This window comes from Lathyrus oleraceus, chromosome 4, assembly GCF_024323335.1.
Source record: "Lathyrus oleraceus cultivar Zhongwan6 chromosome 4, CAAS_Psat_ZW6_1.0, whole genome shotgun sequence".
NCBI lineage: Eukaryota > Viridiplantae > Streptophyta > Magnoliopsida > Fabales > Fabaceae > Lathyrus > Lathyrus oleraceus.
In genome coordinates this window covers 274,942,745-275,014,833 of record NC_066582.1, presented here as the reverse complement: position 1 = coordinate 275,014,833, position 72,089 = coordinate 274,942,745, and the positions used below count along the sequence as shown (strand labels likewise).

At 39.2% G+C, this 72,089-nt stretch overlaps 3 protein-coding genes and 1 non-coding gene across 4 annotated transcripts; 1 reads left to right on the top strand and 3 right to left on the bottom strand.

The window, feature by feature from the left end:
* Positions 1 to 11,839: 11,839 nt before the first annotated feature.
* Positions 11,840 to 12,391, bottom strand: LOC127137073 (uncharacterized). The gene has a single exon (XM_051063566.1). It carries the CDS (start codon positions 12,389 to 12,391, stop codon positions 11,840 to 11,842), a length of 552 nt encoding a protein of 183 aa, XP_050919523.1.
* Positions 12,392 to 23,750: 11,359 nt separating this feature from the next.
* Positions 23,751 to 54,335, top strand: LOC127137070 (uncharacterized). Its single transcript, XM_051063564.1, has 3 exons — positions 23,751 to 24,084; positions 24,248 to 24,354; positions 52,586 to 54,335. The coding sequence occupies exon 3, from the start codon at positions 53,313 to 53,315 to the stop codon at positions 54,333 to 54,335; it is 1,023 nt and encodes a 340-aa protein (XP_050919521.1). The 5' UTR covers positions 23,751 to 24,084; positions 24,248 to 24,354; positions 52,586 to 53,312.
* LOC127137071 (uncharacterized) lies at positions 24,951 to 28,395 on the bottom strand. The gene is made up of 2 exons (XM_051063565.1): positions 27,871 to 28,395; positions 24,951 to 25,193 (listed from the first exon to the last, which is right to left on the bottom strand). Exons 1-2 carry the CDS (start codon positions 28,393 to 28,395, stop codon positions 24,951 to 24,953), a joined length of 768 nt encoding a protein of 255 aa, XP_050919522.1.
* An 8,243-nt stretch (positions 54,336 to 62,578) lies between the features above and the next one.
* On the bottom strand, positions 62,579 to 62,685 carry LOC127077675 (small nucleolar RNA R71). The gene has a single exon (XR_007787460.1). It is a non-coding gene; the product is annotated as a small nucleolar RNA R71 (small nucleolar RNA).
* Between the last annotated feature and the right edge of the window lie 9,404 nt (positions 62,686 to 72,089).

Here is a 72,089-nt window from a genome sequence, read left to right as displayed (position 1 = left end):
GTCTCCGCACTACGTCCTAAATAGGCCAAGTTGGGTTAAATGTTCTACGGTCCTTAGCTTTTCGGACCCCAAATCAGAGAAAGTAATGCCTAACCATAAATAACTTGTGTGACATCAATAGCTCTAAAAGGGTCTCCACTGAGTAGATAGGTCTCAAGCCAACTTGTTAAGGACTACTCCACACAAGTCGAACATGACTATACCATCCTCCTATCTTAATTGCACTCAAGTTCAGGTTAGAACTTATCTCACCACTCAGAGATCACCAAGCACAGCAAGCAGATTATATCATACAAACAAATATACAACATCAATTATACAATTATATACACATAAAAAAGTAGGCTAAACCCAATGAGGACTACTCCCCAGCAGAGTCGCCACTTAATTTCTGTAGCGGTAAGTTCATGACCATTAAGCTATGGATAAAATTAACGTCAATAAAACCAGAGTCGCCACCGCGCTTATATTGTTTCCAAACGAAAAAGGAAAAGTACGAACAAAGCCCAAAGATAAGAAGTTTTCAAATCAAAACTAAAAAAATGCCAGAGATTACAAGTAAGGGGGTTGGTTACACAGAGGGAAGGTGTTAGCACCCAAAGTGTCCTAGGTACTCCTAGGGAGCCCTTTTTTATGTGTGTACGTGTTTTGGTATAAAATGATGTTTGCAATAAATATAGTGTGGGGATGAGAAAAGAATTCATTAATTATATTTTTGTGTTTGACAAGACCTTCGAACTTGTGCCTACGTACCAACATAAAATGAGGGATCAAAACCTCGTAGTTCGTGGTATTAATTTCAAAGTGAGTGAATTGCTTTTAACAAAAGTTTAAGTTTTGAAGAGGCACAAAGAGCCTAAAAGAGTTTGAATGAGTGTTAGTTCTTTTTGTCTTTTGAAATTTTAAGTTAATATAATTATATTCATTTACAAGTTAGATTTAAGAAGAGAGTTTAAAAATGCAATGGCATAAGGCCAAAGTTTCTAGTTTGCAATAAAGTCTAAGTATAGAAATCACAAGCAAAGAAGATTTAAAAAAAGGGGGAGAGATTTGAAATTTAAGAAATTGGAGGAGATGAAGAGACTAATCCTAAGCATAAAATTTAAAAGTTAAGAGTTGAATAGATCTGACCAATGGGATGCAATCCAATAGACAAGAATGTCATATAGAAACCCATTTTTCCCTTGGACTTTAAATCAAGCAATATCAATAAGCAAGTAGCAAAGTGAAGAGCAAGACACCAAATAAAGATAGCCACATCCAAGCTAGCGACTTCACAGTCTTCTTCATAATCTTCATATGTATCAGATGACATACTCCTTGAATGACTCCGAATAAGGCATTAGACACAAGTTCAAAGTAAAATTTGCATCAAGACCATGTAGCAGACGAACTCAAGTGGATCCCAATACTTGCATCAAATGAAAATTCAAATCACAAGAACTTGCTTTCAGAAATGTTGGCATTGGCCAAGTCCTTTTGCATAGGGAATGTTGCCTAATTCTAAGTCCAAAGCTCATATCAAATCCAATAGTCCACACAAACATTTTTTAAGTTTTTTGTTGTTTATTAAGTATTTTAAGGTCCTAAGACCACAAACATAAACATGACACACAAGCAAATATATATCATCACAATATATGGCTCAAGTGAGCAAAGTGAAAATGGCATTAACATAAACAAGTTAAATGATATGTAAAATGGCAAATAATAAATTGCTTAAATTTGAATTGCATAAAGTAAATGACTTGAAATTAAAAGTAATTATAATAAAGGTTAGTCAAATGTTAGTTGATTAGATGTTAGTGAAGTTTTGCTTTTCAATTGTTTAAGTCATTCTTTGGAGAACACTCAACCCTCTATTCACAAGCATGAATCCTTGAACCAAGGCATCTTCCAAAGGAAGGAAAAAAGGCAAAGTTTCCACATAATACCATGAAAGGGGGGAGACTTACAATCTCACTTACTAGTATGCTATGCTTTTGTGTCAAAATTTAGCGCTATATTAAGCAATCGTAATTGGACTTACGTAGAAGTCACAACTATCTGAGGCCGGGAAATAGAAATTTTCGTGTTAATGCATGTTAGAGATATGGTATAATGGACCATACTCCTAAAACATAGCACACACAAAAAGAAAATGATCAGAGGATGGATCTAATATCATCCATACTTGTATTGGTTCATCTAACACAAAGTTATTGATGAACCAATTAGCCTTAGGATATTGAGACTTCATTGGTAAATGAGAGGGATGGAATAGAATGGGATTAAAGATGAAGAGGGAGGGGAAATGAGACAAACACAAATTGGTCATGGGAGGAATTTTATCAAATTAAAATCATTCATTCATTTTGGGAGATGAAATGTACATTTCATCAATCCCCTAAATCCAATAACTTTAATCCAACAAAAGTCAAATCAACCTTGACCAAGGCCCAAACACATAATCAAACTTCACAAGTCAATAAAAATGGCTCAACATATCTTCTACACAATTAAAGAATTAAGAATCAAATTAAAATGCATTTAAATTAAATTATATTTGATCAAAAACCTAAAACCTCTTCAAAACACCAAATAAATGGCCATAAGATTTATCATAGGTCAAACAAGGTCAAAGGACCTTGGACAAAAAAATTCATTATTTTTGAAAAGTCAGAAGTATTTTTAAACAATTAAAAATATGCACAAAAACAATTAAATCATGAAAAATATCAAAACTAATCCAAAATATAATTTTAATTCAAAAAATGAAAGAGAAAAATATTTGAATTTTTTGGTGAAAGTCCCATATTTTTTGGATTAAAAATGAAATTAATATGAATCAATTAAAAATAAGAAATTAAATGAAATAATCAAAAATTCAAAAAAATGAGAACCATCTGATCTCCCTCATTAATTGAGGTGGCATATAAGATGGTGATAAGCGCGCGTTCCACATGTTCCCTGGTCAATTGAACCACACACATGGTAATCAAAAGCAACGCACGAGATTAAAACATTTGAACTGGATCCTATGGTTGAGATGCATGACAACACATCACCGGAGCCAGAGCTCCGGTCTTCTTCTCCGGTGGACCTCACTAGACTGATCCACCATCAACCATCGCCAAAATGAAAAAGCAACACATGGATTTAAAGAAAAAATGCTCTGGAGCTCGAACCTGGCCTCAATTTTGTCCAATTCCAAGTATATAAAAAGATATAGGGATTTGAATTTTGAGGATCATGAATGGAGTTGCTTCGATTTGACCTCAAAGCAACTCAATCTTCTTGCCTACATTGATAGGACTTCAGACAACCAAAAATCAACAAGAATAGTGAAGAATTGAGAGAGAATCGAAGAGAAGACGTTTCTGAAAAATCACCTTCGAGTTGATCTAATTCCACTTGATCTTGATCTGGATTTGATTGCTTTCTCCTCCTCTTGCTTGCAAAAACCAAATGAGATGAAAAGGGAAGTGAATTTCTGGAGTTTGAACTTCCAAACAAAATATAAAGTTCAAGCTCGATTTCAAAATAAACATTCATAAATTCTATGGCAGTGGGGGTTTGAATTGGTCTATCAAAGCTTGGGCGAGGTGCTGGTGTTGAATCTGAAGCCTTAAGCTTGTTTAAATAGGCAATGCACTTGATATTTGCACCACTTGAAATTTGGACAAATTTGGAAACTCCTTTGCATGGGTGCATGGGAAATCATTTGGGCCTTAGAAATGATGCAATCCACTCCCAATTTGTGTACAAAGTGTGCTGAATGCATCATGTGTAAGCATGCAAAAGAATTTGATCACTTGAAATCCAATCTTGCCAAAACACTTTCCATAATGAAGCCATGCTCAAGTCCCTTATTTTTTATCCAAATGAGATTATCTTAGATGTTTTAGAAAGGTGAGATCGAGGGGAACAAGTTTCATGTTGAACACTTTTTTATTTGAATCTTGGATCATGATGAATTTTGAGGTGGAAGTCTGGGAAATCAAACATATTTGAAAATTTTCTAAGTCCCAAGTCAAATGTTCACTTCTTCCACCTTGAATAACTTTTTCTATGGACTTCAAATGAGAAAGGTTCCTTCATCAAAGTTGTAGCTCTTTCAAACCTCTTCAATTTGGACATATATTTGACCTTATTTGGATTTGGCATGAAGGAGTTATGCATTTTAGAAGTTGAGGAAAATCACTTGTTCAATGGTAATGGCCCAAAATGACCTATAATGTTTCCTTTTAGCACATGCATTTTCAAGTTGAATTTTCACTTCCTCCAAACATACAATTTGAAGTATACATATTGAATTTGATCATGCAATTTGAATGGATTTCATATAATAAAAAATGAGCAAGTTATGGCCTTGGGAAGTTGACCTTCAAACTAGGGTTTAGACAAAATGGCATGTAATCTTTCACCATAAAAAAATGACATTCTAAGCAAAAATAGATCTTGACTTCAACATGAAAGTTTTTTGGAATGTCATTTTTAGTAACTTTTCTCGTGGAATCATTTTCATATGACAAAAATTGTAGGAGATAGGGTCTAAGGAACCCCAGTTTTGACTAGTTGACTTCCTCTGGTTAACCACCATGAACCAACTTGCTAGCTTGACATTTTATTGACTTTTGGGACTCATGGAGGATCATATATGCATAACATGATATAAGGTGAAGTATCTCTTGAAATATTTTATCAATTGTTGAATAAACCTGTTGAAGAAGTCACACAAGATACTCAGATGAACTAGGGTGAATGGAGGAGTCGCCAATTGAATTGGGGACTCCTCTTAAAAATTGAATGGAGGCGCCAATTGGATTGTGGGACCGGAGGTCGGTTAGGTGATCCCGATCATCACCATTAGGTTTCTTTGTGTAAATGGCAAATTTTATTAATATTAATTGGTCATATATCAAATTTATCTATCACGTATACCATTTACCAAAAAAAATTGCATTTTATGAGGAGTCTCCAATTGAATTGGCGCCTCCATTCTATTTTTGAGAGGAGTCTCCAATTCAATTGGCGACTCCTCCTAAAAGTGGGGTAGTTTGGTATTTTTTTTTAAACCAGGGGTATTTTGGGAATTTCCTTGAAAAAAGTGGGTTATTTTCGTAAAAAAATCAATTAGGGTTTCCCAGGCAAACCAACTCCAAACTCTTGATGATTTCTTGATCAAAATATCATGTGAAGAACATGGGGATACATATATGATGCTTAGAGCCAATGTAAACCAATTTTTGATTGAGGTCCATGCATTGAGGGTTTTAAACCCTAGATATGAGCTTGATAGAGCATATGTGAGCATACACACTACCTACAAAAGAGTTAAACTATACATTGATATCTTTTTGGTATTTTTGTTAGTAAACAAATAAAAATGAAGTATGATACAATCAAATGTGCTTGGTGATCTCTCCCAATGCAAACCCAATGAGTGAGGGTTAAGGAGGATGCCAAGGTGTGATCCTAATGCTGATGCATATGATGAGATAGCATGAGGGATCTTAGGGTCAAATTGGGGTCTTACAACTTGATCAATACCATTGGATTTAAGGGTTTGATGAAGTTTGAACTTTATCCCTCAAGATGAATGAATGGTATTGATCAAGTGAGGTTCATCCCTTAACCAATTTGGGATCCTTTTCACTTCATCTTTTCATCTTCATATCATTTCTTCTCCAATCATTTCTTGGCCAATGACTTCTCATGGATCAAATGCTAGTTGATTCATCAATGACCTTGTGTCAAATGAATCAACATGAGCTTGATTGAGATAGGCTCATCCCCTTTTATTTTTGTGTATGGTATGCTTTGGGAGCTTGGTATTGATACCTTGTCTCTAGTATGCATTAACACCAATATTATTATTGACTGGTCTCAGATAGTTGTGACTTCTACATAAGTCCAATTACGACTGCTTAACATAGCGCTAAATTTGCCCCAAAGGCAATAGCATTTTTGTAAGTGAGATTGTATGTCTCCTATTCTTCATGGTATTGTATGAAGATTTGGCTCCTTTTCCATCTGTGAGAGCTAATGGCATACTTGTTGATTTTATCCAAGTTTGAGCCCTTCTCATGAATGATGCATAAGTTCGTATCTTCATGCTTGTGAGTGGATAGTTGAGTGTTCTCCAAAAAATGACTTAAACATCTTTTCTTCTTTCACTAACATTTACTAACATCTTTTTATATTGGCTTTATTTTAATGTAATTTACTTCTTGCTTTTATTTCTTGTTATTTACTTTATGCTTTTATTTTAGCATCTCATATCATATTTGCTCTTTACCCACTTGGGCTGATGTTTATGCTTCAGTCATTTTCATTTTGCTCACTTGAGCCATTGTATTTGTGCTTGTGATATATTTGTGCTTATGATTTTGTTTTATTTGTGGTCTTAGGACCTTAAAACACTTAATAAAAACAAAAACCCTAAAAAGTATATTAGTGGACTGTTGGACCTCTGTCTGTGACTTGATTTGAACCTATGGACTTAGAGTAGACAACATCCCTGAACTATGGAAGATACTTGGCCAATGCCATTAATTTGAGACTGGGAACTTGGCCAATGCCATTCATCTGATAAAAGCCTGAGAGACTCCATTTGGTTTATCTGATACACTCATTCTCTTTGTCTGAATTGCTATTTTGATCTTATTATTATCATTTGATGTTTTCTTTGTGAGTATGCTTTAAGGGATTTTTCATCTAATACACATAAAGGACATTGAAGATTGCTTGCTCTGGAGTGCTTGCTTGGATGTTTGGTTATCTTTATTTGATACCATTTGGTCTTCTTATTAATTGCTTGGATGATTATGGCTTTGTTGTTTACTTGACAGTCCAAAAGAAATGGGTTTCTATCTGACACTTTTGTCTTGTGGGTGCTTCCCATGGGTTAGATATTTTCAACTCGAAATTTTTAATCTTGTCTAGGATAGTCCCTCCATCTCCTCCTCCTTCTTTAATTTCAAAATCTCCCTGTCATTTTTAAAACTTCTTTTCTTGTTTTTCAACTTAAACTTGTTTTAATGAGTAGAAACCTTGGCCTTATGCCATTGATCTTCAAACCATTTTCATAATCAAATTTGTAAAAAGACTTAATCATATTGACTCTATTTTCAAAAAGACAAAAAAGAACTAACAACCTCATCTAATCATTTTGGCCATTTTGTGCCTTTTTCCTTTTAAACTTTTCAAAAGAAAGCATTTAGATTTGAGTTATCTTTGGTTGGTATGTAATTCTCCCATTTCATGATATGTTAAGTGTAAGACTTTCCATTTACCAGAGGATAGTGGCATACTTGTTGATTTAATACAAGTTGGAGTCCTCCCTCTTAAATGTTTTAAAGCCCTCATTATCAGTGGATGTTTGGTTAAGTATTCTCCCGTTGATAACACAAGATCTTTAAGCTTTTGTTAAAATCAATCCACCCATCTTTGAAATTTTTACCAAGAACTACGAGGCTTTGATCCCTCATTTTATGTTGGTACGTAGGCATAAGACTAAAAGTTGTGTCAAACACAAAAATGTAAATAATGAATTCTTTTCTCTTCCCCCCATTATATTTTTAAAACAAACATCTTTTTTCAACCAAAACACTTGCACACAAAAATGGCTCCCTAGGAGTACCTAGGACACTTTGGGTGCTAATACCTTCCCTTTGTGTAACCAACCCCCTTACTTATAATCTCTGACATTTTATTAGTTTTGATTTGAAAATTTCTTATCTTTGGGTTTTGTTCGTACTTTCTCCCTTTTCCTTTGGAAATAATAAAAGCGCGGTGACAACCTTGGTTTTATTGATGTTGAGCTAACTAATAACTCAGTGGTCATGAATTTACCGCTACAGGTACCCTACTCGCACAAAAGGCAACGAGGGGGGGGGGGGGGGGGGGGAAGACGTGATTTCATGCATAAAGCAACAAATTAAACTCACGAAAGGTAAGTCATCTCAATTAATCTTCTCCATGCGAAATGCAAGGAGGGCTGTCACAAGGCCGAAGGGACTTACATAAGGTAAGTGATTGATGGAAGATTTAAAAGGTACTTGCAAAAGGCAAACACAAAGAAGAGATATTTCGGGAGAACCTGTCGGGAATACCCCTCAAGAGTTTCATGATAATGTTCTCACTGGAGAGGAAGAATGTCTCAATGGAGGATTCTTTTATGCTTTTGAGAAATACTTTCATGCAATTATCCACATTTATTTTCCCAGGCATAATGCTCCATCTTTATGGAATATGCTACGCTCTTCATGATGCAATGTGATGAAAGATTGATTATGCAAAATGCTGATGCATGATCAGGCTTTTGGTTAGACTATATGGTAGGATATATCCTGAAGATTGAGAACTGAGGGCACCAATAAACATTAGGTTTATCAATTAGGATAAGGGTTCTCTGTGAAAAGGTTTGAGAATGTGTTTAGCATGACTCCCAACATTCATCTTGAACTTAGAAGTATTTTATGCACAATGGATCTTGCTCTGAACAGCCTCAAAAGTATAGAAAGGATCTTCCTTCCCTAGCCAGTCATGCCCCCACCTGTTGGGAATCAACATGCATTGCCCTAGTCACAAGTTATGAAGCATCTTTATGACAAGTTATGACCTGTATTCTTTTGATATAAACCTTGCTTCAATTATATCTTTTGAGGGTTGTAGCGTGGCCTGGTTCACAGTTTCAGAAAGAAAGGGTTTAAGGCTCAAACTTATCCTAACCCACCCGTTCTTTGTAATGTTCTCCAGTCCTATGTTCAGCTAGTTCGACACAAACGCTCATCTTTCAAAAGGGATTTTGAAGTAATTATTAATGAACCAACGAGGTTTTCGGTGTGACAGTCACCCTTCTTTGTTTGGTTCAGAGCCACATGAATTTGTTTTTGTTGAGGATTTTCTTTTGATTCCTCTTTCTGTTTCGTTTGTTTTTTCATTTCCCTACTTTTGCTGGATTGGTTCAGATTTTCAATCCACATGGGTGCCCAAATTTTTTCCTAAGTCACTCATTTTTGAGTTTTTTCGACTTAGCGGGCTTTCTTTTCGTTTTTATTCTCTTGTTTCTTCTTTTTGTTGAAACAAATTGTGTGACATCGGTTCGTTTGATTTGAAAGGGTTGTGATAGCCTCGTTCCTCCTTGGTGAGGGACAACCATTAGGAATTTATGGTTTCTGACCTCTCGTGAGGGATAAAATGTGGTTGATCATCAGATATGACACTCCTCCTTTTGTCTTTGGAATTTTAACACATGGTCAAATTAGCTGAAGACTACCCTTCCTCGAGTTAAGATTGAGGGTTTTATGTATAGAAAGAAACTCGTACTCTTTGGATCGAAGGGGTTGACTAGGGATTATCTTTCTTATATCTCTAGTGTTTGGGATTTGAAGCAATGACTTACATCATCAGCAAGATTTTATTCAAAAACATACGTGCAATGATCTCGTGTTTTTTCAATTCGTCACCCTCCTTTTGATTTTGCTTATACAAAAGTTAGATATTGACAAAATAAATTATGAGTGAACATGAATGGATTGATTCAAAAACATGCATATTCATTTCAATGTCATTATTATTAAAAAAAAGAGTTTATTACAGATGAATGTTAGAAATGACAATCAAGAAAATTACACATGAACATGTTCGAACAAAACTAATGACTGCTGGCGTAATCAGCCTTATTTTAGATCCTCAAACTGGAATTATTAGGCTGGTAGAAGATAACATGACAATCTTCAAGGAGATCCTTCTCAACTTCTTCCCATAGATACAAACTCTTCAGATATACCATAGCTTCCACTTGCACTTATCATGGCATTACCGATGTGCCCTCCTGTGGAGGCATGGGAATATGCATTATATTCAGGCCTTACGGTGTGAGCATAATAACCCCTGAATCAATCAAGTCTTGTACCTTATGATTTATATCTCTACAACTTTCGACTGTATGCCCAGGTGCTCCAGAATGAAACTCACATCTAGCATTTTTGTCATAGCCAAAAGGGATAGGTGTTGGAGGAGGTCCCAACTCTCTATACTGCACCAACGAGTCTCGAAGCAAATGATCAAGCAGTTAACTGTATGATATGGGGATTGGATCTATCTTTCTCTTTGGCTTTCTCAGTTTCCTCAGTTACAAAATTGGCCGTTATCCACTGTAGGATCTGAATCCCAAGACCTTGCTTTGATCGACGATGATTGGATCAATCTTTGACCGTCTAAGATCTAACTTGTAGCGTGATAGGCTCAAGGATAATAGTCAATGCCTTTATCCCTAACTTTTTTCTGGATATTTTCTATTCTTTTCGTCCATCGGGATGCTCCTTTTTACCTAAGTCTCCCTTTCGGGTTTTCGACTTAGCAAGCTTTTTATATTTTTGTCTGATCCCTAACTTTTGCATGGACAATTTATTTTTGGTCCATCAGGATAACCATTTTTTCCTAGATTCATTTCATGAGGATTAATCTAGCAGGCTTTTATTGTTATTTCTTTTTGGGCATAATATTTTTTGACTATGTATGCATTCACCGGTGATGACAATTCTTCCCCATCTATTATTGTGAGGATTGGGGATCCACCTGAGAAGGTCTTCTTAATGACAAAACATCCTTCGTAGTTGGGAGTCCATTTGCCCCGAGGATCTGAGTGAATAGCAGAATACCTTTTGAGTCCGAGTTCTCTTGTGCGATACCCACGAGGAATAACTATCTTATCAAAAGCTCGTTTGAGGTGTCTTTGGTACAACTAACCATGGAAAATAACCGTCAAATGTTTCTCTTTGATCAGAACCCATTCAGCTTCATCGAGATCAACCTCCATGATGACCCTGAGTGAAGGAATCTCGACTTCAATAGGTAAGATGACTTCCATCCCATACACTAATGAGTATGGAGTTTCCCCAGTGGATGTGCGATATAAGGTCTTGTAACTGTGCAGAACAAATGGTAGCATCTAATGCCAACCCTTATATGTCTTGACCATTTTTTGGACGATTCTCTTGATGTTCTTATTAGCTGCTTCTATGGTGTCGTTCATCTTGGGCCGATATGGTGAAGAGTTGTGGTGCTTGATCTTAAATTCTCCACACAACTCCTTCATCATATTGTTGTTGAGATTACTGGCATTGTCAGTGATGATCTTGCTAGGAATTCCATAATAATAGATTATCTCTTTCTTGATAAACTGAGTAACCACCTGTCGAGTGACATTGGCATATGAAGTAGCTTTGACCCATTTCATGAAGTAGTTGATGGCAACTAGGATGAATTGGTGACCATTGGAAGCTTTAGGCTCTATCATCCTAATCATATCGATACCCCACATAGAAAAGGTCCATGGAGACGTCAGAACATTCAACGGTGTCGGTGGCACAAAGATCTTGTCGCCGTATATCTGACATTTGTGGCATCTTCTGACAAAGTTGTAGTAGTCAACCTCCATTATTGTCCAGTAATACCCAACCTAGAGGATCTTCTTAGCCATATCAGGACCTTTTGTATGTACACCCTCGCAACCTTCATGTATGGATTTTATGATCGTACTAGCTTCGTGTCTATCCACGCATCAAAGCAGTATAAAATCATAATTTTGCTTATATAACACATCACTATTTAAGAAAAACTTGGAAGAAAGTCTTCTAAAGGCCTTCTTATCAGTAATAGATATACCCTCGGGATATAGCTGTTTCTCCATAAATGTCTTTATGTCATAGAACCAGGGCTTATCATCAGGATCTGCCTCGATTGCTAGACAATATGCTGACTCATCTAAGTGGTCAATATGGATAGTTGGTGCTTCATTCTTCCACTTGACTTTGAACATAAATGCCATTGTAGCTAGAGCATCTGCTAACTAATTTTCTTCCCTAGGAATATGATGAAAATAGACTTCATTAAAATATGGTATCAATATTCTGATATGCTCTTTATAAGGTATCAACTTGATATCCCGAGTTTCCCAATCACCTTTTACCTTACTTATTACCAGAGCTGAATCTCCGTATACCTTAAGAAACTTGATCCTTAAGTCGATGGCCGCCTCCAGACCGCAAATACATGCCTTGTATTCTGCCATATTGTTAGTGCAGTCAAAGCATAATCTAGCGGTGAATGGAAGGTGGGAACCAGTTGGAGAAGTGATAAATGCTCCTATGCCATGACCACGAGCGTTCGAAGCACCGTCGAACACGAGCGTCCATCGCACTCCTGGTTTAGGGCCTTCTTCAGGGTTTATCTTGAAGCCTGGCATAGTGAAGTCTCTGATAAACGTGATGTCTTCGTCAAGAAAGTAAAACCTCAACGGTTGATAACCTTCCACAGGTAAATGATCAAGGTAGTCATACATGACACTTCCCTTTATTGCTTTCTGAGTCACATACTGAATATCATATTCGGTTAACAACATTTGCTAGTGAGCAATTCTACCAGTAACATCAGGCTTTTCAAATATATACTTTATCGGATCCACTTTGGAAGTTAATAAAGTAGTATGGAAAGCCATATATTGTCTTAAGCGTCGAGCAACCCAAGCCAAAGTGCAACAAGTCTTCTCTAAAAGTGAGTATCTGGTCTCACATTCAGTGAATTTCTTACAGAGGTAGTATATTGCATGTCCTTTTTTGCCTGTATCATTGTGTTGACCCAAAACACGTCCCATGGATTCATCAAATACCGTGAGGTACAAAATAAGTGGTCTACCAGGAACATGTGGTATAAGGATTGATGGTTCTTATAAGTACTTTTTATTTTGTCGAATGCCATTTGGCAATCGTCATTCCACACAATTGATATGATAGTTGTTAAATATGATATGAATTGGAGATATTGAGTCGACCAAGGAAACCTCGAACTTCTTTCTCTATTCGGAGATGCGGCATATCTTGGATGGCTCAAACTTTGTCGGGATCAACCTCAATACCTTTTTGACTGACTATGAAACCGAATAGCTTGCCAGATCAGACCCCAAAAGTTTACTTTGTCGGATTCAGATGCAACTTGAACTTTCAAAGTCTGGAAAATAGTTTCCTTAGGTTTTCCAAGTGAAATTCTTTAGTTCTGGATTTGGAAATCATGTCATCCATATAAACCTCGATCTCTTCATGAATCATGTCGTGAAAGAGGGTTACCATGGCACATTGATATGTTGCCTCTGCATTCTTCAAGCCGGAAGACATTACTTTGTAGCAGTAAGTTCCCCAAGGTGTGATGAAAGTTGTCTTCTCCATATCATCTGGCGATATCTTTATCTGATTATACCCTTAGAAACCATCCATGAAGGAAGAAATGGAAAATTGAGATGTATTATCAACCAAAACATCAATATGAGGCAAAAGGAATCATCCTTTGGGCTCGCTCTATTGAGGTCTCGATAATCTACACAAATTCTGACTTTTCCGTCCTTCTTCAAAACTGGGACAATATTAGCAACCCACTGCGGATACTCAGAAATAGCTAAAAATCCAATGTCAAACTGCTTCTTAACCTCTTCTCTGATCTTAAGTGCCATATCGGGTCTGGTCCTTCTAAGTTCTGCTTAATGGGAGGACAATCAGGCTTGAGTGGCAAGTGGTGTTCAACGATACTGGTGTCTAATCATGGCAAATCTTGATATGACCAAGAGAAGACGTCAACATACTCGTGCAATAACTCGACCAACTCAGAGTTTACATGTTTGGAAAGAGATGCCCCAACCTTTACTTCTTTTTAATCGGTTTCAAAATCCAAATTAATGACATCCACTGGTTCGTTGCATGGCTGCATCTCTTTTTCTTCGTGCTTAAGGGGTCGTGTTAATTCAGCTGGTAATTCACAATCTTCCTCGCTGTCATCTTTAACTTGGTTAATTGGAAGTCCAGATTTACAACCGATTCTTGCCATGTTGTTATTAATAGTTTTGTTTGCTCTGCTTGTTATGAGCTTATTTTTAGTATGCTTTTTAATAAAGTGGAAAAAGAAAAAGAAACTGTTGTCATTTCGTTTTTTGTGAAAAAGTAAAATAACTGAAATAAAAGGAACACAAGTTTTGCATGCAAAAAGTACTTTCTTTATTTAATCACATAATACTTTTAAACATGTAGGCCCTTACAAGCTATCCTCTTGTCTCGGGTGAGGACAAGGGATTGAGAAAACAAAATGCATTATGTTTTCTCCAAATACACTATAGGAATCACGTAAGCCTTCCAGTTGGTGAGCTTGAGTCCTAGAGGAAACCTGCATACAAGACTAAGAGCCTCCGGTTTGCTGCCACTAGATTCTCCAATGATTGCCACAATGTGATCATTTTGAAAGTTGGCGCTGCTAAATTTGACCGGGTTGAACTGCTTCTTCTTTGGGCTTGCCTTGCGAGCTGACGAATGATAGCTAATATCGAATCTGTCACACTTCTCTGCCATATTGACAACTTTACCCCAACTGGATAATGACCCTTTCTCCAGAGTCTGCTTGGCACTTCTGACTGAAGACAGGATGGTAGCAGACGACTGATCATGATTGTCGGTAGCTAAATTGACCTCTTCAAATTCTAAACAGTGGAGCGGAATCTCGACGACCCCTTCATCTGTCTTGACATATCTAAACGAAGAAAGTTGACTAACCAGCAGGTCTTCTTCACTACATACAATTACCAACTTATCGTAAACCAAGAATTTCAACCTCTGGTGCAATGTAGAAGTGACTGCCCCAACAACATGAATCCACGGTCTACCCAACAGACAACTGTAGGCCGCATTGATATCCATAACTTGAAAGGTGATACTGAATTGGTGAGGTCCAACGCAAATGGGTATATCCACTTCCCCAATGACCTGGCTTCGGGAGCCATCAAAAGCTCGAACAATCAGTGTGCTAGTCCTTATCTCGGGGCCCTTGAACTGTAATTAACTTAATGTAGCCATTGGCATTACATTAAGTGAAGAAACAATATCGACGGGGACTCGAGATAGAAGAGAGTCTGTATACATGACTGAAATATGTAGTGCTTTATTGTGAGTATTTCCCTCAGGAGGTAACTTTGCTTCATTAAATCCCAAGTACCCGCTGGTAGTGCTATTCGCAACCCCGTCGTCAAATTGATCGATCGTGATATTCTGCATCACATGAGCAGTATTCGGGACTTTCAATAATGCTTTACAATCAGCCTCAAAACTCAGAAGTAAAGACGAAATGGAGATTTTGGAAGGAGTCTAACCCAACTGATCGACGATCTTGAAGTCACTCTTCTTGATTAATTTGAGGAATTCTTGGCCCTCCTCAAAAGTGATGCTCTTCTTGTGATCTTCAATGTGTTCATCTTCAACCATCGACCCTTTACCTTTATACGTTTCAAATTTTGCAATCTTATCGACAATAACCTTTGTTGGCACTAAAACAATTTTCATGTTCGGAGTGACAGGTACAGATGCCCCTGCATGTAGAGGAGGAGTGGGAAGGACCTTCTCCTTAGGCGGGATAACTATAGGTGATTGAGACACCTTCGGAGTGTATTTTGGAGCGAATACACGGCCGCTACGAGTCATGCCTCCCGTTCCAGCTATATTAACGATTTCAGAGTCAGGAATGTGAATCTCTTTTCCTCCCATGTACATTGTCGTTTCATACTTCCAAGGAACCGCCTTGGCATTCTGATACAGAAACAGACTAGGAACACAGATATGGATCGATTAAATCCTCTTGGGAGGAGCTTCAACCTTCTTCTTCCTATATACGGTAGTTATAGGCTCGATCACTACAATCTCCTTAACTGCCTTAGCTCTAGAGAACTATATCAGCCATTGATTCATCAGCTCTTGCACATATCCCTTCAACTCGTGCAACAGTCAGGATCAAATTCACACACAACACAATCTTCGTGTATACCTACTAGAAACCTAAACTGTTCAAGCTTCTTCAACACAACTGATATCGGAGTCTTCACATTGTCATCCCTCTTTACAGATTATGTGGTTTCCTCTTTAATAACAATACTGACTACTGAGCCACCGTAATTAGGCAGAGGGTTCGTTTTCACATTAGGCTTTTCTTCTGAGAAAGATAAAACCTTCTGATTAATCAAGTCTTGGATTTTATTTTTGAGGGTCCAACAGTTCTCTGTAGAGTGTCCTATATACCCGACATGGAAGGCGCACAAGGCATTAGGATTGTGCTTACGATGATAGGGAGGAGAGGCTGGTGGGATTTCCCTTAGTACAATAGCCCCTACATGAATCAAATATGGCACCAATTCAACATACGGTACCAGGATCTAATCAAGATGAGGACGTTTACAAAAGTTATTCCTGTTGTTCTGGCCTCGGCCCTGGCCTCTATTGTCACGAGTGTTATATTGATTCTGATTATTTTGAGTCGGCGATGGTTGTTGATTGTAGTTATGTGGTTGATACTGACATGGAGGTTGTTTATATTGAGCATTGACAATATAAGGATACATATAATATGGCATGAGAGCCATTGGAAACTGATACTGGGGGTGGACACTTGCCATCACAACACTTGTCTCCCCTTCTTTCTTTTTCGTAAAGCCCTGATGCGGCTTCTTATTCGTAGTTTGCTGAGCGACGGTACCTACGATCTTTCCATATTTCATCTTGTTCTCAACACGTTCACCAATAGTTACCATATTTGCGAAATTAGTAGAGGAATTGTCGATCATTTTCTCAAAATACAGCCCCTGAAGCATACCCATGAAGATGTCGACTAGTTCATTATCTGACAAAGTCGGTCTAACCCTAGAAGCCATGTCACGCCAACGTTGAGCATACTCCTTAAAAGTCTCGCTAGATTTTTGTGCCCGATTCTATAGTTGCAACCTTGTCGGTGCCATATCGAGGTTGTACTTGTATTGCTTTAGGAACACTTAGGATAAATCCCCCCAGGATCTAATCTTAGTGTGCTATAAACCCATATACAAGTCCAAAGAAGCCCATGACAGACTATCTTGGAAGTAGTGGATTAGCAGATCATTGTTATCAATGTACGATGCCATCTTTCTGCAGTACATCATAATGTGACTTCGAGGATAACTTAGCCCTTTATACTTCGGTAGGTCTGGCACCTTGAACTTCTGTGGAAGCGCCACGTTTGGAACCAAACAAAGATCTCATACATCAATGCCGAAGGTAGAGAAACCTTCGATAGCCCTTATTCTGTTGTCTAACAATTGGTAATCTGCCAACCGGACCGGCTAGCAGAGGGGATGATGACCTGACTGGCTGGCCGAGAGGTGTCTGGAGCCATCGCCTGGACAAGCTCACTTTGAGGATCAAACATCATCTACAGCGGATAAGAGAAACCGGGAGGCACTGTTTGAGAAGCACCATGCACCATGTGAGAGAACTTCTCTCCAGCTTGAGTATTAAGAGCCTGGTGTGCCTAGTCTGTACATACTTAAGTGCATGGTTGGTAGGTGCATAGGTCAAGATTGGCACAAAAGTTTCCCTAGGGTAAACAAACGGGGAAACTTGAAATTGGTTCATGTTTGCGGGTTGAGTAGCTTGGGATGGAACCTGAAAGTAGAGGCGTGGGCCTCGGTATTCATCTTCATTGTCAAGAGTTTCAGTAGGAAACTGACCTTGGTTGTCTCCGAGGTTGGCAACATCAACCATGGAAGGAGTCTGAATCGTGGGCATACCCTATTTTGGAAGACAACATTACCGGCAACATTAGGGGCAACAAGAGCTTGATGTGGGATAAAGGCACCCCGATTTGCAAATTGTGTTGCAAAGTTTGGGGGCGTCCCCTAGGGATAGGTAGCATCAAGCTTATTCATAGAAGAAGGAACCAACTGACTATTGACAGTAGTTGGTGCTACGGTCTCCACAGGAGTTTTGATGGCAACAACAACATCAGCAGTAGCATTGGTCACCCCAGCAGCATGGGTGACGTTCACAGCAGCAGGGTTGGAAGAGGTATAATCCCTATGAGTTTGGAGAATCTCCAAGATGGTCTCCATGTTTCCCCTGAAGAGGTTCATCTCACCTTGAACCAGGGCGGGAGATTCCCTGACAGCAGCGTTATCAGATTCGTAATCAGCCATGATCCTTGATTTGTTTGCATGACTATAGTAGCGATGCCGAGTCGTCATATTTGTTGTGGAAAGATGGAGATGGTAAGCATTTTGTTTTCTTGTTAGCAAAATCTAATGAATGCATGAATGTATAGATGCATGTAAGCAAAAAAGAAAAATATTTCTAGGGTGCTAGTGTGTCAGTGTGCATATATAGTCATACAGTGAGTAGGAATAAGACAACATAAGTATTTCAACAAAAATCTCTTTTATTCATTTGAAGATTAACAATACAAACTATTACAACTCGAAATTTGTTTAATGAACTACAAGAAGATCATCCTTGATCCTTTCAAATACAATCCTACACACTAATACAAAATGAAAAACAACCCATGGAGTGTTGTGAGGGAACATGTCAGCATATGCTTTCTTCAGAAATCCGAGAAGGTCCTCAAGGGCATGGTCAACAAATTTGGCAAGGCGTGCATGTCTGCCAGTCTAATACTGAGCATCCTTGATAAGGTTGTGCAATAAGGAATGATTAGGCCCGCTTAAAATATCTTGCACAAACGCCTCCTTCTGATCCAAGAGGACCTGCAAGTGATGGTTGTGGGTCTCCCACTGAGTAGCTTCATCTTTCAGCTGGTTCCTATCTTCCAAACTCCGATGTGCTTGATCTTTCAGTTCTCGAATCTCCTTAAACCTTTTATCAAGTGGTGTTGCGAAAGAGTTACTTCTAGCTTCTTGGCACGACTTCACTCTTCTTTCAACTCCTTCTAGCACTTCTCTAATTGGTTTTGCAGATTCTTGAGCTGGTTTTGGTAATCAATCTCAAATTTGCATGTGCAGTATTGGGCTTTAGCTAATTGTTTCTTCTTGGTTGCAAGGGTCTCATAAGTTCCCTTCAAGGCTTCCCCTACCTTTCTTCTCTTATTCTGCCCAATTTGCATGTGCGGTGTAATTCAAATCTGGCATAGAAGGTGTTCCAACTCCCACTATTGGCAAACACAATAGCTTTCTCGAACAAGAACTTGAACGGAAGGCCCTGAGTATTACCCTTAACTCGGAGGCTGGACTTAATCAGATCCTTCTTCATGTTCAATGCTTGTGCTATCTCGGCGGAATCTGGGAAGTTATCTTCATTCATGTAAGGCGCTTGGTTCTTAACCGACAACTGGAGCAAGTGAGCAAATTCTTCCAGCATGGGAGCTAGAAAATAGTCCTGAAATGTGAAATAGTGTAATGTAGGGTCGTAGAACTGTGCAAATGTGAATATAAATCTTGCATCTTCTCTAGTATCTAGGACTCCCAACAGGTTACCATAAGCTTTCTTGAAGGCTACTCTGTAATCTTCAACCAGAAATTCACCGAGCTTCCTCAGTTCATCAAACTTGGAGTCTCTTAACTTGTATTGATACATGTCTCTTCTATCTGTCTTTTCCATAACTTAGTCGACAGTAGCAACTGACAATTGTAGGTCCCTAAAAAATGTAGATGTAATAAGAAAAATTAACATTATGATGCAATGATGTTATATGATGCAATGATGGTAAGATATCACATAATTAGAATTCTAGCATATTCTGGATAAACTGTATATTATGTTTGTTGCAAGTTCAAAGGTCCGACGTATACACAAGAAAACGGGTATGAAGGGTCTTGGTTTCCTATGAAAAACCCATACCCCCTCATAGGTATGTACTATCCTCAAAGGGTGATCCTAAAAGGTCCCTAGAGTCAACAACCCATTTTGAGATACCATTGTCTTAGACAAATGACTCGTCAGACAATGATGCTCCCAAAAGGATCTACTCTAGGTGTAATGTCTCGTGTCAACCATAATCGCGGAATAACTTCACAGAGGTCAAAGACGACTCTAGTCATGTTACTATCCTGTGTTTGTACTCAAGCTCGAGTATAGAGCTTATCTCTTATGTATCGTCACCCCAACCCAACAACAACATATACAGATATCCAGAGTGTGAGAATATAATAATAATAATAATAATAATAATAATAATAATAATAATAATAATAATAATAATAAGATAAATGGAGAATAATGTAAAGAGATTAAGGCATAAAGATAAACACCTAAAACTAGCGAGGAAAAACCAAAACTAGGCTTGACTCCTTTTAGCGACTAGGAAGTACTCCAAGCAATGAAGCATCCCTAGCAGAGTCGCCAGCTGAAGCTAGCAGAAATATACCCAAACACATCGTACGCTCGAACATACAACATAGTCGCCATCGAACTTTATTTATTCCCAAAGGAAAGGGAAAACACTGATAAAACCCGGGGGTAAGAGATATGTTGGGTAAGGAAGTCGGTTATGTAAGGGGAAGGTATTAGCACCCCAAACATACATGGTATTCCATGGGAACCATTTTGATTGTTCTCACTCGAATAGGTGTTATATCTAAGGTTACTCGCCAAAGAATGACGGAAAAAGAATGAAATAGATAAAGTGCTCGGTGAGGATTATGGCCCTCATGCATACGTATCCTCATAATGCAATAAGGAATTCAGAGCTTCGTAGTTCAAAGAACTAGTGGTGGGAGATGAAAAGAATTCTGATCAAGGTATGGTCTAAACCAAAGGATTATCTGATTTGAACCCCAACAAGGGGTGAAATATGAACCCAAGATTAAACTAGTATGAACCAATAAGTGAGGGCCTACTGCATGGTATCACTGTATTGGAACAACAGAAAACAAAGGAATTAAGTGTTTGGTTTCATAGCACAAACAACTATTGGTTCACAAAGGGGTACAAGATGGAGCACAAAGGGATGATATATTTGGCTCAAAGATAACCGATATATCACATGAAGTGAATGAATGTAGTATAATGAATGCATCATGAAGATGAACGGAATGAAGTGACCAAAGTCACAGAAATGAATATTTGGTAACAAGTTACTATAGTAGGTATACTTTGAAACCAAAGATCAGATATACATCAGAATCCATAGGAGAAGTGGGATCTGTACCATAGAGGGAAACTGGCACTAACCTATACGTATACTAGGATGGATGTTTCTATATGGCATAGCCCAAAAAAGAAGGAATTAAATGTCTGGGATCGAGCCAAACAACTCTAGGTACAAATGCGGACTACCGCTATATCATCCTAAAAGGGTATATATGGACTTCCACGAAAACTGTGTTTCGGTGTCAAAGAAATAATGTCTCAATATGGTAAGCGGTTTATGATTGAATGTAAATCATGGATCATGAAAGATATGAGTGGTTCCATAAGGTGGAAGAAATAATTAAGAGTATGCTCTCTAGGGATTCGCACCCTCGTGCCTACGTATTCTTATCGTGCAATGAGAAAATCAGAGCAATTGTAGTTCGTGGAACCACGAGAGCAAAGGAAGAGATAGAAAGTGATGAGAAGTATAACTTGCACCAATAGAATGGTATCAAAGTAACCCACAAATGGAAAGAACTTGGAACCAAAGAGTAAAACTGGTGTTTACCAATACGTTGGCTAGCATGGCTGCCGCATAGGGTAAGGCCAAAAACAAGTTGAATTAAATGTCTGGGTACGATCCAAACAACTCTTGATTCACAAGATGGACTGCCACTATATCGTCCTAAAAGGGTATATGCAGGGCCCAAGAGAAAGTATTGTTGTGCACAAGGATAATATATCACCGACTGGGGAACAAACAGTTCGAGATCAAAGAAGAAGAATATCCTAGATCCAGGAAAGAGATATACTCTGAATCGAAGAGAAAACTGGCTTCTTAGACAAAAAAGAATCAATTAAATGTTTGGGGATGATCCAAACAACTCTTGATTGATGAGGTGGATTGCCGCTATATCGTCCTAAAAGGATGTAGAAGGAGTCCAAGGAGAAGTATATTTGATCTTAAAAAGATGGTCTTGATTGATGAATGAATAATGACGTGATTAATAAATAGAGTAGCTCGCGAAGAATCTGAATTCTCCTGCCTACGTATCCTTATAGTGCAATAAGGAAATCAAAGCTTTCGTAGTTTAACCCACTAGGGCTGAAAGCAAGATGATCGATGAGGCAAAAGAAGATGATAGATTGGATATGAAGAGACTTGATAGTTATTTGGTAAGAACCGCACTAAAGTCTATGAGTAAAGGTGTATACGATGAGCAACAGGCCAAATGTCTCGCACCCAAAGATATCCAAAATGAGGGTAGGAAAGCTCCAGTCTCATTCCGTCTTTACTACTTAAGGCTCGTGACATGTAATTCTCATCCTAACTTTCAAGTTGTTGGAGAAGAGTCTTTGTTGTTGTATTGCTATTTTGTGAAGAGAGAGACTTGGAAGTTGATTGATGAGAATCACACTAAAGTCTATGAATATGGGCAAATGCTTTGGATAGCTAAGGCCTACGCCATGTACGTAAAGTCACTCTAGACAAGGATAGGAGAAACTCCGTCTCATCATTACTTATTGCTTAAGGCTCATGGCGCATGATACTTCTCATAACTGACAAGTTATTGGGGAAGAATCTTCCTTGTTGCTCCTTGTGCTGATGCTGTTTCGCGTGAAGAAGACTTGGTAGTTTACTCGATTCGTATTGCATTAAAGTCTATGAATAAGGGAGAACGCTTTGAATAGCTAGGGTCTATGCCCCGTACGCAAAGTCGCTCTAAACAAGGATAGGAGAAACTCCGTCTCGTCATTCCTTATTACTTAAGGCTCGTATCATGCAATTTGAATCGTGTTTACCAAGTTTTGACCTTTGATTTATTCTTGTATACTCCACTGCTTGGTATGATTGAGGATGCCTTGATCGAGAATTTGACTTGAGACTTCGAGCACCACAACTAACAGGGAAAGTCTTATGAAGTGACCAAGGGTCTTTTGGTCACTCCGATTAGATTGTGGGATTATACAAGGTCAAAGGATTTAGTTGATCAAAATTGTTTTTGATCAATTTGAATCGAGGGTTTGGTTTGATTTTGAGAACTAGATTAAACCTAATCTAATGGTTAGAATTTATTATAAATTATTCTAAGGGGACATGTAATAGTTAGTAAAAAACTTGACTAAAATTATATGTCAGAATTAGTCCTAAAGGATCATGCAATTATGTGGTCAAAATACCAAAATAACCCTTAAATGGTAAAAAGGTCATTTCACAAAAATGTTGGATTACAAGCATAAATTACCCTTTAATCAAGATCTAACAATCGCCTAAATTGTAATCGAATCCTAACACTATCCTAATGTTAGAAATTAAGCTAAATCAATTAAACTAAAAAAAAATAAATTAAACTCCAAAAATTAATTAAGTTCTAAAAATCAATTAAATTCTAAAATCAATCAATTCGATTAAATTCTAATTTCTTAACCTAATTACGAATGTGTTTCTAAAGATTCTAATAACCTAATTAATTGGTATTTAAGTCTAATCCTAATTACTAATCAAACTCACTAATGGTTAATCAAAAACTAAAATGCTAATTAACAAAAGACAAACAAAATTAAGCCCAGCAACAAAATTTAGCCCAACAACAGAATTAAGCCCAGCAATTATATTGGACTTCTCAGGAGGGGGTGTAGGTCAAAGATCGGGTTTGTTGAGGGGTTTCCGATGGGCCTACTGAGCTGAGGCCTATCCCAATCTATCAGCCGAAAAACAAGAAAATGGAGTTGGGCCTAAGAGAGCAGAAGGGGCGCTGGCCCGATTCGTGGAGTATGGTGGTGCGAATAGAAAACAAACAAACAAAACTGGAATTTGTTGGGCCTAAGGCCCAACCCGAACAATTCAGTTGCAAAGATCTGGCTCTCCCAACCTAGATGAAATGGATATGAAGAGTCGTAACTCAGAAACGCCATGAACAACACGACCGCGAAAATTGAAAATCAGCGTAAGGGTCCGAGCGAATGCTTCTCCATGTTTCGAAAGAAAGAATAATGGCAGGAAACAGCGTTCATGGCACTGAACCAAGTTGTCGTCAAAGACGAAATCTCCTCACACATGAATGCAAGAACAAAAGGGGAAGAAATACCTATCGAGATCGATACGTCAATGAAGATTGAGAAATACGAGCGATTTGGCGACGAAAGCGGAGCTTGAAGACGATTGGCTTAAAATCAGGTGAGCTCAAATTTTCCTTTCCTTGATCTTCTTCTTCTTGATTTTTCTTCCTCCGTCTTCTACATTTCTGAGTCGTGATTTTTGTGCTGAATTGCTTGCGTCTTCGTTTTGAGTTTGCTTTGATGAGTGATTGAAGCAGTGTTCTGTTATGTGGTGGTTGCAGATGAAGTTATGGAGGTTGAATAAATTAGTTGGAAGTGGAAGAAAGGATTTGCAGAATCGAATTCTGGATCTTTAGTGAAAGAAGAAGCTCCCTCTCCAATGAATCAGGTGAGTTATTTATAGAACTGTTCTCCACCAATCATGTTAGAAACTCATCATAAATTTCATTGAAATGCACCTTAAATTCGATTGAAATTCAAAATGAGTTGGTTACCAATTATGAGTTAGTTAGAGTAATGAAATGTTAGAAATTCAGATCCAAATGGAAATAAACTCGAAATCGGATTTCTGTTTTATTTGCTGCAGACTATGTTATTAAAGACTCTTAGTTTAATTTTCAGCTATGGAATGAGTGAATTCGTTTTTATTTGAGGTGAATTTGGAGTGTATTTCATTTTAGTGAATTTGGAGTGTATTTCATTTTAGTCTGCATGTTAACTCTAATATGTTAACAGAGTTTTATTATGCAGTTTTTTATTCACTAGATGATGCAGTTAGTTAACTGTCGGTTGAATGGTTTGGCAGTTCCGATGCAGAACTACTAATTTTGTTATGCTGTTATGATTTGATGTTTCCTTTGGCCATGATTGGGAATGGATCACCCAGCGGTTTCTATAGTAGCCTTCATTGTTTTTTGGATTTTTTGCTTGCTCTAATGTAAAAATTTGCTCCATCCCCTGCTTCGGAAAATCTTGTATGCTTCTCTATGATGTTTCAAAATTGGATTTTATCCTGTCTAGGACATCTACTAACGGTCCTACACTAGCAGGTAGTAGGGGGCGTTTGAGTTGTGGACTAACATAAACATTATCTCTGGGCTTCTCTATCTCTGGTTTGTGCTCTTGCTTGTCATGTTGTATTTGAGCAGATCCTGCTACGTGGATTGAACTTCCAGCTGTAAATGGTTGTTGTTTCCGTTTACCATGCCGGAGAATGGTCATTTTACTCTGTTAAAGCAAAAATCAAGTGAATTATAGGCCACATTTGGGAGGTGCAACAAACTGATTTTATGGAAATAATTGAATTTGAAATGTTAAGTATGGGTTACGATATTATGTGGTGAATGTAAATTGAATGCTAGGAATCAGTGGTGTAGTTTTGTTAAAATGTTGTACGTAATATGACGGTTAAATGAAGGTATTTTGGGAATGCCCATGTATGGCTTATGTATGGAAATTGAATTTATAATATATGCATGGAATTGTTTGGTTAATGGAATTGTAATGGAAATGTTTATGTATGGAGAGAATATTGATGTTTATGTATGGAGTGAATATTGATGGTTGAATGAAAAAATGAACCATTTGTAATTTGGTTGGATGAAGATATGAATTTGAATGTATGGAATCATGTATGGATGTATTGGTTGGAAATGAAGTTGAATATGTGAAATTAAAATAGGGATGATTGGTGTTTAAGAAGTTTGTGTATGATTGAATTGTGAATCAAAAGATGGTTGAACTTGTTTTTGGAGTTGCTTGAATTTGCAATGGTAGGTTTTATATGATGGTTAATGAACATAACTTGATTTGAAAATGGACATGGCTTCTGATGTAAAATGAATCATGGGTTATGGTTTGAGATGAGCATGGTCAAAGATGTGAAAATGAATCGAATGAATGGTGCAATGAATCAAGGTTTACGAATGGTCATGAACATGAGATTTAGAATGTGAATTAGGTCTTGGTTAAAAAGAAAATATCATCTATTGGTGAGATTGAACATGGTCTAAAAAGACAGACAATAAACATGATTCAAAGTGGTTTAAGCGAAAAATGGACATGGACATGTATGGTATTGGAAAGATAATGACTTTGGTTAGATGGTTGACTTTGGTCAATTGGCGAAAAATGGACATGGACATGTATGGTATTGGAAAGATAATGACTTTGGTTAGATGGTTGACTTTGGTCAATTGGTTGACCAAAAAGTCAACAGTTGACCAAAAATCAATAGTTGTAAAAAAGTGTATTTTCTCATGGACAATTGAATATGTACCACAATGCCTCTGTAATATCCCATGCTATGAATCCAACTAGATGAATACCAACCAAGTGATATATCATGACCATACAAAGCTTCGAATGAATCCCAATCAATGAATCAGGACCACGAATCTTCTAAGCTCACGAACCATCCATAATGTACTAAATGGCTCAGATGGAACCTTAATCTTGAATGTATACCCCACTGATGATGATGCCATAGTCGGAAACTAGGGTTTCCACCTCCTCAAAGTACCATATGATTCATGACCTTCCAAGATAAATGACTAGGGTTTGGGTGACTACCCAATCCAAAAGTCAACTAACAGGTTTTCAAACTAAACATAGAGCTCCATAAGTAACACCTTAAACCATGGGCCCATAAATTAGGGTATATAGGCCAAGTCCATGCACAGGAGGTCGAGAAACAAAAATCCCATAGAAGCAAAGTCAAGAATCAGGGTTGAGATGCTTATATGAATTTCATGGTGTAGGCCTCAAGAACCAAAGTCTCAAAGAATCCAAAAATTGGGGTTTCCCCACATGATGACCAATACCACAATCTTTAGGCCAAAACCCTGTTTTTCATTGACCACAACCTCGAGTCTATGATGCCTGTTAGCATGTGTTAATCATGAATGAATGATGCACATGAATAAGTTATGAATGCATGCAAATGATCCCAAGCCGAGTGGCTGGATGAGAAGATGAAAAAAAGGGGAGGGCAAATTTTGGGGTACAACAACCGTCCCTCAAAGTTGTCACCTCTTCACAGAGTTCACGATTTTTTTGCTCTAGGTGGTCCATCTTTTTCAACTGATTAGCTCGAGTATGTACTGGTGAGACAACTTGTCTAAGTGAAGACCAGAAATAAATAAGACTCCTGACGAACTTGCTCAAAGCAAGACCAAGATTCAACATGATGCATGTTATGCAAATGCAAATGGGAATGTTATTATTTTTATTTTCCAAGGAACTTTAAGAAATAAGTTGCAAACATAAGAGTAACACCTTATAATGTGCTAAAAATCTCATTTTATTAATAATATAAAGGATTACAATCAGAAATACAATTTCAATGATCATAAACAGAGAAAAGCTAGATCTATGGAATCATATCCGATGACGACCCAACTCCAAGATGACTCTTCTTGCGAAGCCTTTTGATCTCTCTTTCGTAGCTACTTTTCATAGCATCCTTCTCTATCACAAGCTAGTCTGTAATGCCTTTCCAAACGCTGGAAGTAGGAAGATGGGTAGATGATGAACTGTTAGAGGAAAATAAATCCTCTTGGCCTCTTGATCTCTTCACAACACGTTGCTCGAGTAATTCTATAAAGTCGTCCTTTTCCTTTAGTTGCTTCTGCAATTCTACTTTCTCAAGGTGTGAGGTGTGAAATTTGTCTTCCTAGTCATCCCACTCTTGCTTCACCCTATCCAAAGCCTCTTGCAACTCCTTTATGCCTTTAATAGTGGGGGATTTGACCATTACTAAGGACATATGTCTTTCACAATCGTATGGCATCTTGAATTCTTTTGCTCTCTTCTTCACCCAACTAGTGTAAGGCTCCAAAGCTACACAATTCTTCAATCCAAGCTTACTTTTTCCTTTCCTATGAATATTGTGCCAAACACTCACCATTTTAGCTTTCAACCCTTGAGTATCTTTCTCTTCTTGGAAAAATAAACCTTCTAACAAAATGTTATCAAGTTTCTCCTTCATATCGAACCCGAGTTGACGTCTTGCCAAAGTTGGATTGTAGTTGATTCCCCCCTGTGTATCAAGAAGAGGCACATTAGAGAACTCCCCATAACTATCAATAATCTCGACGTCATCGTAACTAGAAGAGTACCAAGTAATGTCGTCATTGGTGAGAGACATAAGTCTTTGAGACCACCTTAAACAATCCTTGTTTTTTTGGAAGATAGGAGACTGCAACAAGTGAGAAATAAACCACTTGTACAGTAAATGCACATAGCAGACAATAGTCCCACCCCTTTTAGAAATCCTATAATGAATGGAGAAATAAGTATCACCGAGCAGAGTTGGAACCAAATTCCTAATTAGAAAGATCCTCATAGCATTAACATCAACAAAATTGTCGATGTTAGGAAACAAGACCAAACTATAGATGAGTAAGGCAATAACAGTCTCGAATGCCATCATACTATTAGCTTTAGAAAAAGAAAAGGCTTTTTCCAATAGAAACTTCGAAGTCAACCCTCCAATACCCCGTTTGACAGTGAGATTGACATCTATGTCAGACTTCCTCAGATGAATGGCTTCGGAAATAACTCAAGATTCAAGAATTCCTTCCATCCCACTAAAAGTAACTCTATCAGAAACTGGTATACCCAAAATATAAGCATATTCCTCCATTGTAGGCAACACTTGATAATCAGGGATAGTGAAGCACCGACAAACAAGATCATAGAACTGAACCAAAGGACAGAGAAAACCATCGTCAACATCAGTAGATAAAACACATAAAAGTCTTCCAAAACGGTCTCTGAAACCCTTAGGATCATCCACAAAAGATGCTAGCTTCCTTAATTCCATGAGATCGGGACATCTGAAATTGTATTTCTGAGTATTCCTCCTTCCAATATCCATGATCAAAATATCTGTGATGTTTGCAACAAGAGTCTCTAAGTTCCTCGAAAATTGAGTAAAATTCTTATGAATTCCATGAGTGCATGATGCAACAATCACAAACAAGGTCACACAAAGCACACAAACAAGGTTCGAAGGTTCAGAGTCACGAGCATGGAGCCAAGGATAAGAACCAACCCATCATGTATGTACTAAGGATATAATCACCTGTAGAACAAGGTTCTAAAAATTTCCCAGAGTCGTAATTCCCTCTTTTAGATATATCGTATTATATGACTACTCGTCAACCAATAATATTCTCAAGAGAAACTCGTCCGAGTGTAGTATCATGTAACAACGAATTCAAGTCTACACCTGAATAGCCACCACACTACATCCTAAAAAGGCCAAGATGGGTTCAGGGTTCTAAGGTCCTCATCTTCTCGGGCTCCCATGTCGAAAAAAGTAATGTCAACTACGACTACTCGTGTGACATTAGTAATCCCAAAGGGGCCTCCACTGAGCGGGGAATCTCAAGTCAGCTTGTTAAGGATTAACTCCACGTAAGCCAAACATGACTATACCCAAAGAAGTTTTAAAAAAACTAATAGAGTCGCCATCATGCTTTTATTATTTCCAAAGGAAAAGGGAAAAAGTACGAAGAAAACCCAAAGAAGTTTTAAAACAAAACTAATAAAAAGAGAACAAGGGTCTGGGGGTTAGTTATGCAAGGGGAAGGTATTAACACCCTAAACATTCATGGTACTCCATGGGAACCTTTTTGAAAATATGTACATTTTGGTTTGAAATGGGTGTTGTTTTTTAAAAGATTGGAGAGATAGGAAAAAAAGTATATTTTCCTTATTTTTATGTTTGCCAAGACTTTTGAAGTCTCATGCCTACGTACCAACAAAGTGCAATGGAGGATCAAAACCTCGTAGTTTGTGGTAAAAATAACAAAGGGGGTTTATTTTGATTCATTTTTTATGGAAAAGACATTTTGTCATTTTAAGGAGAATACTCAACTAGTTACCCACAAGCATGAGAACCTTGCATCATCATGAGAAGGGCTCCAACTTGGATAAGGATCAACAAGTATGCCACTAGCTCTCACAAATGGAAAATAATTATCATCAATTCTATGGGGATAGGAGAATTATATCTCAAATATGGAAATGACTCATGTATAATACCTTGAGAAAAGTTGTAAAAGGAATAGTGCACAAGGGCACAAAATGGTTTAAATGGGTTATGCATTTTTTAGTCTTTTGAAATTGGTTTATATATGCTTAAGATGAATTAACATTTATTGGGAAAAGGTTTTGAAAATCACTTGATAAAATTCAAGGTTTATTGAGAAAATAATTAATGTTTGAAATCAAGAAGATTTTTGAAAAGAGGTAGAAGATTTAAAAATTTAAGAAAGGGAGGAGAAGAAGAGACTATTCTAAAGCATAAAGTAAAAGCTAGGGAGGGGAGATCTAACCAAGAGATAGCAAGCTTTATGACATAAGTCAAGCCAGAATTCTCTCCTTTGGATTACGCCTCAAGCAAGCCAAAATAAGCAAATAATAATCCATGTATCAGATGAAACCAAAGTAACCAAACCAAGTCTTCACAAACAAGTCCAGAGTTATAGATATCCGATGAATTCCAAGGTCTCAAGTAACAAGGGCCAAAGAAAAGGTCAAGTTCTTAATTCTAAGTCCATAACTCTATAATGATGCCCAAGATAGTATCCACAAGTCCATGAGTTAGGAGAAACAAGTTTCTTTTTAGGTTTTTTGTTATTAATGTCTTCTCTACAATGATATAAAATAAAGGTTCAAATGGACAAAGAACAAAATGACATAATCACAAACAATATGATATGAAATGCTAAACATAAAGTATAAAGTAAATGACATAAAATAAAAGTATAAAGTAAATGACATAAAATAAAATTATAAAGTAAATGACATTGAACTAGAAGTTAATACAAGTGAATAGTTAGTAAAGGATGTTAGTATATATGAAAAGATATTTTGGTCATTTTTGGAGAACACTCAACTATCCACTCATAAGCATGAAAATATGAACTTATACATCATTTGTAATAAGGGTTCCGACTTGGATAAAATCAACAAGTACGCCACTAGCTCTTACAAATGGAAAAGGAACAACATTTTCACACAATACCACGAGGAATATGAGACTTACAATTAAACTTTTAAAAATGCCTTTGCATTTGGGACAAATTTAGCGTTATGTTAAGCAATCGTAACTGGACTTATGTAGAAGTCACAACTATCTGAGGTCGGTCACAAATAATGTTTGTGTTAATACATGCTAGATAAATGATATGTAGATCATTCTCCTAAAGTCAGGCCACACAAAAATAGAAAGAAAGAGAATGATGATCAAGCACAAAGGCTAGGAGGATGGTCCATTACTTCAATCCAAAGTACCTTAAATGATCTCTGATCACTTAGAAGATAGATTTGAAATGCTGAAAGTTAATCAAGTACTGTAGCGGTAAATTCATGACCATTAAGCTATGGATAAGCTCAACGTCAATAAGACCAGAGTCGCCATCGCGCTTTTATTATTTCCAAAGGAAAAGGGAAAAGTACGAAAAAAACCCAAGAATAAGAAGTTTTCAAATCAAAACTAATAAAATTTCAGAGATTACAGGTAAGGGGGTTAATTACACAGAGGGAAGGGGTTAACACCCAAAGTGTCCTAGGTACTCCTAGGGAGCCCTTTTTTATGTGTGCATATGTGTTTGGTATAAAACATGTTTGAGAAAAATAGAGTGTAGGGATGAGAAAATAATTTATTAATTATATTTTTGTATTTGACAAGACCTTCAGACTTGTGCATACGTACCAACATAAAAATGAGGGATCAAAACCTCGTAGTTCGTGGTACAATTTCAAAGTTGGTGAGTTGCTTTTAACAAATGGTTAATAAGAAAGGCACAAAGGGCCAAAAGTTGAGTGAAGTTGTTAGTTATTTTTTTGTATTTTTGAAATTTTAAGTCAATATGATTAAGTTTATTTAGAAATTTGATTTAAGAAAAAGTTTGAAAATCCATTGGCATAAGGCCAAAGTTTCTACTTAAAATAAGGTCTAAATTTGAAATCACAAGCAAAGAAAGTTTTTGAAAAGGGGGAGAGATTTGAAATTTATGAAGTGGGGGAAGATGAAGAGGCTAACCTAAGCATAAAATTAAAAGTTAAGAGTTGAAAAGATCTGACCAATGGGATGCAATCCAACAGACAAGAATGTCATATAGAATACCCACTTTCCCTTTGGACTTTGAATCAAGCAATACTCACCAAGCAATTAGCAATATCCAAACATCAAGAAGATCAAGGCATCGAATAAATACAACCACATCCAAGCAACCAACTCCCATAGCTAGCAGTCTTCTTTGTCTTCCCATGTACTAGATAAAATATTCCTTGATCAACTCAGAACAAAGCATCAGACACAAGATCAAAAATAACAATTAGCACCAAGACAAAGTAGCAGATGAATTCAAATAAATTCCAAGGCTTGCATCAAATGAAGGCTTAGTTCAAAATAACTTGGTCTCAAAATGTTGGCATTGGCCAAGTCCTTTTTGCACAGGGAATGTTGCCCAATCCTAAGTCCAAAAGCTCAGATCAAAATCAATAGTCCATCAGATGTTTTTTTAGGGTTTTTGTTGTTATTAATATTTTAAGGTCCTAAGACCACAAATAAAATCAAAATGCAAAAGCAATATATACAATCACAAGATATGGCTCAAATGAGCAAAGGGAAAATGACATAAAAATAAACAAGTTAAATAAAATGTAAATGGCAATGAATGATAAATGACTGAAATTTAAATTGCATAAAGTAAATGACTTGAAAGTAAAGCAATATTAACAAGAGTTAGTCAAATGTTAGTCAAGTGTTAGTGATATCTTTTAATTGATTAAGTAATTCTTTAGAGAATATTCAACCATCCATTCACAAGCATGAATCCTTGAACCAAGACATCTTCCATGGGAAGGAAAAAAGGTCAAGTTTCCATACAATACCATGAAGGATGAGAGACTTACAATCTCTCTTACAAGAATGTTATTGCCTTTAGGGTAAAATTTAGCTCTATGTTAAGCAATCGTAATTGGACATATGTAGAAGCCACAACTATCTGAGGTCGGGCAATAAAAATTTAGGTGTTAATGCATGTTAGAGATTTGGTATAATGAACCAAACTCCTAAAACATACCACACACTAAAAGAAAAGATCAAGAGGTATGGACCTATCTCAGTCATACTTGTATTGGTTCATCTGACATAAGGTCATTGATGGACCAATTAGCCTTAAGACATTAGAGATTTCATTGGTCAAATGAGGGAATGAGAAAAAATAGGGATGAATATGAAGAGTGAAGGGAATGAGAGAAACACAAATTGGTCATGGGAGGAATTTTATCAAATTAAAACCATCTATTTATTTTGGAAGATGAAATGTACATTTCAACAATCCCCTAAATCCAATGGTTTTAATCCAACAAAAGTCAAATCAACCTTGACCAAGGCCCAAACAAATAGTCAAACATCACAATGTAAGTTTAAGGAGTGCCTTAGAGGGGGGGGGGGGGGGGGGGGGTGAATGAGGCACTTAGAGTATTTTCCGGATTTTTGAAGGTTTATGACTTTTACTTTCTGAGTTGCTTATATGATGAAAAACGGTAAAGTGCGGAAAGTAAAGAACACAACGATGTATAGTGGTTCCCCTCACAGATTGAGAGTACTCCACTCCCCTTTCAACACGAAAGAGAATTTCACTAAAATGTTAGATTCCTAGACAAGACACCTTAAGGTCTTTCTATCTAATTCTAACACACCAAGAACAATCCTCTTGGATTTACAATGTTTAAAGTCCAATCGAGACTCAATTTCTCACAAATGGACCTCTTGTATCCACACACCGGATAACAAGGATAAACCTTACAAACTTATTCTTAACAATCCTAAAAACAAGTTGTAACAAAGAATATAATTCTGAATGTTTATAGAATATGAAAGTAGTTGGAATTTGAAGTATATCAATTAATCAATTGATCTTCTCCTTTGTAACACTCAATTCTCACAATAATTATACACGTGTTCTTTGTATGAAATGAAACTATGATGCTGAAAATGAAAGTTTATGCAAGGTTTCACTTTTAAGAAAGTTTGGATGAACACTTAGAAAGTTTGAGAGAATCTGTGTAAAAGATTTGAAATTTTGCAAGGAGGTAATTTTGAAATCTGAAAAATGATGTTTATATAATGTCTAAACACCTCCTCAAATGAGTGCAATAATCCAAAGGTTGCCATGGTTTATGGTAAAGAAAATAGACAAGTTTCCATGAAGAGATGCATATATTTTTGCCTCTGGACCAGTGGTAATCGGTTACCTTAAATTGGGTAACTGGTTACTTGCATTCAACGTTTAAGACTATTTGAAATTTACTCAAAGTAATCGGTTACCCCAAGGAGGATAATCGATTACTTGGTTCCAACGTTCAAAAAATATTTGAAAATAACACATTGTAATCGGTTACTCTAAAGTTGATAATCGGTTACTCTGTCACAACTTTGAAAAATAGTTAAAAGAGTGAAGTGTGGTGATTTGTTTGATGCATAAAAATATTTTCAATGATTATGACATGAATGAAACATGTTATGAACACTTGTATAACTATGTAGAGTTCAAGTGTTACCTTATCCAGTTGAAAGACGATTCTTCATGCGATTCATCAAGACTTGATCATTGGTTGGAAACTTCATTCACGAGCTTGAATCTTGATCAATCTTTTTGTTAATCAGTCTTTAGCTTTGTAGAAAAGTTTGTCGTCATCAAAACATCTGAGAAGTCATGTCTTCACAATCTCCCCCTTTTTGATGATGACAACCCAAAATCATGAAAATTTGATCCAGTCGTGTTTCTCTATCAAAAACTCCCCCTTAAACGATGCCCCCCTTAATTTATGAATTAAGGAGTATTTTGAAATCTGCATATTTGTTAGAGAGAAACAAACAACTAGCAGATAACATAGTAGCAATTTCTTCTCCCCCTTTGTCATTAACAAAAAGGGTGAAAAGGAAAAATAAGTAGCAAGCAGGCAAACAATGTAACACCCTTCTACCCGAACGACATATTTAATTATATTATCAGAGTACAACATGTAGAAGAGTTTACATTCCTTACAACATAACACTTATTTCATTTCAACATAACATATATTATTTAATGTTTAAAACTTCGCAGCGGACAACAACACAATTATTATAATTCATCATATAACAATTCATACTAATGTTTCAACATTATCTCAACAAACATCTCAATATTAGTCATCATAAACAACGTAAATAATAATATATTATCTATCGAATCCCATAATCCCGGTGTCACATGACCAGAGCATTTGACTCGACTCTGTAGAATAACTCTACACTTATTACTGGAACCTCAACAATATCTACTCCGCTTTATCTGCACATTGCTCATCATAGATGAACATAAACACATGCAGAAGGGGTGAGAATTACATTATTAAACAATAATATAACGACAGAAATATAAACATAAATATATTTCACCTATACCAACACAGCTCATCATAATCATCATAATCAACATACTCATGAACATCAACAAAACAACATATCAATGCAATGCACACACCCATGCATGACTCAACACGACTCGGTATACCCATTTTGTGACCAACTACAGGATCACCACTCCCAGATTCATCACCATAGAATCCGAGTTCCCCGTAAGGAACCAAGCCTCTCAACAAGCCCGGAGTCAACAACATCATTGGAACTCAGTCCGTTCATCACTAGGCATCGGCCTTTCATGAATGCATGCACACCAAGCATTCATCATAATCAACATAGCAACAACAGCATCATATAGTCATGTTATCATCATCATTAACACATTCTATCATAAAAGCATATCACATCATGCCACATAATCAAACACAGTATTATCGCACTCTACTAATATCTATACCACTCAAAGCAACGGGAATTGATCCCTCGTATACTATGCATCAGCTAAGTTACCTCGCTCAGCCTAAACAACCGAAACTGCACAACAACAGCCAGGAAAGACCACAAGTCTGCCCATACGCGTATTGCCTATGCTCATACGCGTATTGCCCACGCCTGACCAAATCCATACGCGTATTGGCCATTCCCATACGCGTATGCTACGCGTATCACTTCCCCAATACGCGTACCACCAGAGACCATTTCACGTTCAAAACATCATCTTCCTCATCCATACGCGTATTGCCTAGTGCCATACGCGTACCAGGCCATCTCATACGCGTATTGCCTAGTGCCATACGCGTATGACCAGAGACCAGATCTCCAGATCTGCCATGGCTCCATCTGCTACGAGATCTATCCAAATTCATCCTTCCACAGTCCAAATTTCACACAAAATCACTCATTTCATCTAGTACAATTAGTCTCCTATTCGATTTCACAATCCTAACATCATTGCATATAATTTCTACGAATTCCTTCGACTAAAATCCCAATTTCGTTCACACAATATTTCAGCATTTTCAGCATATTATTGTTTAATAAGGTTCAGACCCCTTACCTCTTTGGATTGAAGGAAACTCTGAGCAATCTTTGGCCTCCTCCTCTTCCTTCTCTTTCTCTTCAGCGTTTCTCCCCTTTCTCTGACTCTGAGACAAAACACGTGAAAAACTGAATTCTCACTTTGGCCTCTTTTATCCAATTTCCACTTTTACCCTTCCACTCTTCATATTCCAATTATTTTATTTATTTAATTATTATTAAAATACATAATATCTATAATAATAATAATAATCCAATAATTCAACTTTATTTAATTAAATTAATAAAATAATATTAACTCAATTAAATAATTCTCTTATTTTAATCGGGGTGTTACAACTCTCCCCCACTAAAAGAGTTTTCGTCCTCGAAAACATACCTCAAGCAAATAGAGCCGGATACGACTCCTTCATCTGATCTTCACGCTCCCAAGTCAAGCTCTCACCAGCTGGACCTCCCCAAACAACTTTCACTAGAGCAATCTTCTTACCTCTCAGGGTCTTCTCTTCTCGGTCATCTATCCGAATTGGCAACACCTCTACGGTCAAATTATCCCTCACCTGGATATCATCCAACTGAACAACATGCGAAGGATCCGCAATATACTTTCTTAACTGAGATACATGAAACACATCATGCAGATTAGAAAGCGACGGCGGTAAAGCTATCCGATACGCCACTTCCCCAACCCTCTTCAAAATCTGATACGGACCCACAAACCTCGGAGTAAGCTTTTTAGACTTTAAAGCTCTACCCACACCCGTCGTCGGAGTGACTCTCAAGAACACATGATCTCCCTCTTGGAACTCAAGTGCCTTTCTCCTGTTATCATGATAACTCTTCTGACGACTCTGAGAAATCTTCATTTTCTCCTGAATCATCTTAACCCTTTCAGTCGTCTGCTGCACAATCTCAGGTCCGAGTACAACACTCTCACCTGATTCATACCAACACAATGGAGTTCTACACCTCCTACCATACAATGCTTCATATGGAGCCATACCGATACTAGCATGAAAACTATTATTATAAGTAAACTCCACCAACGGCAAATAACTATCCCAAGAACCACTCTGCTCCAACACACAAGCTCTCAACAAATCCTCCAAGGATTGGATAGTTCTTTCAGTCTGACCATCAGTCTGAGGATGATAAGCTGAACTCAACCTCAACTTAGTCCCCAACGCTTTCTGCAAACTTTCCCAAAATCTAGAAGTAAATCTGGGATCTCTATCAGACACAATACTGGATGGAATACCATGCAGCCTCACTATCTCCTCAATATACAACTCTGCCAACTTCTCTAAAGAGTGATTAATCTTCATCGGCAAGAAATGCGCCGACTTAGTCAATCGATCCACAATCACCCAAATAGAATCATTACCCTTCGTCGTCCTCGGCAATCCCGTCACAAAATCCATGGAAATGCTATCCCACTTCCATTCAGGAATCTTCAAAGGTTGCATCATACCTGCCGGTTTCTGATGTTCAATCTTTGACTTCTGACAAGTCAAACAGGCATACACAAACTTAGCAACATCTCTTTTCATACCAGCCCACCAAAACAACTTCTTCAAGTCTTGATACATTTTAGTTGCACCTGGATGGATGCTCAATCCACTCCTATGGCCCTCTTCAAGAATACTCTTTTTCAATTCAGACACCTCAGGAACACAAACTCTACCTTTAAATCGCAGGATGCCATTCCCATCAATCTCAAAATTACCACCATTACCCTGGTTAACCATAGTAATATGATCGACTAGAGCGACATCAACTTGCTGGCCATTCCGAATATCTTCCAGAATTCCACTAGTCAACTTCAGCATACCCAACTTTACACTATTGGCGGAAACTTCACAACCTAAACTCATATCACGGAACTGTTCAATTAACTCAAGCTCCCGAACCATCATCATAGACATATGTAGAGACTTCCTACTTAGCGCATCTGCAACTACATTAGCCTTACCGGGATGATAACTCAATTCAAAGTCAAAATCCTTCAGTAATTCTAACCACCTTCTCTGCCTCATATTTAACTCTTTCTGATCAAACAGATACTTCAGACTCTTGTGGTCACTGAACACTTCGAATCTGGAACCATACAGATAATGCCTCCACATTTTCAACACAAATACAACAGCTGCAAGTTCTAGATCATGCGTAGGATAATTCTTCTCATGAACTTTCAACTGTCTAGAAGCATAAGCTACAACTTTACCATTCTGCATCAAAACACCACCAAGACCCATCAAAGAAGCGTCACAATAAACAACGAAGGACTCACCAGGATTAGGCAAGATCAACACTGGAGCACTGGTCAACCGCCTCTTCAACTCCACAAAACTCGCTTCACAAGCTGTATCCCACACATACACCTGACCCTTCTTAGTCAACTGCGTCAACGGCAATGCCAACTTAGAGAAGCCTTCAATAAATCTGCGATAATAACCAGCTAACCCCAGAAAACTGCGTATCTCAGTAGCAGACTTCGGAGTCTCCCACTGTAATACGGCATCAACTTTAGCCGGATCAACAGAAATCCCACCACTCGAAATCACATGGCCAAGGAAACTCACTTCCTTCAACCAGAACTCACATTTAGATAACTTTGCATATAATTTCTTTTCCCTTAACACCTGCAAAACAATTCTCAGATGTCCTGCATGCTCTTCTTCCGTCTTAGAATATATCAATATATCATCTATGAACACCACAACAAAATTATCAAGGTACGGATGAAATATACGATTCATATATTCCATAAACACACCTGGAGCATTAGACACACCGAACGACATTACAGTGTATTCATAATGACCATACCTCGTACGGAAAGCAGTCTTTGCAATATCATCTGACTTCACTCGGATCTGATGATAACCCGACCGTAAATCAATCTTACTGAAAACATGAGCTCCAACCAACTGATCCATCAAATCATCAATCCTCGGCAATGGATACCGATTCTTGATAGTCACCTTATTCAACTGCCGATAATCGACACACAACCTCATCGTACCTTCCTTCTTCTTTACTAACAATACTGGTGCACCCCAAGGAGAAACACTTGGACGCACAAACTTCTTCTCAAGCAATTCTTCAAGTTGCTTCTTCAATTCAACTAATTCAGTTGCCGACATTCTATAAGGAGACATCGACACTGGACTCGTACCTGGTACTAAGTCAATGGCAAATTCGACTTCCCGTTCTGGAGGTAATTCACTTACATCCTCTGGGAACACATCCTGAAATTCACAGACAACAGGCAAATCTACACTCACCACTTTCTTATCCGATTGCAGAGACGCAAATAAAGCGAATATCTGAGCTTCATTTTTCACAAAATCCCCCACCTGCTTAGCAGATAGAAATCTTGCCTCATCATTCTCACCAACTTCAGAAAACCGCACCGTCTTACTATAGCAGTTGATAAACACGCCATAGAATTCTAGCCAATTCATTCCCAGAATAATATCAATTTGGTGCAAGGGTAAGCACACCAAATCAACTACGAACTCTCTCTCAAAGATCGTCAAACGACAACCTCGACAGACAACAGAAGTCTTCACAGAACCATTAGCAGGAGTATCTATCACCATACTTCCGCCTAGGGACGACATAATCACACCAATCCTGGTCGCACACTCATACGAAATAAACGAATGAGTAGCACCAGTGTCAACAATAGCAAGCAATTCAACATTATTAATCAAGCAAGTACCTTTAATCAGATTATCTTCTTTAGGAGTTCCAGTCCCACTCAGAGCAAACACCCTACCAGTAGTATGAGCTGCAGTAGCCGCCTTCTTCGGTTTCGAGCACTGCGAACTGATATGGCCTTTCTCGCCACAATTAAAACATGTCGGACCAGCATCCTTACATTCAGTAACTCTATGTCCAGCCTGACCGCATCGGAAACATCTCAGCGCTTTCTTGGTACAGCTATCAGCACGGTGGCCTGGCTCGCCACACTTGAAACATTTACCAGCTATGGGAGATCCTCCCCCACTTGGCTTCTTCTCATCTACCACTTTCTGCTTACCTTTACTATTCGGAGATGCATAAGGACTACCACGATCCTTATTCTTCTTCTCACTAAGACTCTTGTAATGAGCAGTCCTAGCCTTGCTATCTTCATCAAATATCCTGCACTTATTAACCAGTGTAGGAAACCTACGAATCTCCTGGTAACCAATGCCTTGTTTGATTTCGGGACGCAACCCGTTCTCAAACTTGACACACTTGGATTCCTCAGCATCAGCATTATTATAATGAGGACAATACTGCACCAGCTCCTCAAACTTCGAAGTGTAATCAGCAACAGACATGTTACCCTGCTTCAGTTCTAGAAATTCCATCTCCTTCTTACATCGCACATCGGCAGGAAAATATTTCTCTAGAAAGACCGTCTTGAACCTTTCCCAAGTCATCTCAGCACCTGGTACTTCAATCCTCTGGCGAGTGTTATCCCACCAGTTTTCAGCCTCTTCAGATAACATATGCGTACCAAACTGCACCTTCTGTGCTTCAGTACACGTTATCACCCGGAAAATCTTCTCAATTTCCTTCAGCCAAATCTGAGCACCATCTGGATCATAGCGCCCTTTGAATGTAGGAGGGTTATTCTTCAGAAACCTTCCCAAATTCCTAAACTCGTCGACCGGCGGATTCTGCTGCGCCTGCATAGCCTGCGCCATAGCAGTCAAAGCCTCAGCAATCGCACGGTCATTTTCTCCAGCCATACTCTGCACGACACAACTACAACCGTTAAATATCGACAGTGTCATTTACACTAATCGACCAACAGGGAAACATCACATTATGACTCGTCTGGACTGACCATGCTCTGATACCACTAATGTAACACCCTTCTACCCGAACGACATATTTAATTATATTATCAGAGTACAACATGTAGAAGAGTTTACATTCCTTACAACATAACACTTATTTCATTTCAACATAACATATATTATTTAATGTTTAAAACTTCGCAGCGGACAACAACACAATTATTATAATTCATCATATAACAATTCATACTAATGTTTCAACATTATCTCAACAAACATCTCAATATTAGTCATCATAAACAACGTAAATAATAATATATTATCTATCGAATCCCATAATCCCGGTGTCACATGACCAGAGCATTTGACTCGACTCTGTAGAATAACTCTACACTTATTACTGGAACCTCAACAATATCTACTCCGCTTTATCTGCACATTGCTCATCATAGATGAACATAAACACATGCAGAAGGGGTGAGAATTACATTATTAAACAATAATATAACGACAGAAATATAAACATAAATATATTTCACCTATACCAACACAGCTCATCATAATCATCATAATCAACATACTCATGAACATCAACAAAACAACATATCAATGCAATGCACACACCCATGCATGACTCAACACGACTCGGTATACCCATTTTGTGACCAACTACAGGATCACCACTCCCAGATTCATCACCATAGAATCCGAGTTCCCCGTAAGGAACCAAGCCTCTCAACAAGCCCGGAGTCAACAACATCATTGGAACTCAGTCCGTTCATCACTAGGCATCGGCCTTTCATGAATGCATGCACACCAAGCATTCATCATAATCAACATAGCAACAACAGCATCATATAGTCATGTTATCATCATCATTAACACATTCTATCATAAAAGCATATCACATCATGCCACATAATCAAACACAGTATTATCGCACTCTACTAATATCTATACCACTCAAAGCAACGGGAATTGATCCCTCGTATACTATGCATCAGCTAAGTTACCTCGCTCAGCCTAAACAACCGAAACTGCACAACAACAGCCAGGAAAGACCACAAGTCTGCCCATACGCGTATTGCCTATGCTCATACGCGTATTGCCCACGCCTGACCAAATCCATACGCGTATTGGCCATTCCCATACGCGTATGCTACGCGTATCACTTCCCCAATACGCGTACCACCAGAGACCATTTCACGTTCAAAACATCATCTTCCTCATCCATACGCGTATTGCCTAGTGCCATACGCGTACCAGGCCATCTCATACGCGTATTGCCTAGTGCCATACGCGTATGACCAGAGACCAGATCTCCAGATCTGCCATGGCTCCATCTGCTACGAGATCTATCCAAATTCATCCTTCCACAGTCCAAATTTCACACAAAATCACTCATTTCATCTAGTACAATTAGTCTCCTATTCGATTTCACAATCCTAACATCATTGCATATAATTTCTACGAATTCCTTCGACTAAAATCCCAATTTCGTTCACACAATATTTCAGCATTTTCAGCATATTATTGTTTAATAAGGTTCAGACCCCTTACCTCTTTGGATTGAAGGAAACTCTGAGCAATCTTTGGCCTCCTCCTCTTCCTTCTCTTTCTCTTCAGCGTTTCTCCCCTTTCTCTGACTCTGAGACAAAACACGTGAAAAACTGAATTCTCACTTTGGCCTCTTTTATCCAATTTCCACTTTTACCCTTCCACTCTTCATATTCCAATTATTTTATTTATTTAATTATTATTAAAATACATAATATCTATAATAATAATAATAATAATCCAATAATTCAACTTTATTTAATTAAATTAATAAAATAATATTAACTCAATTAAATAATTCTCTTATTTTAATCGGGGTGTTACAAACAAAATAGATGAAGCACCACATAACATACAAGAAAATTCAAACATATCATACCATAAATTAATAGTTGTAACATAGCCTGACAATAAAACTAGAATTGTACTAAAATTAAAAAACATAAGCTAGTGAGAAACAAAAACACATGACCAAACTTAATCACTTTCAGACATGTCGTCTCCTTCATCCTCTTCATCTTCTTCATCACTTTCCTCAGCACCTTCTTCACTAGGGACAGGTTGACGGTTTAAGGAAAACAAGAGTTTTCTAAGAGATTTGATACCACGTTGAGTGACCCGGTGATTATGGTGCATGGTAGTCTCAATTGAACACATCTTGCATTGCATGGGTATCGAACCTCGGTGCGTACATCTACTGGGGCAACGCCTTTCTCGTTGGTATATGGAATGGAAGCCGTGCTACCGGTTGAGGTTCAGATTCCTTCGCTGAGAGTCCTGATGGACGTGAAGTTGCAAGAGGCTGAATGGGTAAGGACTCGGTATGAAGAGTTGAGCCTGATTGAGGAAAAGAGGCCGGCGACCATTTGTCATGGGCAGTTGTACCAGCAGCGGATGAAGCGTGCTTTTGACCAAAAGGTACGACCTCGTGTGTATCACGTGGGTGATATGGTGCTGAAAAGGATCCTGCCTCCTCAAAACGATCGTAGGGGCAAGTGGACACCCAATTATGAAGGTCCATTCGTGGCTAAGAAGGTTTTCTCTGGCGGAGCCTTGTTGTTAACGACCATGGATGGTGAGGATTTTCCATCCCCTGTGAATGCGGACGCAGTTAAAAAATACTTCGTATAAAGAGACCCGCTGGACGAAAAGAATAAAATATTCCAGGCAAAAATGGGCATCCCAGCGAACAAAAAAAAATGAAAATGATGAAAAGGTTCGAGCAAAAATTAGGGATAAAAAAGGAAAAAACTGTACACCCGGCAAGTCGAAAACCTGAAAAGGCGGCTTGGGCAAAAAAGGGTATCCCGGTGGACTGAAAACCCGAAAGGGCGGTCCAGGCAAAAGAGGGATTGAAACGAACAACTGCGTCTGGCATGATCGTTTGTGCTTTGGATATGACATGGATAATCCCCGGCGGGGATCAGTCGGAAACGTCTTTTTCAGAAGGCAGAAAGCACGGAGAGTCTGAGGACATATGGGGTGTAACCGAGTTGGAGCTCGATGAGATCGCGGTTTTACATTGCCATTAGGATAGATTTTTCCTTTTGTGCGCAATTACCTCTTTTTAGGAATTGCTTCCTTTGTATTGCTCAGTTTGAGCCACACCTTTTCAATCAATAAAATGCATATTCAGTCAAATAATTTTGTTTTTGTTTTCATAACCGCTTTGATTGCAAAAACATCCGTTTATTTTGATAAAGAATCTTTGCATTTTGAGACATGGAGATCCCTTCCAATGCATGTTTATAAGATTGAGAACTTCAAATCTTATTCGGAAGGTTGAAGTGACCCAGGTGTTGAGACTTTGGCATACCTGGGGCACGTTTTTGCCTATTGATCTCTTTTGTAGGAGCTGTTAGATATTTTCACTCACTTACAGGTGTGATGAGAAGCCTTTTTGACAAAAAGATCCCCGTAGAGTCCAATCAGGGACGAGGAACGGGAGAATGGTGAAAAGACGACGAAAGACGTACGACGATCCTTGAGAATTAATCAAGGAGACTCTTCAAAGTCTGAGATTGGAAAGTTTGTATGAATCCCAAGAGTTCGATCGCCGTGGAGTACGGAGACGTCGGGAATACAAGGTGATGAATCAGAAAAGTCCAGACGAGTCTGGGAGCTCTCAAAAGTGGAAAGCTGACACTGGATTTGGATGTTGAATACCAAGGTTCGACGAGTCGACGGGTGTTCTGTGCCAGAATTTCCTTGTTTCCCCAAGCAGAGGCGGAATTGTTATCTCCCTAGCAGATTCAAGGTTTGAGTCTTCCCTAGCAGGGTCGGGATGGTTATCTCCCCAGCAGGTTTTAGATCGATGTTTCCTCAGCAGCCAGGCCTGAAGGTTGCTATTTCCCAGCGGAGGTGTCTGTGGGTAGTTGTTTCCCCTAGCATGGCGGAGCTTGCTAATTCCCCAGCAAGTCAGAGACCGTTGTTTCCCCACAGAGTGCGTTGGTGGTTTCTTCCCCAGCGAAGTCCCCAAGCGGGTTGGGTGCAGAGGAGGTTATCCCTAGTGAGGGTGGCCTATTTCCCAGCAGCAGTGCTATTCCCCAGTAGGGTGGAGGTTGGAGTGTTAGTGGGTTCCTCAGCAGAGTGCCTCGAGCTCCCCAGGAGAGTCCCTTGAGGGGGATACTTTTTATGCATGCATCATTTAAGAGATCATAGCATATTGCATAATGAATTGCGTAGCATTTCCATAAATATGGAGCATTGCGCTAAAAAAAAACAACCATGCATCATCATTGCAAGCATAAGCTAGTCTCAAGCCGTGGTTACCGTTTGAGATTTGGTTTCGCCAGTGGGTGAAGATGCTACTCAAGCTGTGGTTACCGTTTGAGAAGTGGTTTCGCTAGTTGGAAAATCAGCATCAACATTGCAAGTATCAGTTACTCGAGCCGTGGTTACCGCTTGAGATTTGGTTTCACCGGATGATGAAGATGTTACTCCGAGGAGTTTAGCATCGTGGTGTTGGGTCAACCGTATTCCCTAGTAGTGCGATACTGGAGGAGATTTCTGTCGTGCGAGATAGAAGTTGGAAGGTGTTACTCTGAGGAGTTCAGCATCATGACGTTGGAGCAATAATGTTCCCCAGTAGTGCGATATTGGAGGAAATTTTTCTATCGGACGGAGATGGAAATAAAATCAAAGAACGTTACGCGATCAGCGCGAAAACACATTTCGAATGGAGAAAGGGAAGTGTTGCGGCATTTTCTGGAGAGCGGGGTCCAAATGGAGAAAGGGAAATGTTGCGGCATTTTCTAGAGAGCGGGGTCCAAATGGAGAAAGGGAGACACGGGGTGTTTTCTGGAGAACGGGGTTCACAATGGCGATCGCAAGTTATCGTCGGGCGACTGGGGTTCAATTGGAGAGCGGGGTTCATTGTTTGGAAAACAAGACTACTATGAAGATGTCGGGGTTCAACTGCGGTGATCGGGGATCATACGCGCGAAAATATTTGTTCGGGGTTCAAAAAAATGAAAAAAAGATTATCAATCAGAAAGTTCGGGGTTCAAGAAAAAGTAAAAGAAATGATAATATAATCCCCAGCGGATGCGGCGTTCAGGCCATGGTATTCCTGTGTTACCATTTATTTTGGTATCCAGGTCAACGTTCCTGTCCGGTATTCAAGCCGACTTTCTTCGTACCAGACGGATTCTTCTTTTCAAGGTTGCTTCTTTGCCGATTCTGACAGGCATTGTTAATTATTTTCCCATCAGAGTGCAAATTGTTCGTCTGTTCTTGGTATTCAATCACTCTTCACCCTGATCATCTGAGAGCCGAGGCTGTTCATATCGACAGGTTCACAGTGGATTGAATAGGGGCAGCTGTAACACCTCAAAATTTGCCCTCCTCTCTTGGGACTAGCTTTGCATATTGCATTTCATTATATAGGACATTAGGCATTACATCTTTGCATATCATGTGGAAACAATGAGCAAGTCCTCCTCCTAGGTCTTTCTCAGAAGATAGGGAGGTTAAAAGATTCAAGCCTGAGGGTTTCATGAAGTGATCACTAGCCATCTGAGGGTTTGTGCTTCAATTAGGGTTTCTTGGTTCCTCAAGAAGGTTGAGTATTATCTTGGTTGAAATGGTACATCACCATCATCATGGTTTTATCATCACCAAGAGGTTCATTGTGCCTGATCATGTGCCTTGGGATTAGGGTTTTGACCTCTGGTCAACCCTAATCAGTTGCGTTATGCCAATCAGGATTCTGCAAGGAGACGGGGGTCTTTATTGAGATGGAGATCATCATGTGATTTTGTTGAGCTTGTATAAGCTAGGGTTTCATGTTGGAGTCATTTCATCAAGTGGTTGAGGCTCAAAATCATCTGTGCATGGCCAAGTCATCTGTCAACTACAAAAGTCAATTGTCAGGTCAACTGTTGGATTTGGAGGTGGGAAGTGGTTAGAAATACTCCATTCATGTTCAAACAAGTCTCATTTGACATTTCAAACATCAACATTGAAGAAAATAAAGTCAGGACAAAACTTTCCAAAAATAGTAAGTGACCTATAATTTGAAATTGCCAAAAATGGAAAGGTTTTCAACTCAAGATTACATCATCAATAAAGCTTCAAATTAAATTTTGTTGAACATGAAAGTTGTAGATCTTTCTCTCCCATTTCCAAAAAGTCCAAGATCATCAATTTCGCATGTGTGGTTAAGGAGATGTGATCAAAACATGGCCAAGGATGCATTGAACTTCAAATAGGCATAACTTCTCAACCAAAACTCCAATTCAAGTGGCTCTTTTTGCATTGTTCTTGTTTTAACCTCTAGTTTCCAAATTTTGCATTACATGGCATGAATTACATTCACATAAATATTTGGAAATTCACTTAATTTTTGGAGGGAAAAATGGAATTTAAAATTTGTGCATCATTTGAACATGTGACCATCACCATTGACTCCAAAACAGCATTTTGAGTGAAATTGGATCAAAATTCGTACTGTTCACCATGCATTTTCATGCATAAGGGTGAAAAGCTCAATTTGCCAAAACACTCCATAATTCACTAATTCCATTAGCATTGCCTTAATCCTTTCCTAATCATGTTTAGCATTGCATATATAAGCCTAATCTCTAACTGTTTTTCACAATTCCCAATCTTAGATCTAGAATCACAAAATTCATCAAAATTCTCTCTCACTTTTTTCTTCAATTTTCTTCAAACAACTTGCATTTCTTTGGATCAATTCATCATCTGGAAGCATCATGGAGTAAGATTGAAGGAAGAACCAAGAGAATTCGTGCATGTTTGAAGCATATTCAAAGCTTGAGTTCATTGATGGTGGATCCAAAATTTGTTGAAGTCATGCACAATTAAGCCTTAATCTCTCTTCCAATTACTTGCACAAGCATTCTGGAGCAACATTGAAGCCATTACAAAGCCTGAATCAAGCAAATTCTAAAGCTGCTCTTCAAGAGGTCATGGATTCGATCTCCTTATTTCTTAAAATTATCATGCTATACTTGTAGATCTAAGAACACTGATGATTCTGAGCTTTGAACCACTAAATTCCATGCAAAATTGAACGAGTTATGGTGATTTGAAGTTTTGTGCATGATACTTGATTGCTTCGATTCTCTTTGGATGTGATGATTTAGGCTTAGCCATGCGTTGATTTGTGATGTACATTGAAAGATCTATACATTAGTATGTCCAATTTTGAATTCTGGAACATTTGTTCTTGAGTGTTGATGAACACTCACTGTTCATGTGTGGCGCACGAAGAAGATGAAGTGCAGGATTTTTGGCAACGGTTTTGATCAATTTTGGCAACTGAAAAGCGTTCCTGAATGTTTCCCTAGGGCTCGCACGTGATTGGTGCATGCTGAAGCCCATTCAGCGCGCCATTTGCCTTTTTGAAATCGCCCCGAGTTCGAATCTTGGCTGTGCAACATTTTCACATGCTTCATTTAATTTTCTCCATGCCATGTACATTGCTTCACATGCTTTTATTTATTTTTTCTTCAACTTTAAAAATTCATAACAAATTAAATAATGATCCAAAAAATATGTGGTTTTATGCATTGTGTCACATTTTCTCTCTAGTTTTTTATCATCATTTTTCCATAAATTATGCTTGTCTGGATTTTGTTTTGCCCTAGGGTTTTTGATCATGTGTCCATTCTTGACATTGCCTTGCCATATCATTTGTGAAATGCTTGATTCTTATCCAATGATTCTAAAATTTTGCATGTTATAACTAGACATCTTGCTGGACATTTTGGTGTTGAGTTTGTATTTTTATCAAGTGTAATTGCTGTTTTATGATCATGTTAAGTTAGGTGTGACAATTTGTGTCACACCTTGTGATGTTCAACTTGGTTGATGCATTTACCATGCCAAATGAATTCCAAATGTCCTAATTTGTTGTATGATGCTTGATATGGATGTTGTGAATGCTCATGATTTCTGGTGGAATTACTGGATTGATTTCTGATTTAATTGAGATTTTTCATTCTGGATAGTCATATGAGAGCTTTTGAATTGCCTTGATCTTCATTTGATTGGGAAATGCTTGTTCTTTATCCAATGGATATGAAATTTTGCACACTAATTCTAGACATGTTGAATGTTGTTTTGGCTTTGGTTTGAGGTTTTTACCATGTTTCATTTCTGTTTTAGGCTTGTGCTAAGTTGGTGTGACAATTGGTGTCACATATGTGCTTGATTGTGCTTGCCTTGGCTTATGCAATTTGATTACCATGCCTAATGTTGTCCAAATGCTCTAATTTTTTGTGGGATGATCATGTTGTATGTCCTGTTTACTCATGAATTTTGCCAAGATTATTTGAATCATTTTTGATTTAATGTGCATTTGTTCATTCTGATGTCACAATGTGGTCACAATTTGTATACCTTGCCATGTTTGGTTCATGAAATGGATTTGGTAATTGATATTGATGTGGGACCTTTTGGATTGTGTTCTTAATTGAATGAGGATGATTCATGTCAAATTTCATGTTCTGTTTTGGATTTTTTCTCCATCTTTGACCCTAGGCCTTGACCTAGTGGTTGGTTGCTTATGTTTGAGCTTTGATTTCCGGTGGAGCATTCAAGTTCCTTAGTTGTTGGTGCTCTATCACTTGAGCCTTTGATGTTTTACTTGTTGACTACAAACCTTGTGTATTTTGTAGGGTTGTTAACTCATTTGAGTTTGACTTGTTGGCTTATGCCTTTGCTCATTGGGTTTGACTGTTGATATTCATGTTGTCTGTCTGTTTGTATAGTTGTACTGATTTGTGTGATGTTTCCACAGGTACATTAGTTGCTTTAAGTTCAATTTGAACTTGCTTTTGCTTGGTTGCTTAACCAGTGAGGTATAACTTTTTTTGACTTCATATAGTCTGGAAGACCTGTCCTGTTATGTGGGCAGACACCTGTCTGAAGCCCTCCTTAAGAGGCAATGCTTGTGAATGTTTATCTTTGTGCCAAGCAGGAAAAGTCCTCTTATGAGGCAATTGGCCGATAAAAGAGATGTGTAGTCCATCTCCTGCTATTCAGTGTGTCATTCACTTTGCTCACACCTTGTGTTGACGCATTGTGGATATTAACCCAAGATCTTTGTTGTGTCAGTCATATATGGAGAAGAGTTCCAACCTTCTGAACTCCCACACTTTCATTTGTCTGAAGCTCTCCCAGGCCAGGGATAAGAGCTGTGAGGTCTTACCCTCACTTCCCATTTCATCTGCTTCACCCTAACTCTCAATGTTAGGGTTAAGAGCTAACTACACCCGATTCCAGTTGGCTTGTGTTTCACAGCCTAACCTTGTATGAGCCCATTTATTTGCATATAGTGTGTGTGCTTGCTTTTTGTGCTTGTATGATTTTGCCTGTGCTCTTTAGGATAGCTTGCTGCCTGTGCAAGTTAGATAGAAACCTCAACCTAGGACCATTGTGGATTACATGATAACTATTAGGCTCGAGTCAGTCTCCCTTTTAGTTTGTCATTTACCAGTCTCTAGTTAGGAGAAAGTTTCTCCCCTGTTAAGGGGAACTACGTTGCCCTGATCCTCATACCAGATGAGGTACGTAGGCAGGAGATCGTACGAGATCTCTCCGGGCACCCTTTTTTTTCTTTTTGTGTGTGTTTGCTTGACAGTTATTAGGCTCGAGTGCCAGACTCCCTATTAATTTGTCTGTTGGTTAACCTTCTTGTGTGTGTTAGGAGATGGATGTAAGACCAGCGATTGGCATTCTGTATTCTGTTAGTGTTTGTTTGTGTGGAGTCTGACGTAAGTCCAACGATTGGCAGTTGGTTTCCTGTGTGTGTTTGTTGGTTCGGAGTCTGATGTAAGTCCAGCAATTGGCATTCGGTTTCCATGTTTGCCTGTTTGTGTGGAGTCTGACATAAGTCCAGCGATTGGCAGTCGGTTTCCTGTGTGGGTTTTGTTTGGCGTGCGTGAGCCGAACTACGGTAGCTCTGATTCTCATTCCAGATGAGATACGTAGGCATAGGATGCGATATCCTAGCGAGCCCGTTTCCCCCTCTTCTTCCACCTGTGTCTTATTCCGGTGTGTGTGTGCACTCTTTTGAGCAGTGTTTAGCAACCTTTCTTCTATTCTTTTGTGCGTGGATCCCGTCGAGTACGACAGATGCGTAGGGGGTGCTAATACCTTCCCTTCGCATAACCGACTCCCGATCCCATCTCTCTTTGGTCGCGAGACCATGTCTTTTCCAGGTTTACTTCGAGCGTTTCCTTTCCCTCTTTGGGATAAATAACGCACGGTGGCGGCTCTGTTTGTTTTGTTTTTTCCCGCCGGTTGTTTTTCGCGGATGCGACAGCTGGCGACTCTGCTGGGGACAGAAGTTGACCTCTTGCTGGTCCATCTTCCCCAAGCGAGTCTCTCCTAGCGTTCTCTAGGATAGTTTAGGTTGCTTGTGTTGCTCTATTTATTGCATTTATTATGTTGTGTACATATTTGCATAAATATTTGCATGCATCATACTATCATTTTGCTGTCCTCTGTACAGGTGGTTCCTCTGATTTTTGGGGTGGGTGTTCTGAGTGGGGCTAAAACCCAGGCCCGAGTATACACCTAGGATTAGTGTGGTCTCATGTTGCCTCTCATGTTAGGTCAACATGTTTTGGGCGACGTGACATACCACAAGCCGGACGAGGTTCTTTTGAAGGAGCTCTTCCTTTGTGGAGTACCCACTTTGGTTGAGTCACTTCATCTGAGCTGGTGACTTCGGTGACCGTTCATTCCCGGATCTTTGGTTTAGACGGTCTTAAGAGAGCTGCAGCGGCACACCCGAAAGGGCAAACCCGTTGAGTATCTTTGCCCGATTGTCGAGACCATTATCCGCCTTAGGATGACCTGATTAGAATTCACCTGTGAGGGGAGGGTTTGATTCTTACAGATGCATGTTCTGATGGTGACTTTGATGGTGACTAATGGTTCAGCTATTGATCAGAGTTCTATTTATAAGTCGGATTTATGGATTTATTTCTGAGACGCCGGAGTTCTGTCCGTGGTATTTATCAGTGGGGATCCGTTTATTTCAGGATTCCCTGGGCTGGTTCAGAGGGTCTTATGGTTATCTGTTCAGAGGATCTCTGGTGATGATGGTGATGTATCATTCTGTTCCGTTTATTTCGGAACACCAAGTCGGATTTGTGGTTACATATTCCTTCAGATGGTTGTGATTGGTTCAGAGGCCGCAACTCAGTGCAGTGAATGATCAGATGACTTGGAGGATGGCACAATGCATTGCATTCATGCATCAGCATCATTCACATTTTGCATTTATCTGCATCTAACACATGTTTATCTATATGCAGGGGACATTCTTGATCGAGATCCTGGTTGAGAGACTTCTTTGTTCCAGACATGAGGCCCGACTTGAAAGATGACGTCGTCTACAGTTTCTTTGATCCAGAGATTGGTGTGTTAAGAGATATGATAGCATTGATTACACCTGATCATGTGGGGTTGTTCCGTGAGGCCCACGGTGGTATTTTGAAGTTGGTTTTCAGGCTCACAGACAGTGATAGGAGCGCCATTCATACTCTTCTCCAGTTCTATGACCCTGGTTTGAGATGTTTCGTCTTTCCGGATTACTTGTTGGGACCCTTGATGGAGGATTATGCTAGCATCCTAGGTATTCCGATCAGAGATCAGATTCCTTTCTATGTCACCAAGGGGGAGCCTGATGTTGTTGAGATTTCTCGTGCTCTTTATTTGAGCCCGGAGGTGACCAAGGGGGGTTTGAAGGAGAAAGGAAAGTTACCTGGTTTTCATCTGAGTTTCTTGGAGGCTAAAGCCAAGGAGCATGCTGTTGTGGGTAATTGGAGGACCGTTTGTGCTTTGATTGCTGTGAGCATCTATGGGATCATCCTATTTCCTAATCAGAAGAATTTTGTGGATATTAATGCCATCAGGTTGTTTATGCAGAGGAATCCTATTCCTACCTTGGTTGGGGATGTTTATTACTCGGTCCATAATCGGAACGAGAAGAGGCGAGGGGGACTGATCAGATGTTGTGCTTAGTTGTTACATAAGTGGTTCATGGGGTATTTGCCTTCCAGAGGTGCCTTTGCTTTTCTTGATCCTACTGTCAAGTGGTCAGTCAGGTTGATGGGTTTGCGAGCCAATGACATAGCTTGGACTCACAACGGTATGGCTGGACGAGATTTCATTTATAGTTGCGGGAGTCTTCCCAATGTACCTCTTATAGGAGTTCAAGGTTGCATTAATTACAACCCGGTGCTTCTTAGGAGGCAGATGGGGTTTGCTGTGGAGGGTCCTCCTCTTGGACGAGAGATTCAGGAGTCTTTCTATTTCCCAACTGAGGGTAGTTTGTCACAGTTGAGGCAGGTGTCTGGGGCATGGCGAAATATTCAGAGAAAGGGCAAGGTTCCTTTTGGCAAGATTAATAGCAGGTCTCTTCCTCCGTTTGATGATTGGCTTAGGAAGAGGATTGAGCTCACACATCTACCATTTCCTGGAGGTGATCCTTGGTGTCCTTTGATTGAGGGGCCACGTTCTTTTGTCAGTATGGAAGAGTTCCTTGAGATGAAGAAATCCAGAGATCAGCTGCAAGCAGAGAAGACTGAATTGGAGATGAGTGTTGCTAGGATTCAGATGGCTAATCAGGAAATCAGAAGGAGGATGGAAGATCAGGATAAGAAACATGCCATGGAAGTGAAGCGCTTTGAGATAGACACTGTCTATTACCGCAAGATCAGCCAAGCGTTGGAGTCGTCTACAAAGGAGCATGACCTTACCAAGGAGAAACTAGCTAGGGCCTTGAGGGTTATCGAAGATGAGAAGAGGAGACAAATCCTTGTGAGGGACCAGAGAGATGCCAGAACTAAAGTCCTTACCACAGAATGGGAAGTGGAGAAAGCGAAGATTATTGCTGAGAGAGATCACTATCTTGCTGAGAGGGATCATTACTTCCGACAGATGAAGATTCACCAGAAGGAGGTAGGGAGATTGCAGCAGGAGAACACTGAGCTTAGGTTCGCGGTGAAGTTTACCAAGATGGTAGATGATGCAGAGCCGTTTGTGGGACCTTCATCAATGTAGACATTTCTCATTTGTGTTGGATTACCGTCAGGCCTGTTGACGGAATTCACTTGCTTGCATTTTCTTTCTGATTCTGGAGAAATATAATTTGATTTGTATCAGACGTGATGTATGACTCTTGCACTTATTGTGCACTTTTGGTATACAATGGTTATTTTCACTCAGTGATTGATCTTCAAGCTTTATTTGCTTTCCTGTATGCACTCACATCGCACACACGTGGTTGGGGGGTATCTTTGCTAAATCATATATCTCTGATCTGTGTGATGAAATCAAATGATGAATGTCAGAATATTGCTGCCGGATTATTATCTGTCTCGATGAAACCAGGATCGAAGCACAAAATGTTCCTCATATGGATAGACATGGCATTCATGCATGAATCATAATAACTTGTCTTCTGTTTTGCAGGTGTCAGTTTCTAACCTGTTTGATTGACACAGGAATGATGAATCTCCACAACACCGACATTCTCGAATTGAAAGAGATGATGAGGGAGTTGTTCAATGTTGTGCAAGGGCTCGCTTTGGGGCAGAAAGCAATCGTCCAGAAGGTGGAGAGGATTGAAAATTGGCTGAGAATGGGGGAAGTCCAGGGAGATGCTCTGTCGTCTGGAGTAAAGAGGCCCTCCAGCAATAGTCAGCACAAGAAGGAGGTTGAATCAAGTGATGTGCATGACAAAAAGGGTAAGGATCGTTACCACCCGTATGCTGCTACAGTAACGATCCCTACTAGTAATCAACCTGTACCACAGCAGCAACCGCCACCTCAACAGAAAGTACAGAAAGCTAAGAGCCAAGTGAGAAGAAGGACGACAGATCGTCATTTTAATAAGCCGCCCGTGACTTATGCCTCTCTGTTTAAAAGGTTGAAGGATCTTGGGTTGGTGTAGCCAAGGACATTGGTTCCAGGGAAACCGGATCAGAGGCTTGCAAGTTACGATGAGAATGTCAGGTGCGAGTTCCATGCTGGTGCACCCGGACATCACATTGAGGGGTGTAAAGCTTTTAAGCATGTCGTTCAAGATTTGGTGGATTCTAAAGCCATCAATTTTGCACCGATGCCGGATGTTAATGCTAACCCCATGCCGATGCATGGCCCTCTGGGGGTGAATGTGATGTCAGAGGATAAGAGAAAAATAGAGGTGACGAGTGTGGATCAGTTGAGGACTCCAATGTCTGTGGTTAAGAGACATCTGATGAAGAGTGGAGTTTTCCCTGGTTGTGATAATCATTGTGCTGCCTGCACCGTCACTACAAACGGGTGTGTAATGATGAGGGAGACTATTCAGAGAATGATGGATGACGGACGTCTCCGATTTGAGAAAATTGATTGGGGGAAAATGGACATCTTTGTCGGCCACTTGTCATCGTTCAAGCAGGTAGAAATGGACAGTGAAATATTTGAAACACCATGTCAGGCAGTTGAGACCGTCAAGGTAGAAAATGTCATTTGTGGTGAGAAATAGAAAAAGCTATCCATTTCTTCTTACGAGCAGGCCATGGAAGTGGTGAAGAACGGAGAAGCCCTAGGCTGGGGAAAGATCATAGATATTGTGGTGAAGGCGGATATGTTCGGGGTTGGCTATCAGCCAGGTCAAGAGTCGTCTAGATAGAACAAAGGACGTCATCCACCGTTCACATTCATCAGTGCTGAAATGTTGAATCCAGGTCACGCTTGTGCAGTGGGTGAAGAGATTGACGGTGACTGCGAACTGGACTCGTGGATAAAATCGTGCGTACCAGGGAACTGGAAGGCCTCAAAGATCATCACTGTCACTCATCATGAAGAGTAATATTTTCTGTTTTCAATTTTATTTGCATGGAAGCCATACGTTTTGCCAGAAACGTAATGGTCCATTGTAAGGGCCATCTCACGTGTTTCATTTTGCAACATTTTGCATCATTAATAAATGGATGTTTTTCGCATTAAAAGCGGTGTTCCCTGTTTTTCATTTATTTTTGCAGTTTTTAAAACAAAAATAAAAATGGCAATGTTTTCATTTTCCTTTTTGATTTGTCTCGTTCCGACTTCAAAAAATAATTCTCCGGATCTCATTGATGATAATTCGGTTACACCCTCATATGACTTCGACAATCCGATCTATCATGCCGAAGAAGAAGGCGAATAAGATTGTGATCTGCTGGAAGATTAGCCAGGTTGTTGAAACAAGAGGAGAAGGTGATTCGGCCGCACGTGGAGCGAGTTGAGATCGTAAGTTTAGGCCCACCGAGGTCAGAAAGGAAGTGAAAATTGGGGCCGCTTCAGAGGCAAGTCGAAAGCAGAATGGTAGCCTTGTTGAAAGAGCATGTGGATACCTTCTCCTGGTCGTATCAGGATAGGCCAGGGTCGGATGCCGATGTCGTTGTGCACAAACTACCATTGAGAGAAGACTGTCCTCTAGTGAAGCAGAACACCGGTGCCACGTATCAGGGTGACTTTGTTTCATGATATGATTCGTCATGAAATCGAATGCTATGTTGATAACATGATAGCAAGGTCCCAAACAGAAGTGGGGCATTCGGTAGATTTGGTCAAGTTGGTCGATCGGTTGAGACAATTCAGACTGAGGTTGAATCCGAATAAGTGCACTATCAGAGTGCGGTCCGGTAAGTGGCTGGGGGCTTATTGTGAGCGGATAAGAGGAATCGAGGTTGATCCTGCTAAAAAAAAAAGAAAAAAAAAGAAAAAAAAAGAGAGGAAGATATAAAAAAAGGAAAAAGTAATGCAAGAAATGCCTGAACCGAAAACAAAAAGAGAGATCAAACGGTCAGGTGGATAATGATTGCCCAGGGGCATTGGGAAATAAAAGAATAAGTTGCAGGAGCCTCCGATTCTGTTGCCTCCCTATGGAGAGAGACCGTAAACCCTATACTTGACAGCCCTCGAGGGGTCTATGAGGTGTGTACTGGGGCAGCATGACGAGTCTGGTCGAAAAGAGCATGCCATATACTACCTTAGCAAAAAGTTTACCGACTGTGAAACAAGATATTCACTGCTCGAGAAAACTTGCTGTGCTTTGGTCTGGGCTGCTCGTCGACTGAGGCAGTATATGCTGGTTCATACCACTTTATTGATTTCCAAGATGGATCCCATCAAGTACATTTTTGAGAAGCCAGCATTGACCGGACGGGTTGCGAGGTGGCAAATGATTTTGACCGAATATGATATCCAATATACCTCTCAGAAAGCAATCAAGGGGAGTGTATTGTCTGATTATCTCGCCCAGCAACCTATTGAGGATTATCAACCGATGAAGTTTGAGTTCCCTGATGAGGACATCATGTTTCTCAAATCGAAAGATTGCGAGGAACCAATCCCGGAGGAGGGGCCTGACCCTGAATCCGAATGGATTCTGATGTTTGATGGGGCCGTTAACGTGAATGGTAGCGGAGTTGGTGCTGTTTTGGTTACGCCGAAAGGATCCCACATTCCTTTTGTTGCCTGGCTAACATTTGAATGCACCAACAACGTGGCTGAATACGAAGCTTGTATCCTGGGGATTGAGAGGCGATTGATTTGAGAATCAAGAACCTTGTTATATATGGAGATTCAGCTTTGGTTGTGAATCAGGTTAACGGAAAGTGGTATACGCATCAATCTCATTTAGTTCCATACCGGGATTATACGAGGAGATTGTTGACGTTTTTCACCAAGGTGGTTTTGCATCATGTGCCTAGAGAGGAGAATCCGTTGGCAGATGCTTTGGCTACTCTGGCTGCCTTGATCAAGGTGCAGTGGTGGAATCAGTTCCCCAATGTTGAGGTGGGACGTCTGGATAGACCGGCTTATGTGTTTGCTGTGGACACAGCGCCTGATGATGAGAAGCCGTGGTATTTCGATATCAAGCGCTATCTGGAGACCCAGGAATATCCTGAGGGAGCATCCAAGAAGGACCGAAAGACTCTGCGGAGGTTGGCCATGGTGTTCTATCTGAACAAGGATGGGGTTTTATACAAGAGAAATTTCGATTGGGTCTTGCTCAGATGTGTTGATGACAAAGAAGCAAGCCAATTGATGAAAGAGGTTCATGAGGGGTCGTTCGGTACCCATGCCAGTGGAAATGCAATGGTGAAGAAGCTGCTGAGGGCAGGTTATTATTGGATGACAATGGAGGCCCAATGTTTCAATTTTGTGCGGAAGTGTCATAAATGCCAGATTTATGCTGACAAGGTGCACGTGCCTCCAAATCCATTGAGTTTGATGTCGTCTCCATGGCCGTTCGCTATGTGGGGCATTGATATGATTGGGAAGATTGAGCCTACGGCTTCAAATGGGCATTGGTTCATATTAGTGGCTATTGATTACTTCACCAAGTGGGTGGAAGCAACCTCTTATGCAAACGTGACGAAGCAGGTCGTCGCCAGATTCCTGAAGAGGGACATCATTTGCAGATATGGGGTTCCTGAAAGAATCATTACTGATAATGGTTCTAATTTGAACAATAAGATGATGGCAGAACTGTGTCGGGAATTCAAGATCGAGCATCACAATTCTTCTCCTTATCGTCCGAAGATGAATGGGGCGGTTGAGGCAGCCAATAAGAATATTAAGAAGATTGTGCAGAAGATGGTTGTGACTTATAAGGACTGGCACGAGATGTTGCCATTTGCATTGCATGGGTATCGAACCTCGGTGCGTACATCTACTGGGGCAACGCCTTTCTCGTTGGTATATGGAATGGAAGCCGTGCTACCGGTTGAGGTTCAGATTCCTTCGCTGAGAGTCCTGATGGACGTGAAGTTGCAAGAGGCTGAATGGGTAAGGACTCGGTATGAAGAGTTGAGCCTGATTGAGGAAAAGAGGCTGACGGCCATTTGTCATGGGCAGTTGTACCAGCAGCGGATGAAGCGTGCTTTTGACCGAAAGGTACGACCTCGTGTGTATCACGTGGGTGATATGGTGCTGAAAAGGATCTTGCCTCCTCAAAACGATCGTAGGGGCAAGTGGACACTCAATTATGAAGGTCCATTCGTGGTTAAGAAGGTTTTCTCTGGCGGAGCCTTGTTGTTAACGACCATGGATGGCGAGGATTTTCCATCCCCTGTGAATGCGGACGCAGTTAAAAAATACTTCGTATAAAGAGACCCGCTGGACGAAAAGAATAAAATAGTCCTGGAAAAAATGGGTATCCCGGCGAACCAAAAAAAATATGAAAATGATGAAAAGGTTCGGGCAAAAATTAGGGATAAAAAAGGAAAAAACTGTACACCCGGCAAGTCGAAAACCTGAAAAGGCGGCTTGGGCAAAAAAGGGTATCCCGGTGGACTGAAAACCCGAAAGGGCGGTCCAGGCAAAAGAGGGATTGAAACGAACAACTGCGTCTGGCATGATCGTTTGTGCTTTGGATATGACATGGATAATCCCCGACGGGGATCAGTCGGAAACGTCTTTTTCAGAAGGCAGAAAGCACGCAGAGTCTGAGGACATATGGGGTGTAACCGAGTTGGAGCTCGATGAGATCGCGGTTTTACATTGCCATTAGGATAGATTTTTCCTTTTGTGCGCAATTACCTCTTTTCAGGAATTGCTTCCTTTGTATTGCTCAGTTTGAGCCACACCTTTTCAATCAATAAAATGCATATTCAGTCAAATAATTTTGTTTTTGTTTTCATAACCGCTTTGATTGCAAAAACATCCGTTTATTTTGATAAAGAATCTTTGCATTTTGAGACATGGAGATCCCTTCCAATGCATGTTTATAAGATTGAGAACTTGAAATCTTATTCGGAAGGTTGAAGTGACCCAGGTGTTGAGACTTTGGCATACCTGGGGCACGTTTTTGTCTATTGATCTCTTTTGTAGGAGCTGTTAGATATTTTCACTCACTTACAGGTGTGATGAGAAGCCTTTTTGACAAAAAGATCCCCGTAGAGTCTGATAACGTGAAATTATATCATATTTTAGGACTTAATTCAATTAAATTATATTATTATTTATTTCAATTTACTTCATTTTATTAGATATTACGCGGTATTTCCTTTCTATTTGTCTCAGGTGATCTATTTGAAGCAAAAGTAAAAAAAGGAAGAAAAGGAGGTGCAAAAAGGAATGAAAAGAAACAAATAGCAAAAGCCAAGCCCAGCCCAAAGAAGACACAGGCGTTGTGCCTGTGACGAGCGTCACAGAGGCTGTGACGAGCGTCACGCCTTGCACACTCCTGTAATGAACGTCACACATGGTGTGACGAACGTCACACCATCCCTACATTTTTGGCACCAGGAACGCGTTGAACCTATCTGCACGCTTGACTCTTTTTCAAAGTAATGGCTATATTTACGGAAGACGTTTTGAAAACCGTTACGGAAGGCACCAATATAAATAGCTACTTTCAAAACCTGCAGCGAACACGCTTTTTTTCCAGATTTCGGCAGTTTCCAATTTTCTTTTTCTCAGCAGCTTAGGCATACCTTTTACATACTACTTTTGCAACTTTTATTATTTTCTTTTGGCAATTCTATTTTCTTCTCTAGCACTTAATTAGTTTTTCACATAATAGTTTCTACACCGGAAACTATTGTGTACCTTTTCACCGGATCTAACCTTACGTTAGAATCTAGTTTTTTTTATTCCTTCGTTTTAATTTGTTGGTTAATTGAAGAATTCAAGAACAAATCCTACCGGCTTGTGGTGGAGTGTTCAAGACTACTGTTTAAATTATTCAGGTTCTTTAATTATTGTTCAATGCTTTGTTTTATTATTTATTTATATTATTTGCTTGAGATGAGTCTGTTTATGCATGATATTTATTTAAGTCTGTTTAGCATGTCTAGCTAATTTATCTAGGTATCGGTATGTAAAGTAAGCGGAATGAAGGAATCAAAATTAAGTTGGTTTATCTAAAGTTTAAAATTAAAATCACTCTTTTTACGGTCTCAATTTACAGGTTTAATAACAAGGTTTTTGTATGAAAGTAAAAGACATAAAGAAGTTAAAAGCAATAGAGCGAGAGTTTGAGGTTTTAACTGGACAGTGTAAATTGGACATTAATTCTAGATCAGGGCGAGAGCAATTTTTAGAGTTAATTAAATTCTAATCTTTTCCAAAAAGTGTTTTTAAAGATTGAATGTGAGGACGAGAGTTAAGCATTCGAATTTAATTATATAACCTAAATCAACAGAGCGAGAGTTTGAGATAAGGGTGTTTAAACGGTTAGTGTTTTCTTAAAAAGAGTTTCTACGGACTTTATTGCTTTCAAAAAATGGTTTTTGACTTAATTATAAGTGACAGCTACGTTAACATAAAATCATGGTTTATTCAACAGAGCGAGAGTTTGAGATAAAACTTTTAATCATTAAAGTCAACTGAAAAGATTCATTTTAAAACCAAGAAACCAATAAAGAATTGATTCCTTAATTACGACGAACTGCATACCGATATCCGCTTTATTAATATTTAATCTAGATCTTAGTTTAGTTTTTAGCTTTTCCCCAAACAATCAAACATTATCCACCTTAGCTTTACGAAGTAACCTTAGATAACGGTATATCGATTCATAAGTCCCTGTGGGATCGATATCTTTTAAAACTACACGATAGAACTGTGCACTTGCAGTTTGTACCCCAATTTCGACTCATAAAGTCGAGCGATCAAGTTTTTGGCGCCGTTGCCGGGGACTTTTATTTAATCGATATCGTAACTCTTCCGTTACGCTGTAGAGACTAAGGTTTTTTTTCTCTCTTTTCTTTCTATCGTCGATTTGTATGCCACGCACTCGCTCACAAGGCGAGCCGTTCTACTTACGAATCAACGATATCGAACTATATCTCCGAGTCTTACGACGAATTCGGGAATATCGTGCTGCAAACAATCTCCCTCCTGTAGAACTTCCTGATTTCAAAAACATTTTTCCTTCGATACCCGAGATGGCAGAACCAGCTCGTGCTCTTAGAGATTACGCCGCTCCATCACAAGATGAGCCACATTCAAGTATTGCTCCACCCGCAATCGAAGCAAACAACTTCGAACTTAAACCTTCGTTCTTGCAGGCAGTACAACAGAACCAATTCTCTGGGAATCCTACCGAGGATCCTAACCTTCATTTATCCGTATTTGTCCAATACGCTGATACTGTTAAAGCTAATGGTGTCACTTCAGAGGCAGTTCGACTTCGTCTTTTTCCTTTCTCATTAAGAGATAGCGCTAGAAGATGGCTTCAATCTCTCCCTTCCAACTCCGTCACCACATGGAACGAGTTGAAGAAAGTTTTTCTTGCCCGATATTTTCCGCCAAGCAAAACAGCTATATTAAGAGCCCAGATAAATGGATTTAAACAGAAAGATAACGAGTCTCTTTTCGAAGCATGGGAAAGATACAAAGACATGATGAGACTTTGCCCACACCATGGTTTAGAAGACTGGTTAGTAATTCACACATTCTATAATGGTCTCTTGTACAACACAAGGTTAACAATAGACGCCGCCGCAGGTGGTGCGCTAATGAACAAACCTTATGCTGACGCCTACCAACTTATCGAAAGCATGGCCCAAAACCACTACCAGTGGGGAACCGAACGAACAATGGTGGAAAAACCTCAAACGAAAACCGGCATGTACGAGATAAGTAACCTTGATCATGTTAATGCAAAAGTGGATGCTCTGGTCCAGAAAATTGAAAGTTTAAATGTATCACCTCCAACCGCCGTGGTTGCTATAACTCAGAATTGCGAAGTCTGTGGAATCCAAGGTCACACTCCTACAGATTGTCAACTCTTAACAGGAATCCAAGCAGAGCAAGTGAACTATGCTCAAGGAAGCCCCTATTCTCATACCTATAACTCAAATTGGAAGAACCATCCAAACTTTTCATATAAAAGTAATAATGCTTTGTACGCACCTGGACAGTCTCCAAATCAAGCCCCAGCTATACCTCCAGGATATCAGAAACCGAACCCATCTACACACAACAATAACGCCCCTAGGAAATCCAACTTGGAAATCATGATGGAAAACTTTATAGCTTCCCAACAACAAACCAATAAAGATTTCTTAAACCAGAATGTACACACTGGTGAACAAATTAAACAACTAGCAAGTAAAGTAGATGCCCTGGCTACCCATAACAAAATGCTGGAAACACAAATATCACAAGTAGCTCAACAACAAGCGCCTACTGCTGCCCCAACTGGTACATTTCCTGGACAGCCCCAACCTAACCCGAGAAGCCACGCTCATGTAATCATATTAAGAAGTGGAACGGAAGTGGAAGGACCGTCTGATCCAAGGATGGAAAACCAAAACTCTCAAAAGTCAACTGAGGAAAGTGAACCTAAGGAAAAGGCAGAGAGTAATAAGGAAACCGTAGAAAGAAGGAACCTTATGTACCTCCACCACCTTATAAACCACCTATCCCTTACCCTCAAAGGCTTATTAAAACCAAAGATGCGGGCCAATTTAAAAAATTTGTTGACCTCCTGAAACAATTAAACGTCACAATTCCGTTTACAGAAGCTATTACGCAAATTCCCTCATACGCCAAGTTCTTAAAAGAAATTCTTTCTAATAAAAGGAAACTTGAAGATAGCGAAATCGTTACACTCCCTGCCGAATGTAGTGCTATAATCCAGAACATGCCTCCTAAACTCAAAGATCCAGGTAGTTTCTCTATACCCTGTCACATAGGAAAATTTGTCATCGACAAAGCCTTATGCGATTTAGGAGCCGGAATTAGTGTTATGCCTTTATCCATATGCAAGAGACTTGAAATGGGAGAATTAAGACCAACTAAAATGTCTGTGCAACTAGCATATCGTTCTGTCAAATATCCTGTAGGAATTCTTGAAAACGTTCCCGTGCGCATAGGTCAATTCTACATTCCAACTGATTTTATAATTATGGATATTAGAGAAGATGAAGTTACACCCATTATACTGGGAAGACCATTTTTAGCAACTGCCGGTGCAATCATAGACGTAAAACGAGGACGACTCACCTTCAAAGTAGGAGAAGAGAAAATTGAGTTCATTCTTTCCCAATTTTTGAAAGCACCTGCAATAGAAGATACATGTTACTTCATGGATATCATCGATGAATGCATAAAAGAAACAGAGTTAGGAGAAGACAAATCATCCGACTGTCCTGTAGAAGACAAACTCAACCAATGTTTGGCAATAACACCGGACCCTACGCAATGTCTTAACAAACCAACCCTAGACCTGAAAACACTTCCCAAAAATCTGAGATATGAATTCCTAGACTTAGAACTTGAACGACCAGTGATAGTTAATGCAGACCTAAGAAGACTCAAAACAGAAAAACTCCTACATATCTTAAGAAAGTATCCGACTGCACTAGGTTACAACATCACCGATCTTAAAGGAATAAGTCCTTCTATTTGTATGCACCGCATCATGCTAGAAGAAGACTGTAAAACCTCTAGGGAACACCAGAGGAGACTAAACCCGATCCTGAGTGAGGTGGTGAAGAAGGAAATAACCAAGTTATTAGAGGCAAGTATCATATATCCTATATCTGATAGCAAATGGGTTAGTCCTGTACACGTAGTACCAAAGAAAGGAGGCATAACCGTTATTGAAAACGAAAAAGGGGAAACTATAACCAAACGAATCGAATCGGGATGGAGAATGTGCATTGACTATAGGAAACTAAACAAAGCAACCCGAAAAGATCATTTCCCTTTACCATTCATTGACCAGATGTTAGAACGATTAGCAAAACATTCACATTTCTGCTATCTGGACGGTTATTCAGGCTTCTTTCAAATACCAATTCATCTTGATGACCAAGAAAAGACGACGTTCACATGCCCTTTTGGTACCTTCGCTTATAGACGAATGCCGTTTGGCTTGTGTAATGCTCCTGCAACCTTTCAAAGATGCATGATGGCAATTTTCGCCGATTTTCTCGAAAACATCATGGAAGTGTTTATGGATGACTTTTCCGTATGCGGACAAAGTTTTGAAGAATGCCTTGAGAACCTAGAAAGAGTTCTTGAGCGATGTGTAAAAGTAAACTTAGTACTTAACTGGGAGAAATGCCACTTTATGGTACAAGAAGGAATTGTTTTAGGACACATTATATCAAATAGAGGAATTGAAGTAGACAAAGCCAAAATAGAGGTAATCGAAAACCTTCAACCCCCAAGAACCATGAGAGAAGTACGAAGCTTCTTAGGACATGCCGGTTTTTATCGACGATTCATTAAAGACTTCTCTAAAATAACTAAACCGTTGACCGGATTATTGATGAAAGATGTTGAATTCATATTCGACAATAAATGTTTAGAAGCATTTCATACGCTTAAACAAGCACTGATCTCCGCACCCATAATGCAGACACCAGATTGGAATGAACCATTCGAAATAATGTGTGATGCCAGCGATTACGCTGTAGGTGCTGTTTTAGGACAACGAAAGGATAAAAAGCTTCACGTTATATATTACGCAAGTAGAACCCTAGATGAAGCGCAGATGAATTACGCCACAACCGAGAAAGAACTCCTAGCAGTTGTGTTTGCGCTAGATAAATTTCGTTCTTACTTGGTCGGAGCCAAAATAATAGTTTACACTGACCACACTGCTATCAAATACCTCTTAACAAAAAAGGATGCTAAACCTAGACTCCTAAGATGGATCTTGTTGCTACAAGAGTTCGATTTGGAAATCAAAGACAAGAAAGGGACTGAAAACGTAGTAGCAGACCACCTCTCTAGATTTGAGAACCTTGAACCGGAAAGAACATCAATTAATGATGATTTCTCGTACGATAAACTTATAGCTACTTTGGAAGAGAATAACTCTGACAAGCAAGTAGAAACCACCTTAGCTATATCTGTTACACCATGGTACGCTGATCTCGTCAACTATTTAGCTGCCGGAATAGTTCCACCTACTTTATCCTACCAGCAGAAGAAACGATTCTTCTACGACATAAAACACTAGTACTGGGATGATCCCTTACTTTTCAAAAGAGGCCCCGATGGTATTTTCCGTCGATGTATACCCGAAGAGGAGGTAGAAAATATAATCCAACACTGCCACTCTGCTCCTTATGGTGGACACGCAAGTACATCCAAGACCTGCGCTAAAATCCTACAATCCGGCTTTTATTGGCCAAATATATGGAAGGACGTACATGCGGCTATTAAGGAATGTGACAGATGTCAACGCACAGGAAACATATCTAGACGTGACGAGATGCCACAAAAAGGTATTTTGGAAGTAGAGATTTTCGACGTGTGGGGAATAGACTTCATGGGACCTTTTCCATCCTCTTTCGGTAACAAATACATACTCGTGGCGGTAGACTACGTTTCAAAATGGATCGAAGCTATAGCTTCCCCAACAAATGACACCCGAGTAGTAACTAGACTCTTTAAGAATATAATATTTCCAAGGTTTGGTGTCCCAAGAATAGTAGTCAGTGATGGTGGATCACATTTCATATCCAAGGTACTCGAAAAACTACTGTTTAAGTATGGCGTAAGGCATAGAGTAGCGACACCTTACCACCCTCAGACCAGTGGGCAAGTGGAAGTGTCCAACAGAGAGATTAAACAAATATTAGAAAAAACAGTCGCCACTTCAAGGAAAGATTGGTCATTAAAATTACCAGAAGCTTTATGGGCATATCGAACTGCTTATAAAACCCCCATAGGGACGACCCCATTTAAGCTCATTTATGGAAAATCCTGCCACCTCCCGGTAGAATTAGAACATAAAGCCTATTGGGCTATTAGAAATCTGAATCTAAACTATAAGGCCGCCGGCGAAAAGAGAATCCTTGACATAAACGAATTAGAGGAACTCAGAAGAGACGCCTATGAAAATGCCAGAATCTACAAAGAAAGAACAAAACAATGGCATGACAAGCGCATATCAAGGAAAATCTTCAAGCAAGGCGATACAATCCTTTTATTTAACTCTAGGCTATAGTTATTTCCGGGAAAACTACGATCCAGATGGTCAGGTCCTTTTCATATCACTAACATCTTTCCCAGTGGAGCGGTAGAAATTAAAGGAAAATCCACAGAACCGTTCACCGTAAACGGGCAACGTCTAAAACACTATCACTATGCGGAAACCAACGAAGATTCACAAATCCTACACTTAGTGAAATGCCTCCAGAAATTATAGATTGTAATTGATTGTTTTTATGTCGAGCTTGCGACATTAAACAAAGCGCTTAGTGGGAGACAACCCAATATTATTTTATTATTTCCTTATTTTATTATTATTATTTTCCTATTTCTTTTTAGTATTCATTCTTAATTTATTTTAATTTATTAAAAACCTCTTTCTTCTTTCGGCATTTGGCCAAATCCTGACTAAAACTCATGTTTTCTTTTCTCTATGCTAACACTAACCAGATGGGACATATTGATCGTATGGGTATCAAATTCAGAGGAATGGCTCACAAACTAAAATTTGAGGAACTAGCCACTAGAGAGATGCTACCTAGTTTATATGCTGATGACTGGGCTATGACTGCCCTTGGACTAAGAGAAAGTGTCTTGTATTTGCTGAATCAGATAGGATGGGAAACATCCCCTATCCTAAGACATTTCGCCACCTACCGGAGACTAACACTAGAATTCCTTAGCTCACTAATCTATCTACCCAGCCATGGGAAAGGAATTAGCAGAGGTTTTATCCAGTTCAGAATGTTCAACATGGAGTACCAATTTAATATTAGAGACTTTACCAACCTTTTGGGTTTCCCTACCTCCCTTGATACATTCACAGTAAGCCAGGAAGAACTTTTTGAATATAGAGAACTTGAACACTTTTGGGGTAGTTTGACTGGAAATGATGAGCCCGAGGAACATGAGTTTCTCTCTGGAAACATACATAACCCGACTTTCCGTTACTTCCATAGGATCTTGACCCACACCTTATTTGGAGAGAAGCCAAACAGCACTTCAGTTTCACGTGATGAACTTTTCATCATATTCTGTGCTTCCCAGAACCGTCCAGTAAACGGTGCCACCTTTATGCTAGCAAATTTAGACCACCTTATCCAAGATGAGCGAGCACCAATTAGAGTAGGCGGTTTGATAACTATGATAGGTAATGCTATTGGATTACGTCAGCCTATGCTTAACTTAAGCCCTTCTTGTGGCATTACCATTATGAGTATACCCTTCCTCTTCAACACCTTGTTTATAGCAAACCTAGGATCTGACGAGTTCGAGCTTATAATTAATAACCAGGTTCTTTGCCTATTTACCTTACCCGATCCTAGGACTAATGTTCACAACCGCAGTAACTGGCTCTACAATCTGAACGAAACCCCCACTCCTGCTAGATCCACTGAATCCATCCAGGACTATGAGATTTGTGATGACCAGATCCCTTATGCTGAATCTGACCCTCAGACACCATCTGGCTATTATGATATTGACCCTCCTCCTCAGCCTGTTCCGACCGAAGAATCAGCAATATCCGACCTCCGACATCATATGCCCGGAACCGATTATAACACCGCCATTGAAGCTTTGATGTCCGAACAAGACGCCCTCAGAGAAGAGTTTACTGACATGAGACACGAAGTTCTAGGATACATGAACAGTATGACAAATCAGTTTCACGAGTTGCTAAACCGTGTTAACTCTTTTGCTCCTCGGCCAGAGATCGTGCAGATGGATAGAAATTATTTTTCTTAGTTATTTAGTTTTAAGTTAGATTATTCATTAATGTTATTTAAATTCATGTTCGCATTTGTTTCCCTTTCGCATTTTTATTTTTCTTTCCAATATTACATTATGATCATTTTATTGAAGCTACTTATTTAATTTTATTATGCAATAGCTATTATGTTCTCTACTATTGCTACCTATGACCTATTGAATTATATATGCGCTATTATACAAAGTAGAATAGCATGCAGGAGAAATTAAATAGCAGAATAAATCAATCCGTAACAAAACAAAAAAATAAAATAATACATTACCAAGTCACTCTGAAGGACGCTAGCTGGAACCATGCCAAACAGACAGTATGACGAGCGTCACAAGGTCTGTCACGGACGTCACGCTAAGTACCTGTGACGTCCGTCATGCAGCTGTAACGGGCGTAACGCCCTTCAGACTAGGTGAACGTTAAGGAGCCGTTGGAATACATTTCCTATAAATACCCACCAAATCTTCCTTCATTCACCACAAACCATTTTCTTCTATCAAATACATTTCTTTTCTTTCCAATTTACCTCTTTCAGTTTATTCATCAGTATGGCGGGTAACCAGAATTTCGGAAATATCATCTTCCGAACCGAAGATGAAAATGATCAAAGGGAGTAATACGAGCGTTTCCAACAGAGAGGCGTCGTCTCCACCAGGTATCCTGATTTTACTTGTTTACAACAATTAGGATTACTCCAAGGTATCGAATGGATGCTCCGTCAAGCCAACTTAACCTTTCTATGCACGCATAATCAACCCACTTACCCCTCCCTAACCTTAGAATTCTTAAGTTCATACGCATACACCACTCCCGCCGGTGAAGACGAATTCTTAACCGGTACCGCAACCTTCCGTATGTTCAACACCGAGTACTCCTTAACCCAAAACCAGTTGAGTACCATGCTACAATTCTCCACAGAAGGCCAAGTCTACCCCAGAATCCCTCCCGACCTAAACTGGAACACAATTGCCGTTTTCACCCTTTTTAAGAAAATATCCGGTCTAGATGCCTACAACTGGGAAGAGCTCCTTCTTTCCCACATACATAACCCAACCATCCGATATTTTATCCGCATCCTACAAAACACAATTTTTGGAAGACCAAACAACAGCAAGGTCAACGCGAAGGAACTATTCTTCCTCGAATGCGTCTTCGAACCGAATGCTAAGGTAAACGCTGCCTCTTTTCTATTTCATCATATCCGCACCTTATGTGCTAGAGGCCGCCAACCCTTTGTAATTGGTGGATTAATCACCACCATAGCACTTGGCTTAAACTTAGGGGACCGACTCCAAACCTTAGAATCTCTACCTCCCCTATTTATGGACATCAGCTACTGTCGATCCAGCCGCCTGATTAAGAACAGAGTAGGCGGAGGATATTATCTTATGGTGAACAACCAGGCAATCCCAAGCGTTGTTCTACCCAACATGGCCCTAACAGATGTCACAAACCCCAACCGCCACCTCTATGATCTAAATGCTCCCGAAGCCACCGAGCCTTCACAAGCAAACCCGCCCGCAGACGAGTTTGAAGACATGGAGCAAGGTGATCATGCTCCTGCACAACAATCTGTCCCGCTCAACCACTCCGATGCTGCAGCTGGCCCATCCTCACGTCGTCGACGACGAAGGCCTGCAACCAACGACGACATCATGGATGCAATTGATGGTATGCAAGCACATAATCTAGAAATGATGCAAATGATGCGCCAAATGCAAGAACAACAGGAAGCGAGGAATACAATTACTGATCAGCGGTTCGCTGATTTTCTTAGCAGGTTTGACAACTTAGAGGTACATCAACGATCACCAGGTCCAAGAACCAGAGGCGGAAGGCAGCCTTAGTTGTAGTTTATTTTCCCTTTCCCTATTGTATTTCATTTTCTTAAAACATTGGGGACAATGTTTAATTTAAGTATGGGGGGAAAACTTGTTCTTTCTATTTCCATTTTTTTTCAAGTATGTACCTTTCCTTTCATTGTTATTTCCCTTTTAATTATAAAAACAAATATATATATATATATATATATATATATATATATATATATATATATATATATATATATATATATATATATATATATATATATATATATATATATATATATATATATATATATATATATATATATATATATATATATATATATATATTTAGATTTATTTTAAGTTAAGTCCCGAGTGTGAACAATTTCTATTATCTATTCCCTCAAATTTTCATGAGCCACAACAAAAATTCAACACCCAATAAGTATAAAGGTTGCTCATTTTATCGAACTTGAGACGAATTAAGACAAAAACTACTACCGCAAAACACTCTAAACAAACCTCAACACGTTAGATCAGGATAAGTACCTATTATACCAATCCCTTGAACTTTTAGTTTTATAGTAACCCCGAGTAGTTTATACAAGAAGTCAGCACCATCTTAATAGCAAACTACGTGGAGGGCCGATGAAAATAAGTGAATGATTCCCAAAGTAACAGAAAAAAATATATCAAGAAATGCACTAATTAAGTTAGGTGATCCTTACCAGACCATTTAATCTAAAGGTTGCAGATCATACAAAAGCATAAGATGAAAGATCCATTATGAGTTGGTTCAGCAGGTATCTGGTACTGAACTTGGTAGGGCAGACTACGGTCCGATCCCCCGCAATTTGCAATGGACTGAATAACGAAGTTATCCGACTTATGTACCAGAACTTCAAGCTAAAAAGGGAATCAGAATCACTAACCGGTTACTCCACTATGTGCGCGAAAAGATAAAGGGCTTAATGTGATTTCGCTAGAATGAAAACGGGTGAAATAAGAGTAAAGGAACTAGGATAGCTATCATAGTGTACTTGAACTGATTTGCATAAGGCAGGGTTATCTAGGTTGTGACGGTGGTTGTTGATGTCAAGATTTAACTCAAGTTACCTCTAAACAAAGTTTACATGCAACCTAATACGAATTGACGTGTGTTTTGAAATTTCATCTGGCTAAAACCTTTAACGAGTTCTATACTGTATTTTGCTTGAGGACAAGCAAAGATCTAAGTATGGGGGAGTTTGATAACGTGAAATTATATCATATTTTAGGACTTAATTCAATTAAATTATATTATTATTT

Bases quoted from the DNA above. Each gene is read 5' to 3' on its own strand.
- LOC127137071 (XM_051063565.1), bottom strand. From the start codon at position 28,395: ATGGCATTCGAGACTGTTATTGCCTTACTCATCTATAGTTTGGTCTTG. The intron at 25,194-27,870 runs GTGAGTGTTTGG...TTGCTTTAACAG, and splicing joins AAGGGTTGAAAGCTAAAATG to AGTAAAATGACCATTCTCCG.
- LOC127137070 (XM_051063564.1), top strand. From the start codon at position 53,313: ATGGGGTATTTGCCTTCCAGAGGTGCCTTTGCTTTTCTTGATCCTACT.
- LOC127137073 (XM_051063566.1), bottom strand. From the start codon at position 12,391: ATGTTGTTAACCGAATATGATATTCAGTATGTGACTCAGAAAGCAATA.